General features: G+C 38.7%; 1 protein-coding gene and 1 long non-coding RNA gene across 3 annotated transcripts; one reads left to right on the top strand and one right to left on the bottom strand.

Annotated features, from left to right (window-relative positions):
- Positions 1-5,505: 5,505 nt before the first annotated feature.
- Positions 5,506-14,205, bottom strand: LOC138840299 (BTB/POZ domain-containing protein KCTD12-like). 2 transcript variants are annotated; one of them, XM_070040363.1, is made up of 4 exons: positions 14,102-14,205; positions 13,641-13,697; positions 12,886-13,025; positions 5,506-7,502 (listed from the first exon to the last, which is right to left on the bottom strand). In XM_070040363.1, the coding sequence occupies exon 4, from the start codon at positions 7,494-7,496 to the stop codon at positions 6,618-6,620; it is 879 nt and encodes a 292-aa protein (XP_069896464.1). In that variant the 5' UTR covers positions 7,497-7,502; positions 12,886-13,025; positions 13,641-13,697; positions 14,102-14,205; the 3' UTR covers positions 5,506-6,617. The 2 variants fall into 2 exon arrangements, with proteins under 2 accessions (XP_069896464.1, XP_069896463.1); XM_070040362.1 differs by lacking the exon at positions 12,886-13,025.
- A 12,455-nt stretch (positions 14,206-26,660) lies between these two features.
- LOC138839581 (uncharacterized) lies at positions 26,661-45,730 on the top strand. The gene is made up of 3 exons (XR_011375993.1): positions 26,661-26,746; positions 28,756-28,893; positions 45,513-45,730. It is a non-coding gene; the product is annotated as an uncharacterized lncRNA (long non-coding RNA).
- Positions 45,731-72,089: the final 26,359 nt, after the last annotated feature.

Genomic DNA, 72,089 nt, shown 5'->3' with positions numbered 1-72,089 from the left:
TATATCCCAAAGAATTGAATCAGAACTCAAACATCTGCATGGTAATGTTCTTATGTTTATATAGCAGCATTACTTATTAGAGGAAAGTAAACCACCTGTGTTCAACAACAGATGAGTAGAAAAACATAATGTGGCCTACATATAAAATAAAATATTATGTGAATTAATATCATAATAAAGGTAAATAAATTTTTGATATATGCTACAACATGGATGGACATTAAAAATAGCATGCTTAGTGAAATAATCCAGGAGAAACAGTGGATGATTTCATTTATATGAAGTACCTAGAACAGATAAATACAAAAAGACAGAAAGTAGGTTTCTAAGGAGGGAGGGAAGAAGCAGCAGCAGAAAGAGGAGATATTAACTAAAGGATATAAAGTTTTGTTGAAGAACATAGATAGCTTTTGGGGACAGTTTACAGGATAATTTTTATGTATTCAGTACTATTGATTATACTGTTAGTCATTTTTTCCCCTTTCCTGACTGTTTTCTTTGATTTGAGGAACAAAAGAGTGTCAAGTTGAAGAATTTTATGGCTTACAACATACAAGGCACAAACATGTTGTTGAGGTGTGAATAATTCCTAGATTTCTTGACTACCAAGTTATAATTAGTATAGCTATTGAATTGAGCAAGGAAGAGTAAGAGCAGAAATAGGAATATTAGCTAGGTGCCAATAGCTCACACCTATAATCCTAAGGAGGCTGAGATTAGAAGATTAAGTTAAGAAGCCAGCCTAGACAGAAAAGTCCATTGACCAGAAAAAGCCAGTTAACCAGCAAAAAGCTTGAAGCAGAGGTGTGACTGAAGTGTTAGAGAACCAGCCCAAACAGAAAAGGCCAAGTGAAAGCAACAGGCCCTGAGTTCAAGTGTCCCAGTACACACATACACACACACACACACACACACACACACACACACACACACACATACACACACACCCCAGAGAGAGAGAGAAATAGCAATATTATAGAGATCATATAGCAAGCATTACAAATATAAACAAAAATGTGAATATTCTTGATGGAATAATGAAAAAACAAAGAAAGTATGTATTGAAAAAAGTTTGCTAGATGATCACATGCAAAAGTGAGATTTTAAGAAAATTATTCTCAGAACAGTCTGGAAGATGAATTAAAAGATGAAGAATGAGAGGAAGAACAGAGAATAGAAAAACCAGTAACAATGCTGTTAAAACTGCCAAAAGCCTCTGAATTGAAAACTATTGGCAACAATATTAGAAAGAAACAAAAAGAGTTATTCCACATGCAGAATCAGCAAAAGCTGCTGACTGAAGCTGCAGTTAGCTAAGATCTTGAAGATAGGATAGAGGTGATGCAAAGGTTATAAGTTATGATATATTCAGTTTGAGGAGGCCTTGGATAATTATTCTTCAAGCAATTAAAAAGAAGGGCAGAAACTATATAAAGGTATGGGGTTGCAAGTCACTGTTACAAGGATCATATAATTATGGATGATCCTTATTTCACCAGTGAAAAGGTTCAAACCCTTCAAATGAGGTTCAAGTGAGTGCTAACTTGAGCAATTTTATAGCCTGTTGGCATTCCAGAGACAAGAATGTTGTTGAGATGTGAATTAATTCTCAAGCCATGAAAAACATGGAGAAACCTTAAGTGCATATTACTGTGGGCGAGAAGCCAATCTGAAATGGTTTAATGTTAAATGGTTCCAACAGTTTCATCTACTAGAAAAGGCAAAAACAAGGCAGCATTATAAAGATAGATGACTTGTTTGGGCTATGAGAGGGATGAATAAGTAGAGCACAGGGGAATTTGAGGGCAGTGAAAGTACTCTGTATGACAGTACAGAGATAGATACACAGGAGTGCCTTAACCCTAATATAAACCCAAAGGCATACTTTGGGTGATAATGATGAGTCCATGCTGATTTGTTGTTCCTAGCAAATATACAATGCTAGTATAATATATACATGGCAGGAGAAGCTGTGTTTTTTGCAGGAAAGGGGTGGATATACAACTAATCTTTATTTTCCACTCCATTTTTCTGTAAAGCTATATGCAGAACCAGATGCCAGTGGCTTACACCTGTAATCTTAGCTACTTGAGAGGCTGAGATCTGAGGACCAAAATTTGAAGCCAGCCCAGGCAGGAAAAGCCATAAGACCCTTATCTCCAATTAAGTATCAAAAAGCTCAAGGGCCTGGGAAGGTGGCTCAGTGGTAGAGTGCTTGCCTTGCATGCATGAGGTCCTGGGTTTGATTCCTCAGCACCACATAAGCAGAAAAAGCTGAAAGTGGTGTTGTGGCTCAAGTGGTAGAGCACTAGCCTTGAGCTGAAGAGCTGAGGGACAGTGCCCATGCCGAGTTCAGGCCCCACAACTGGACCCCCCACCCCAAAAAAAGAAATTCTAATCGTTGGAACATTGATCTATATGAAATAATTTGTTCTATCTATAAAACACATATAAAATATATGTTTCTAAGAAATAGATATTGTTATTTCATTGTTCTAGGTAATAGATGATACATTGTTCCTGCTTTTTCCAGGTAATAAGAGTTGGTTTGTTTTTTGTTGTTGTTGCTTTGTTTTGATTTTTGCCTGTCCTGGGGCTTAAATTCTGGGCTTGGACACTGTCCCTGGTCTCCTTTTGCTCAAGGCAAGCACTCTACCACTTGAAACAAAGCTCCACTTCCAGTTTTTCTCTGTGATTAATTGGAGATAAGAGTCTCACAGATTGTCTGCCAGGCCTGGCTTTGCACCTCGATCCTCAGCTCTCAGCCTCCTGAGTAGCTAGAATTATAGGCATGAGTCACTGGTGCTTGGCAATAAGGTGTTTAATATGTTAGAAAGTGAAGATAGAGATGGATGAGTTAAAATCTAGATTCTAGGCCCAATTTCACCAGTAGCTTTCTTAAAATTTACCTTCTTGTGAATCATTTTTCTCAGAAAAGCAAGGGCTTTTGGTTATGTAATCTCTAAATTCACTTCTAGCCTGAGTATTTATCACCATGTGAAACAAATATAAATTTCTAACAAATTGTTAGGCTCCCCCTTCTATATTTACTATTGAAAGGTAACTGTGTAGGAAAAGGTAAGAAATTTGAGTATTGGGAGAGGGATTTGAATTCATCAAAATTTTCTGAGATTCTTCTATGACAAGCTTTGACTCTGAAAAAGCTGGTTTTCCTACTGTTCCAACTCAGGTTTTCTTTTGACTCAAAGAATCTGAAATTACTGGCACAACTCTGGATAATTCAATCTTTAAGTCACTCACCCAAAGGGAGATAGAATAAGGCTATGCCATGAGTCTTGGCTTCAGACATAGGCTAAAACAAGTTTGAATATGTTCTGAGTTTGTTTCTAGGTAGCAACTCCCTTTCACCCTTTTGGTGACCACCTCATTTAACCAAGTACAATATGAACAATGTATGTTATTTTTAATGCCAGTTCTGGATCTTGAACTCAGGACCTGAGGAGTGTCCTTGAACTTTTTTGCTCAAGACTAGCACTCTACCTCTTGACCCATAGTTCCACTTCTGGCATTTTGGTGGTAAATTGGAGATAAGAGTCCCACAGGCTTTCCTTCCCCCCACTGGCTTTGAACTGTGATCATCAGATCTCAGCCTCCTGAGTAGCTGGAATTAAGGATGAGCTTCTAGTGCCTGGAACAAATAATGTATATTTTTAAGGTCAGAAAGGCTTAAGATTGACTCCTGATCATGTGAATACTTACTACAGGTCTGAATTTTACTTAAGGTAGGTGTTCCGTTGTCTTTTAAAGCAGTTACTTAAAAATTCAATGTATATCTTACAAAATTTAGAAGAGTAAGGGAAGGGGCAGGAGAAATGGGTAAGAATGTTGAAAGGAGTGATTTGATCAAGATGCACTGAATTCATAAACTGATTTGTAGAATGGCAGCTCCTTTGTTCAACTACCTAGAATTTTTTTAAAGCAATAACACAATGACTAGAAGGACATAGAAGATGCAGACTGGAAGGCCATTTAGGATTGTTTGCAATCATATGTAGTAATTCATTGATAGATATTCACTGCCTCCTGTTGGTTGGCTGCCCACAAATGATACTCATTCAACCTCTCTGTACTAAACAAAAGCTAATTCTCTTTTTGTTCTAGCACTGGGGCTTGGCCTCAGGGCCTTGACACTGTCCTTAAGCTTTCTTGCTCCAGGCAGCCATGCTACTACTGCTTGAGCCATAGCTTCAGTTGTGGCTTTTGGGTGGTTAATTGGAGACAAGAGTGTTACAGACATCCTACCTGAGCTGGCTTTGTACTGCTGATCCTCAGATCTCAATCTCCTAAGTAGTTAAGATTATAGGCATGAGCTACAAAAACTTGGCTTATTTAGGTTTGTGTGTTGAAATAAGTCACTAAAATAGTTAACTATGAAGAATATAGCTGCAAATTTGTGCTCATTAAAAGGCTGATATAAGCTGGGAGCCTGTGCTTCATGTCTGTAATCCTGGCTATTCAGGAGACTGAGGTCTCCGACAGGAAAGTCCATGACTCTCTTATCTCCAATTAACCACAGAAAACCAGAAGTGGCACTGTAGCTCAAAGTGGTAGAGCACTAGTCTTGAGTGAAAAAGCTCTGGGACAGTGCCCAGGCCCTGAGTTCAAGCTACATGACCACAACAACAACAACAACAAAGCCTATATAAAGTGGGTGCCAGTGGCTTACCCTTGTAATTCTAGTTAGTTAGGAGGCTGAGATCTGAGGATCATGGTTCACAGCCAGCCCAGGCAGGAAAGTTCATGAGACTCTTATCTCCAACTAATCACCAAAAAGCCAGAAATGGAGCTGTGGCTCAAGTGGTAGAGTGCTAGCCTTGAGCCCAAAAGTCCAGGGACAGCACCCAAGCCCTGAATTCAAGTCCCAGAATTGGCATGAAAGAAAAGGCTGATATAACTGTTTAGTTAAGGTGCAAATTGTGAGGGCAAAAGAAATATGTGTGGAGGGAGAAATATAGAACTAACAGACTCTAGAGATAAGAGAATATGCATGTAACCTCTGGGTGACAGGACAGAATATCAGTTCTTGACAGCTCCCCAAGTCCTTTGGAACTAAATTAGAGATCTTTTTTTTTTTGCACACAACAGGACAGATACATCTTTAAAATACCCATATAGTCACATCCCGGACACCATTTTATTTTTCTCATGCCACTTTCAGTGGCTTTTAGTTCCTTGCAACCCAAAGAAATCTTCCAGGAAAATAAATCAAAAGATAGTAAGTTCAATAGAAACGTGTTAGAGAAAAAAAGGGAAGAATAAAAGAAAGAGAAGGCTATTTGATCAATTGGGTGTTTTAAAGCTATTCAAAGAGGAGATAAAAATCCTCTAAAATGAGCCCACAAAGCCTCTTTATCTTGACTTGCCACACACTCTCCAGTAATCCAATCATTTATCTCAAAATCCCTGATATCTTCATAGTAGTGTACTTGCTTTCAACTTATGCAATAAAAAGTCATCAATAAGTTTTCAGAACATGAATTTTGATTTATTTAAGTTTTTTCTGGTTCTCTTCCCTTTTTCCCCCTCTTCTTTCACTTCCACTCCCAGATTACAAACATGCTTGTGTGTGTACACACACATGAAAACACAAAAGACACACTTCTTATTAAAAAAAGGTAACAGCAGACATACCCATCCAATTATTTGACCAGTGAAAACAAAACTAAAATATATATGTATTTGCATAAAGCAGTCTTTACTTATACTTTTCCTTGCCTACAAAAGCTTTCATTTCAATTCTAATGAACAGAGCAGATACTTCAAGATAGTCTTTGACAATGGCATGCATGCTTATGCCTGAGTAAAATCCATGATACTCATCTTCCCTATCTTTTTTAAGTAAAATCAATTTAAGTGTCAAGCCTTTTATTCTTGGAAATAATTACTTACATAATTGCTCCCTCTTTACTCACTTTCTATTAAAAGTAATTGATAATTTTACAATTACTTGACCGTTCTTTGAACCTCCTGGAAGGCTGTCGTCAATTTTTTCCACTCAGGCTGATAATATGATAGCAATTCGTGTGTATGTGTATATGTGTGCGTGTGTGAGTGTGTGTGTATGTGTGTGTGTGTATTTACAGTTTAAAAATTGCATTCACATTTCCTATAGTAACCTCTAGCTCAGAAGGAGCAATACAGAAATACAAATAACACAGAGTAGTAAGCAAGTTTAAAATATGGTGCTAAGAAACACTTTGAAAATGATGTCTCAGCATTTCTCAAGCAACTAAATCTTGTGGCTCTACTTAATTTGTCTTCACCAAAAAAATATGACTGTATATCTAGAGTCATGTGTATGTACACATGTCTACACATCAAATATTTTCCTTCAATTGCATCCATCCACAATCTAAGAGAGGTTGGAAGCCATATACATAGAATGGGATGACATGTAAGAAGGACAATACCAAAAAAAAAAAAAAAAGGCTCTACTGGTTATCGTGAAGGGAGTGTCATTGCTCCAAATTAGACTCAACACCTAAGAGTGATTAATGTGTGCATTTATAAAGGACATAGTTGGAATGAGAATAGAAAGAGAGAGAAAAAAAGTAGTCTATTGGTTTGTATTTTCTAGGTGATTTTTTTTTAAAGCATCACTCACGATAGAAAACATACTCAGTGTAAGAGGTCCAGATCTTGTCATCAGTCTGGTCATGTGTCACAGTGCAGGTGCCAGTGGAGTTGCATGCTACCATGTGGAAGCCAGCATCAGCTAGTTTGTCAAAGGCTTGTTCAAGAAAAGTGAACTTGAGGTAGTAGCGTGAAGTATATCGCTCAGGAGGACGATCAGGGTCTCTGCTCTCATTCAGTGTATCTCCAAACACTTCTTTGGCCAGTGAGATCTTACCACACACCATGATTCGGGCCACACGGCGGAATTTGGCATCTGTTTGACTATCCCGACCCAGAGTATAAGAGCCTCGATAACCAATTGTGATGAAGCCTGCCTTCTTGAGATCAGAACCAGTGGCCATTTTCACAGCTAGGTTGCTATCAGGGCCAGTAATTGGGATGGTATTACTTGAAGAGAGATTAAGCACAGTGTCAATGCTGGGAGACAACTCTTCTAGGTCACTTTGGCATAGGTCATTGCCAGGTGAGTTGAGCTTGTTTATTTTAAGAGCCAACATCTTGACCAGTTCTGGCAACTTGAAGTATTCTGCTTCCCTCTGGAGACGACCACACTCCGGAAAATGGTCAGGAAGAATGACTTGCAGATCTCTCATGTAGTCTAGCACATAGCGAAAGAGAAAACCATCTCGATCTATGAAGAATCTTCCTTTGCTGTCTTGGATCAGGGAGCAAGGATTCTTTTCATTGAACATTTCCCAGAGCAGGGAACCAGGAATGCTGACCAAAGTAGGGTAGCGAGTTATATAAACCTGACCACCTACATTAAGTTCAATAATCTCAGGGAAATTACGGAAATCCTCACTTGGATTGGTACAAATTGATTTTTCTGGCATGGCCATATTGACCTGCAAAAAAACAAAACATACTGGTTTTAAGTAAGGGTTTACAAAATGAGAATTGTGTTTATATGAATTCATTTGCCTAAAATATATACTCTGTATCTCAAGAAATTCAAGCAAAGGCATAAACTTTTCTATCTGTACTTAGCTTGAGAATGATAGCATAGTAAATCTGGATGGTTTGTTTTGGCTTTGCAATGCATTTTTTTTAACGTGTGTGTGTGTGTGTGTGTGTGTGTGTGTGTGTGTGTGTGTGTGTGTGTGTGTGTGTGTGTGTGTGTGTGTGTGTGTGTGTGTGTGTGTGTGTGTGTGCCGATCTTGGGACTTGAACTCAGGGCCTGAACACTGTTCCTGAGCTTTCTTGCTCAAGAGTAGAGCTCTACCACTTGAAGCCACAAATCCACTCTGGCTCTGTTGTGGTTAATTGGAGATAAGAGTCTCAAGGACTTTCACGACCAGGCTGGCTTAGAACTTCAATCTTCACATCTCTGTCTCCTGAGTAGTTAGGATTATAGTCGTGAGTCACCAACACCCACCTGCTTCTTTTAAATCAGGTGCTGGAGACTGAACCTATAGTTTTTAGTACCCTAAACAAGTAGTTTACTACTGGGTCACACCTTTGCCCTTGCAATTTTTTTCTCAGATGTCCCTCTGAATTCTGTGTGTCACATAATCCTTCACTCAGTTCATGGCAGGTTATCACAGTTCATACCAACACCTTTATCTCTTATTATTATTAATTAAAATTTATCCTCATATTCCATTCTCATTCCTGTATATACATACACTATAGGCTGACAAGTCTAGTATAAGTCTTGTTGTTTGTATGTATTCTTACCAAACATATTTTATTTTTTTTAAATTTTATTTTATTTGAGAACATACTGTACAGAGGGGTTACAATTACATTGGCAGGATAATGCATACATTTCTTACCAAGCATTGCAGCCTCCTCCTTTGTTTACCCTTCACCTCCCTTAAACATATTTTATAGTTTAGGTAGATACATACATTATTTTATTATATATTTCATTCTTTTTTCACTCTCAGCATTGTATTATGAAGGTTATGCTTATGTGCACACATCTAATCCCTTGCTTCTAATTAAGGAATAACCAACCACATTTTACCATTTCTATTTCCAATTATTAAAACCCAGATTACTTTTTTTTTTTTGCCAGTTTTGGGGCCTGAACTTTGGGCCTGGGCACTGTCCCTCAGCTCTTCAGCTCAAGGCTAGCACTCTACCACTTGAGCCACAGCTCCACTTCTAGCTTTTTCTGTTTATGTGGTGCTGAGGAATCAAACCCAGGGCCTCATGCATGCAAGGCAAGCACTCTACCACTGAGCCACCTTCCCAGCACCCCCTGGATTACTTTTAACACTTTCTTCTAAATGCACATTCTTGCATATGTTCTCTATAATTCCAAATTCTGGCCTCTTTCTTTTAAACTTCAATTTATTGCAACTGCTTACTGACTGCTATGGGAGCACTTTGAATTCAAGGCATTCAAATTACTTTTTTGTAAATAAAGTTGTTTTGTGAAATGTTATTTCTCATTATTTATATTCATGTTTCCAGCCTAACCATGTTATATTTTCCAACCTTTCCCTGCCCCTAGTCAGTAACACCATAATTTTCTCAGTTATTTGATTTTGAAATTCAGAAACCTCAGAGGTATCTTAATGTCATATTCATCCTTCTTATTCATATTTCCCACAAACCATTTATTATATTGTCTGTAATACATTATTATTACTATCACTTCCTTTTTTAATTGGTTGTGGGGCTTGAACTCTGGGCCTTGGCACTGTCCCTGAGCTCTTTAGCTCAAGGCTAGTGCTCTACCACTTTGAGCCACAGCGCCACTTCCGATTTTCTGGTGGTAAATTGGACATAAGAGTCTCACAGACTTTCTTGCCCATGCTAGCTTTGAACCCTAATCCTTACCTCTCAGCCTCCTGAATAGCTAGGATTACAGGCATGTACCACCAGCACCTGGCTTACTATCCTTTTTTTTTTTTTTTTTTGTCAGTCCTGGGACTTGAACTCTGGGTCTGGGCGTTGTCCCTGAGCTCTTCAGCTCAAGGCTAGTGCTCTACTACTTTGAGCCACAGTGCCACTTCCAGTTTTCAGGTGGTTAGTTGGAGATAAGAGTCTCACACACTTTCCTGCCTGGGCTGACTTTGAACCACAAATCTCAATTTAAGCTTCCTGAGTAGCTAGGATTACAGGTGTGAGCCACTGGTACCCAGCTACTATCACTTCTTATTTCATATTCTGTACTAATATGAGAACATCCCAACTGGTATCTCTCTCATTGCTACCCATTCACATTCTCTGTTCCCCAGTCCAACTGAAGACAATGAAAATTCTGTTAGCAGATCAATTGCTATCACTTATCCCTGTTTAACCACCTTCAGTGGCTTTGCTTTGTTTGTATATCAAATCAAAACCTTTTACCTTGGAACTCAAACTCCACAAAGCTAATCTCATGTTCTTTTAGAATAAGAGTATCTAACACTGTACAGGCCTTACTATGTTTTAGACACTGTTATTAATTGATGAAGTGGGTACTGATAAGCAAATATTTAAATGACAAACAATGGAGAGAGAATGATAAAAGGGGCGACATTGTTCAAGATGTGTTGTGCTACATTGATGTGTTGAATTGAAACTCCTTTGTGCAAGTATTTGAAGATAATAAAAATAAATAAATAATTGATAAAAATATACTTGCCCAACCTATAACTAGTAAATAACTGTGCTGGTGCACAAGTTCAAGCAGTGTCTGTGTTATTAATACTACACTATATTGCTCACTTTTCATTATATCTAAGTACTTTACCTGTAAAAAAAAAAAGAGGTTTAATTTATTGTTGCCTCACTATGATACATTCATTTTTTGCTTTTACTTACTCTTTTGTAAATCATCTGTGTGTGTGTGTGTGAGAGAGAGAGAGACAGAGAGAGAGAGAGAGAGAGAGAGAGAGAGAGAGAGAGAGAGAGAGAGAGAGAGAGAGAACATGCTTATGCACTCATGGTGTTTGAATCCAGATCCTGGGTGCTTTTCTTGAGCTTTATCTCTCAAGACTGGCACTCTATCACTTGAGCCACATCTATACATCTTGTTTTTTGCTGGTTAATTGGAGATAAGAGTTTTCTGCCCAGGCTGGCTAGGAATCTTGATCCTCATATCTCAGCCATCTGATTAGGTAGGATTACAGGTCTGATCCATAGCACCAGACTCTTTCGTAAATCTTACTCCACCTCTGTGACATCCATCTGTACTCCAAGAAACAACTCAGGTACTTAATAAAGTTAGTGTCTCCCTCAAATATCTATATTAAACTTGAGAAACCTCAGTACTTTTTAACTCAATTGTTTTTCTAGTCTTTTATATAATATTAGTATTCATGTAAATAATAAAATCTGACATTTATGAAGCACTTATGATATACGTCGTATAACTTCTTTTCATATAACTTAATTATTTTTAACAATCTTATGAGGTAAATATTATCATTCTGATAGTTCTGCTTTCAGTCTTCATTCACATAGTAATCTGCCCTTCACACAACTATAATTATCTTAGTAAAATGTAAAAGAGATTTTGAACTTTCCTGTAAAAACCTTGTCAAAGATACCTCAATGAAATTCATACCTGCTATTTAAAGTGTATGAAAAAAATCCTACAATCTGGATTTTGCCTTGTTCTTGCTTGGTCTTTCCCTTTAGCCACACTAGATCAAGATCAGTTCATCAAACTCATCCAATTTGTTCTGTCCACATGCCTTAAACTTATAATTCCCCTTGCCTTAAATGTTCATTTTTGCTCTATTTATGCCCAATCTCCTTACCCTTCATGTGAAATAATATAAGAAAATAACAGGTCTGAATACAAATCCTAACTCTACCACTAAGTAACTGGGTAACTTTGGGAAAACTACTTAATTTGTCTGAGCCTCAGTTTCCTTATCCTGACCCTAACTGATAAGATAAGGAGAAAAGTATAAAGCATATAAAATACTTGACACACTGCCTGGCATGTAGCAGGTATTTAAAAGATGGTTGGTTATATTAGCCAGTAAAAGAACACTTTTTAAACTGATATTTTTCAGCAATTCTCTCTTATCTAATACATGTCTAAAGAAAAGCGAAAAAATCTTTCCACTGAGTTGATTATGGCACTAGAAGTCTCATAATGATCCACTGAAATTTTGATAAAATGAAGACTCCTCTTTAACTTTATTTTTTATTTGTCAATGCAGCTTAAAAATATCTCTATTAGAGCACTTATCATAGCATAGATAGAATGTCTATACTGTCTGTATTATTTATAGAAATACACAACTATATATAACACTGCTCTTGGTATACCTATGTATATATGTATATCTGTGCCTAAAATAACCTTAAGATACAAAACAATTTTAAATCTCTCTGGATCTTGAGCACTGTGAAGCTGGCAAGTAACAAGTTTCTAGTAATTACAAAATGATGAGTAAATCATCAACAAACAAATATCTTTTTTATTTCATTAGTTTCCCCAAACTACAATATATAACTATAAACCCATTTATGGAAATCTCTTTTGAATATCTTATATGAATAAGAAAAATACATGCACTTGATTTTGCAGATATGTTTCTTTAAGGTGTACTTATTCCTCCCAAATTAATAAAGGAAATCCAATATGGCTTTTCCCCATTTTACAAGCATTATTTTATAATGCAATTAAGTAGCTAAAAATAAGCAGTGTAAAGTGAATGTTCTTTTCTTTCTAGCTAGGCTGTTGGCTTTGGCAATAGTTCTGCCCAGGTCATCTGATGTTCTAACATCCTGTGAGTCAGTTTCATTCAATTTGAGGAGTCAAGCTGTGTATTTGATTCTGCCTTTTACATTTACAAAGGAAGTTTCAGCTAACTTCTGAAAACACAATCTTTATTTCTTGAGAAAGAAGGCTGAAGAAAAGCCAGGACAGAAACTGCATGGAACTTTCAGCTGCCACCTCTCTGTGGTACAACCACAAACAATTTAAAACACAAATAGGAATTTTACTCAGCAAGTTATTCATAAGACTATTTACAGCTAGAAGTCTCAAAAGGACATTGCTTATTTTTTAAAGAAATAAAAAGAAAGTTTTTCCAATAATGAAAGAAATTAATTTTTAAAAACCCTTATTACTGTCATATATGAAGTCAGGCAGGACATGCTTCCCAAATAGAAAAATCTCTATCTGTTTGCATGTATTTGAAATATAAAATATTGTTTTATGTATAAAATCTTTTAATATTCCCTTTTCTCCCTTTCTCTATCCCCATATTATCAGTTTAGCTGGTTTTATTCACAGGGAAGCAAAAATCATTTCATTCAATCTAACCATACCTCGGATTTTGAAATGCTTGCTTGAGTAATAGCCTTTTAAGGAATCGTGAAATGTCTCATTTATTCTTTTTTGTGCACAAACCAGAGGCTGATAAGGGCTTGTGGTTAGGTGCCCTCAATAAATCAAAGAAAGAAAAGTCCTGTAAGGAGGAAGAAGACAATGTGTAATGTAAATGGTTTAAAGCACATGAAAAAAAATCTTTGAACCCAGGTATATATTTCAAACCCAGAAGAGCTGAGCTGTACATTTCAACATTTCAAACAAACGGCTGAAGAAAAGTAACTAATGCATGCATCCTTTCTTTCTGCTATTATATTTGTCCTCATAATTATAGTACTTTGCAACCAAGAACTAATGTGTTCAAAGCAAAATAAGTCAAAGCAAAACAGATATTTCTAAAAACACCATAATGTAACCCCTTTATATTGACAGGTGATTTCTTCTTGAAAATGTGAAAGAACGATTTTCTAAAGAAACCAGACAGCTTACAAACAAATGACCAATTTGCAATTTTATGAAGCCTGAAAACCTTGTATCATAATCTCTCTTCTCTCCTCTTTTTCCCTTATCTCCTCCCCCTTCTTTCTCCTCCTCCTTCTCCTCCCCCCTTCTCCTCCCCCTCTCCTCCTCTTCCTTTCCTTCTTGTCTTGGTCCTTCTGTCTCTTGTCTCTCCTCTTTTTGATCAATCATTCCTAAATATATACTCACTTACAAGAATGGAATCATCAGTTTAAATTAGAAATGTGGTTCCCACCTTTTATGTTGCTTCGATTCAAGGAAATCCAAGAAATCAAAGTGGATAACAGCCGAACTAAAAGTACAAACAAAAGGACAAAACAACTTTAAGCATTGGAAATAGTTTTTTTCTACTTGTAGGAGAAAATTCTGAGCAGGATTCCCTTCCCATTCCAACTAGCTTGTATCTGTGGCTTTTTTGTCTGCTAGTAAAATGAAACGCTAGTACCTAGATGATTTGTTTTTTTTTTTAATCAACCAAATTATATAATGTCATCTGAATTTCCTCAGTTCTCTTTCTCAATAAAAGCCTCCCTCTGCTTTCAGATCTCTAGCCGGTTTTTCCTATCAGAGGGTTTTACAAGCAGTCTTCTCAATAGAGAAAGGGCAGAGATACGCTTGTCCCCAGCTGAAATGCAGAAGCTCCTGAATTCCAGAAGCAGTGGACTAGAAAATAAAGACAAGGAGATCAATAGTTACCTTGAATCTCCAGCCACTGGGATATTGGCAAGCAAAGCCTCAGTCCCAGGCTGTTTTGCTGCTCGGCTGGCTCAACTTCAGTTCTGAAATGCCTTCCTGTTCTTCTTCCTTTCTGTGTGCTTTGGTGCTTTGAATTTCCCCTTTTAATACTAGCAATTCTGTAGACACTCCTCTTGGCTATGACATACTTGGCTCCCTCTCCTGCCCGCCTCCCAAATGGAAATGACAAGGAATTCTGCAGTTAGAGGAGGAAGTAAAGAGGGAAAGAAAGGAAGATGACTATAGTGGTGATGTTAATAAATAAGTGGAATTTGGGGACAAGGAAGAATTTTTGCTCATTGTTTTCTTTGTACTTGCAGAACAAATAAACATTTGGCAGATGCAAATGACCTGAATATTTTTTTTGTTTTTCTCTTTTATGGTTGTTTCAGACAGTTGCACAAGAGATTTCAATTTGACATGTCCACATATGTGTAAGATGCATCTCGGAATAGTATCACCCCTTCCATCTCCCCCCCCCCGTCCCATTTATCCCTCCCACAACTGTCACCTCAAGTTTTCTCGTTCAGTCCTCATGTATGTACATTTGATATTATGGCTTTATTCATCCACAATTCCTCATTTTCATTTGTCTGTCTCCACACCTTTTAGTCTCCAACCCCCTCAGTCCAGACATGTTTTAAGCTTCCTAGTATTCATTTTGTTGAACTGCCTATTCATTGTTCAGAGGAGTTACACCGTGGGATCTCATTCCTGCATATACCATTCTTTAGTCAGTTTCATTGTGTAAATATGCATTTGACTTTCTTTGTGTTTTCACACATATTTATAATTTAGGTCTAACTTCAACATAGGAGAGGCTGGCTTACTTCACCCAATATAATTTTTCCAGTCCACCTACTGTAGACACACATTTATAAACACATACATATATGTGATAGAATTTTCTGATCCATGAATTAACTGAAAAAGACTCATGAAAGCTCAACATGCCAGCCTCCCTTTTATATCTGTGTCCTTTACTTTGCAGCCATCTTGGAATCCAGGAAGGTTAAGATAGGAGACAAAGATATCCTGCCAGGAAGCAAACCTAGTTATTAAGGAAGCTGAGAGTTGAGGATCAAGATTCAAAGCTAAGCCAGGCAGGAAACCCAAGCCAGGCAAGAAAGTCTGTGGGACTCTCATCTCCAATTAACCACCATAAATCCAGAAACGGAGCTTTGGCTCAAGTGGTAGAGTGCTAGCCTTGAGCAAAAAAGCTCAGGAACAGCACTCAAACTCCAAAATCCAATCCCAAGACTGGCATCCCCCCCCATACATACTCTCTACAGCAAAAAAGGGCTTGGAGAGTACATGTTCCTTAGTTCAATCCTCACTATATCCAAAAAATGCATGAAGGAGGACAATTACAGAATGAGAAGGGACCAACTGAAAGGTGGGAGGAGGACAAACATAAGAAAGGATGATAAAAATGAGAAATGTGAGGTATGGTAGAATTGAAGGTAATTAGAATGGAAGTAAATATTTGCATATATAAATAAACATATCCAATATTGGTTAATATTTGTGTGTATGTGTGTGTGTGTGTGTGAGAGAGAGAGAGAGAGAGAGAGAGAGAGAGAGAGAGAGAGAGAGAGAGAGAGAGAGAGAGAGAGAGAGAGAGAGAGAGAGAGAGAGATAGTCGTGGGGCCTGAACTCTGGGCCTGGGCACTGTCCCTCAGCTCTTCAGCTCAAGGCTAGTGCTCTACCACTTGAGCCACATTGCCACTTCAGGCTTTTTCTGCTTATGTGGTGCTGAGGAATTGAACCCAGGGCCTCATGCATGCAAGGCAAGCACTCTACCACTGACCCACCTTCCCAGCCCCTGGTTAATATTTATAATACATAAGAAAATCATTCAACCCAATAGTAAAACAAAATTCATAAACCTTAACCCCCTCTAAACAACTGAATTACAAAATGGACCAAGGACACAATAAGGCATTTTTCCAAGGAGGATGTACAAATGGCCAGCAAAGACAGGAGATGTTGCCCAACATTAACTAATTTTTAGGGAAACACAAAACAACACTACAATGACTTACCACCTACCATCTGGCTATTATCTAAAAAGTAAAAAGCAGCCAGATGCCAGTGGCTCATGCCTCTAATCCTAGCTATTCAGGAGGTTGAGATCTGAGGATAAAGGTTGGAAGCCAACACAAGCAAGAAGATCAGTGAGACTCATCTCCAGAAAGCTTTCAAAGATTGAGCAAAGAGCTCAGGGATGGCCAATAGACACATGAAGAAATGCTCAACCTCCCTAGCCATAAAAGAAATGTAAATCAAAACAACATTGAGATACCACCTCACCCCAGTTAGAATGGCTATAATCAAGAACTCTAATAACAACAGATGCTGGAGGGGATGTGGACAGAAGAGAACCTTACTGCATTGTTGGTGGGAGTGTAAACTTGTTCTACCACTTTGGAAAGCAGTGTGGAGGTTCCTCAAAAGACTCCACAGCTCCCCTATGACCCAGCAACCCACTTTTGGGCATTTACACAAACAAGACCACACTAAAGCTACCAGCACGACTATGTTTATTGCAGCATTATTTACCATAGCTAAGATATGGAACCAACCCTCAGTAGATGAATGGATCAAGAAAATGTGATATATATACACAATGGAATTCTATGACTCCATCAAAAAGAATGACATTGCCCCATTTGTTAGGAAGTGGAAAGACTTGGAAAAATTATATTAAGTGCCCAAAGAAACATAGGTCCCATGGTTTCCCTTATTTGCAATAACTAGTATATGTCTGAGTCAAGCAGAAAAGGTCAGATAAGTTGATGTTAGGGAAATGAACCCTAAGATATGTATGTATTCAAATGTTTTTTTCTTTCATGTGATTGTGTCTAACACATTCATAAGATTATTTCTTTGTTGCTTTGTATGTCCCTCCCCAACAGCATAACCCCTGCTTTCACTGTATTTGGTGTCGGTATAATTTGTGGAGGGGAAGGGAAAAAACAAATCATTTAAATAGGGATATGGTAGACCCATTGCAACAATGAGATGTACAAGTTGTTGTGTTGGAAACAAGCTTTACAACTTTGGTGTGGGGGTGAGGAAGATTGGGTGGGGGGGCGGGGGGAGGATGGGAAGGGATTGGAAGGGGACACAAAGGAGGAGGCTACAATGCTTGATAAGAAATGTACTCATTATCTTGCCCATGTAATTGTAACCCCTCTGTACAGTATTTTCACAATTTAAAAAAAAAAAGAGCTCAGGGACAGAGCCAAAGCCCCAAGGACAAGCCTCACAACTCACAAAAAAGGTAAAAAGGGCAGTGCTGGTAAAGATACGGACAAAAAGAGTACTCTTATATGCTGTTGGTGGACAGGAGCAATAAAGTTTTTATAACTATCTACTGGAGTCAATAATAATTTATTTTTTATATAAAAGTAACTGAGAGTAAACCTCAAGTGTCTTACTGTGAAAATGATAGGCAGCTTGACTCCGGTGGCTCACACCTATAATCCTGGCTACTCAGGAAGCTGAGATCTGAGGTCCCTGGTTCAAAGCCAGCCCAGGCAGGAAAAGTCTGTGAGACTCTTATCTCCAATAAACCACTCAGAGAACCAGAAGTGGCGCTATGGCTCAAGTGGTAGAGTGCTAGTTTTGAGCTGAAGAGCTGAGGGACAGCACCCAGGCCCAGAGTTCAAGCTCTGCGACCAACAACAAAACAAACAAACAAACAAAAAAACATGATAAGTAGAGGTTGAAGGCATGGCTCAGTTGGAAGAGTGGTAGCCAATGAGGGAAAACATCAGGACCAAGTTGGATTTCCAGTCTCAGACAAAATTTTTTTAAAAGATAGGTAAATGAGGTACTAGATATTTAACTTGTCAATAAATGCACATTATTCATATTTTAGAACATCACATTGTATTTTATGAGTGTATACAATTACTCTTCCTTAATTAAAATTTTCATTTGTGTGATATCTTCTTAGGTCATCAACTTTCCATTCCTGGTTAACTTGTTTCTCTTCTTTCAGTGAATATTTGTCCAAATCTGAGATAGCATCTAAGATGACCATCAATAAACTGTACTTCATGATCATTTGTAATCTCTCTCTCTTTAGTATGAATTTAACTTTAGTAGCTATTTACAATGAATAGAACATGGCAGAAATGAGAAGACATCACTTTTGAAATTCAGTTATTAAAAAATGTTATGGCTCCAGCCTTAGGTTGATCTTATTTTCTCTTTGATCACCCAACTTGGAGAAAATCAGAGCTTTCAGCTATCCTGTAGAGAAGCCCACATGGCTGGAGATCAAGCTTTCAATAATGACATGAGTGAGCTTGGAAGTTAATCTCGCATCAATGAAGCCTTCAGATGAAAGTGCAGCCACAGATGATAGCTTGACAGCCACCTCCTGAGAAACTTGGTACCCAGATGGAATGTATCTAGAATCTTAACCCATAGTAACTGTATGATTAATAATGTTCATTGTTTTAAGCTGAAAAACTTAAGGGGAATTTACCTTTGTATCTTATTTTTTTATTAATAATACTATTCCTTAACATCATCAGCTAATTCCTCTGCTCTTTGGTCCATACATATTCATATTTTTACATTTATATCAGACAAATGCATTGTCCAGGGATTAGAAATTATTTGGCAGATTTTTTTTGTTTCTGAAGCCAGGGCATAGCTATGTGTTTTAATAGTGACTATGTCTACATGTTGGAAATTTATGAGTGCACAGTAAATAATCAAGCAACGTGTTCTTTAGAAAAGTAAGACATTTAAGATCGCTTTTCTTTCCTTTCAGGAAAAGTTTTGTAACTCTTTAAGAACATATTTCCAATTGGAGAGTACCATAATGGGAATTGCTAGTGCCAGAAAAGATTAAAATCCAAAATTTGAAGTTCAGTTTCTACTGAATTCATGTAGTTTTCATGCCTTTATAAAGTTAAAAAATCATAAGCTGAACCATCAAGTCACCAATCAAGGCAGAACAGCAGAACATACAGCTTGATATCCAGGCTTCATTACCCTAGGGAGAAATAGGCCACTATACACTTGGCAATTTGTTGTTTTTCCTTATGCATAGCGAAAACTATACATAGGAACGATACATGGGAACGATAATAACTAACATAGGGAAAATATTGCCTCTGACTAGGATTATAATGTCACTTTTTCCTTTTAATAATCTATGTTTTATAACTGTAAGGTACATCATTTAGTGTATAAATGTTTCTTATATTTTTATGTACTTCTGTTTCTTCTACATTTTCAACTTTAGTCAATAAAATAGCATATATTCAAAAAAATATTTCTACCAGGAAATGGAATCAAGAAAAAAGTATATATATATACCTACATCCATATTTAATTATAAAACCAATACAAGAGTGCTATTGGAATTTATGACATAAAAGGGATAATAAAGAAGAAAATTAAAGTCATCCACAGTGTGCCACTAACCAGAGCTAACCATTGAAACACTTCCATTATAAAATTCATAAGCATAATCACACCTTTTTTAGAAAAAAAATCTAGAGATAGGGAAAGTAGGAGAAAAATGAGGAAAGGGGTAACAAGTTTAGCAAGAAATGTACTTATTATCTTACTTATGTAACTGTAACCCCTCTGTACATCACCTTGACAATATAAAAACTAGAATTTAATTCCTGAAAGATAAAACTTTATAAAGATTAATCTCTTTCTTGATCACACAATGAAAAATGAAAATTTTAGTACTCAGTTTTCTCCAAAATTCGTTTTTTGTGTGTGTGCACGTTGAGTGGGTATACACATGTGCACACACACGTGTGTGATTTTTAAAATATTATTGTATCTCTAGTCCTTTCAAAACATTTTTCCCAGGATTACTTTGGGTACTTCTCAAGGAAATTTTCCCCAGATGTAATTGTCTTTTCTTTAAAATGATTGGAAAATTTTTTTCTTGTATTATCCTTAGGAAGTTATACAAAGAGGTTTCAATTCAGCACATCAATTTATGAGGATAATGCATCTTGATCAATGTCACCCATTTTTATCTTTCTCCTCCATCTCTCCCACCCCCACCCCCAATTTACCTGGCTCCATTTTCACATATATACAGCTGCCTTTGCCCATCCAGAAATTGGCAATGTAAAAAGCAGGCTAAAATAGGGACAAAACAATCCAAACTAAGGAGAAACTTATACTTGGCCTATAGAACTAACAAATTGTGCTTATCATGTGTCACAAAGTGGCAATTTATGTTACTATAGTACAGATAGAAAAAGACTAGTAACCAATAGTTAATTACCTTTACCAAAGAAAGTAATGTTCTAGGAAACAATGTTCTAGCAACAGGAGAGGTTTTCCTAACTTTCAGAGTGAAGGAAGATAATTGGAGAGTTGGGAAATTTCTCATACTGTTTTTGTACATCATTCATGACACTAGAGTTTGAAGAACAATCAAAGCCACAACAGGCAAATAGCCTCTCTCTCATAAGGGGATATCTCTGTTACTGAAAAGTGTTCAAAACTTGAAAATAAAGCAAAGGAATAAGACCATGTCCTTTCAATGCAATATTGTTGAGTCGGCCTATGTAATACTTAATTGTCTCAGAGAAAGTGTACATATTCCTATATTTGTGCTGGTACTAGAGTTTGAACCTAGGGCCCAGGCTCTGCCCCTTGGTTTTTTCATTCAAAGCTGATGTTTTATCATTTGAGCCTTACCTCTACTTCTGGCTTTTTGATGGTTAATTGGAGATAGGAGTTTCATGGACTTTCCTGTCCTGGCTGGCTTCAAACCAAGATCCTCAGATCTCATATTCCTAAGCAGCTAGGCTTGAAATTGCTTATTTTAAAATCTGCTATTTAGTGATTATATGTATATAAAGTTACATGTTAGCTTACAAAGATTTGTCTGGTAGACATATAAATTATTCTGGTAGAAAAGATGACCCCAAAAGAATAGTAAAAAAAAAAAAAAGTCTAATCATTCTACTGGTTTCCTCCTTAGTAACTTGGATGAAATTTTGATGTTTATTCTATAGATAAACATCATGTTTTTGGCTTTTTGAATGTTATACTTGGACCTATTTTTCCTGTTTTTACAAATATGATAGGTGTATGCACATATATACTTAATTTTCTAAGTAATTTCTTAAAAGTGATTGTAGTGGTCAACTTGAAAGATTTAGGCTTCATTTGATATATTTCTGAAGTATTTCTTTTTTTGGGGGGGTTCTGGTCATGGGGCCTGAACTCTGGGCTTGGGCCCTGTCCCTCAGCTCTTCAGCTCAAGGCTAGCGCTCTGCCACTTGAGCCACAGCACCACTTCTGGCTTTTTTCTTTTTGCTTATGTGGTACTGAGGAATTGAACCCAGGGCCTCATGCATGCAAGCACTCTACCACTGAGCCACCTTCCCAGCCCCTGAAGTATTTCTTTAAAGTGAATATCTGGGTTATTTAAATGAAATTAAACTATTTGAAGGAAGAGTGAGATATGTGTGATTAATTTCCAGTTTTACATTAAAGTCTCTGATAAGTTTAAGTGTCTATGTGAAAGGTTAGAGTATTTGAGGCATTGACCATTTGTTGCTTGTTTCAGAGCAGAGCAACACGTGGTGCTAAACCACCTGTTTGTGTGCCCTTATAAGACCTGCAAATCCTTAGCTGGGGGTTCTCCTCCTAGGCTCCGCTGTGTCTGTGTCGGAGTGTAGGATGAGGCCTGAGCTGCAGCCCGTTTAAATAAAACAGCTGTAGAGAGTCTGACTCTCGGTGGTCTTCTTGGGGGGGGAGGGGAGGGGGGTTCTGCGACCTTGGCATAACATATGTTTCAGAGATTTTGTGATTAAGAATAAATAATTTTCACTTCTCATTGTTGCAACAGGTCCACCTGAATCCTTAAACGACTTGTTTGTCCCCATCTCCTCCACATGTTATACTGACATCAAATATAGTGAAAGCCAGGGTTACACTGTGGGGGAGGGACATACAAAGCAACAAAGAAATAATCTTATAAATGCGTTAGAAACACATGCATGAAAGAAATGAAAACATTAAAATACATATTTAAGGGTTCATTTTCCTAACATCACATTATCTGACCTTTTCCGCTTGACTCATACCTATACTAGATATTGCAAATAAGGGAAACCATGGGACCTATGCTTCTTTGGGCCTGGCTTACTTCACTTAATATAATTTTTTCCAAACCTTTCCATTTCCTAACAAATGGGGCAATGCCATTCTTTCTGATGGAGGCATAGAATTCCATTGTGTATATATACCACATTTTCTTGATCCATTCATCTACTGAGGGGCATCTGGGTTGGTTCCATATCTTAGCTATGGTAAATAATGCTGCAATAAACATAGTTGTGCTGGTAGCTTTAGTGTGGTCTTGTTTGTAAACATTTGGGTAAATGCCCAAAAGTGGGATTGCTGAATGTCATGTCAAAACCAACTTTACAATGTCGGTGTGTGTGGGGGAGGGGGGTATAATTGGGTGGGGGGAGGGGGGAGGCTGGGAAGGGAGGTGAAGGGTAAACAAAGGAGGAGGCTGCAATGCTTGGTAAGAAATGTATGCATTATCCTGCCCATGTAATTGTAGCCCCTCTGTACAGTATGTTCTCAAATAAAATAAAATAAAATTAAAAAAAAAAGAATAAATAATTTTCAGAATCTCAGATTCAGGGAATAGTAGACCTGCATGATGTTCTTTAACAAACTGAATGATAAACACTGATAGTATAATTGACTTATGCCAGTGTGTTTTCCTAACTTTATGCTGCTTATCGTATTTATTAATCTGCTCTTGATTATTTTTAGTTTATCCAGGCAGGTGGGCTATAGGCTTCTATTGTTATATATTAGTGTTTAAAAATAAAAAAATGAAAATGTTGTGGGGTGTCCCTATGAATCATTCCTTTTCACTTTATAGGAAATTAGGAACTGGTGGTTTATGCCTGTAATCCTGCCTGAGATCTGAGAATTAAGGTTTGAAGCCATCCAGGGCAGGGAAGTCTGTGAGACTATACTCTTCAATTACCTATCAAAAAGCCAGAGTGGAAATGTGGTTCAAGTGGTTGATCTCCATCCTTGAGATAAAAAGCCAGTTTGAGAATGTGAGCCCCCTAAATTCAAGCCCCACTACTGGCAGAGAAAGAAAGGAAAGGAAAGAAGGAAGGAAGGAAGGAAGGAAGGAAGGAAGGAAGGAAGGAAGGAAGGAAGGAAGGAAGGATGGAAGGAAGGGGAGAGGGAGGGAGGGAGGGAGGGAGGGAAGGAAGGAGGGGGAGAGAAGGAAGGAGGGAAGGATGGAAGGAAGGGGAGAGGGAGGGAGGGAGGGAAGGAAGGAGGGACGGAGGGAAGGAAGGAAGGAGGGAAGGAGAGAGGGAGGGAGGGAGGGAAGGAAGGGAGGAAGGAAGGGAGGAAGGGAAGGAGGGAGGGAGGGAGGGAAGGAAGGAAGGGAAGGGAGGGAGGGAGGGAAGGAAGGAAGGAGAGAGGGAGGGAGGGAAGGAAGGAAGGGAGGAAGGGAGGAAGGAAGGATAAAAGAAAGGACAGAGAGAAAAAGAGAAAGAAAAAGAAAAAGAGAACGAGAGAAAGAGAAAAAGAAAGTTACATGAACTCCATGGCTTTTGTCTTTATATTTGTAATTTAGAAGAATGAACAAAGACAGAAATCCTTTATGCATATGTGAGAAAAATTACTGAACTTGAGATGAAAAAGCTAATTTCCAAAAGAGGTGCCAATGAAGTAGCCAATTTCCCAATTAAAAAATAGAAATAAAAACAGTTAAGTATCACCAAGAAATGAATATAGTTTTGCTTTATGATGTGATTCTTCCAGCACTATAAATTATAAAAGAAATGTGGATACATAGCAAATCCCCTATTGGCATACAGTCCTACAACCTCATAGCGCCCTCTTGTGGTAATATGGCTTATACTTAGCTCGCTTATTGATGTGAAAGAAAAAAAGCTAAACTTTAAAATAGGGTTTTAGCTTGGAGAATATAATGGGGGAAAATCATTTTAAAAACTGGAAGAAAATAGACTGTAATTCTCTCTTTTGTAGTATAACAACAACAAAGAAAAATAGTTGTAAGTATAATGATGTTTACTAGGAGCTAGAGGGAATGGAAAATGAAGACTTGGATTTAATGAGTATGAAAAAAACCAAGAGATTGATTGTAGACTAATGGGACTATGTATAACATCACTAACCTGCATATTTCAAAATGCCATCTACAAACTGGTCACCAGTGGTTCATGTGTGTAATCCTAGCTACTCAGGAGGCTGAGATCTAAGAATCAAGGTTCAAAGTCAACTTGGGCAGGAAACTCGGTGAAACTCTTATCTCCAGTCAACCAGCAAAAAGTCAAAAGTAGAACTGTGGCTCAAATGACAAACCACTAGACTAGAGTGTAAAGGCTAAGGACAGCACCCAGTCCTAACATAAGCCCTAGCACCAAAAACAAAATAAAACAAAAAACCCAACAATACAACAGAAAAAAACACCTCCATGTCTGTTTTTCCACCATTAAAAATTAACAAGTACATCGTGTGCAATGCAAATAGGTTAATTGCAACAGCTTTGGGAGCGTTTTCGCCTTGTCAAGTGTTGATCATAATTACCTAAATATGAATTTTAATTCCTGCTCCTCTACCAAAAATAAGCAGACACTTCTCTTAATGTAGTAAAATTGTCACTACTGAGCAACTTCAACTTTGACTTTTATTCTTAAAAGACTTTTATTTATCCAGCCTTGCATATTTAGTGAACCATGTTAAATGATTCTAAAAGTGTTCATTTACTTTAAGAAAGCATGAAATATTCTTTGATTAAAAAGTCTTCAAAATTTGATATGTGTCCCTGGGTGGAGGGCCTGAGAGATGTATAGAAAAGGAACATGTTTGGAGATTAAGGCTAGACTAATTGTTTTCAATGGAGAGGGAGTTTGTGCGCACACCGAAGACATTTGGAGATACTTTTGGTTATCACTACTAACACCTGCATTTTCTGTATTGGTAGCATCTTATGCAAAACTAGGGTGCATCCTGAATATTTACTGAATGTCTAATTTAGGTAAAGGGCTGTGCTGAGTACTTGAAAGAAATCACAGAGACAAGAGGTAGTTCTGGCAATGTTTTTTTTTTTTTTTGCTGGTCGTGGGGCTTGAATTCTGGGCTTGGGCACTGTCCCTGGGCTCCTCAGCTCAAGGCGAGGGCTCTACCACTTGAGCCACAGCGCCACTTCCGGTTTTCTAATGGTTTATTGGAGATAAGAGTGTCACGGACTTTCCTGCCCAGGCTGGCTTTGAACCGCGATCCTCAGATCTCAGCCTCCTGAATAGCTAGGATTACAGGCGTGAGCCACCGGTGCCCGTCTCCTGGCAATGCTTTAAATGTATTATCTCTAATTGTGACAGCAGTTTGAATTGTGACAACATAAGAAATTATGCTCAGGAAACCAAAAATCCAAAAGCTTGTAAGCAGTATGGTTTATTAAAAGTAAATTCTCTTTTGATATTAATGATTGATGCTGTTAAATTATGGTCTAGTTGGATCCACAGGTAAAGGGGCACAGAAAGGCTGAATAATGATAGTTTACGAAGTCTAAAATATTTTTTCTTGTAAGGCACATTGTAGCTTCTGCTGATTTTTTTTCTGAGCTTATACATTACTTATACACTACAATGCATACACTAAAGAATTTAACACGCGGGTAAGATGAGTCATTATGTTCCACAGTTCTAAGGAAGAAAAGTTTCCAATTGAAGCATGGAGCAGTCATCAGCTGTTAGGTTTGAGAGAGTTCTTTGTGGTTGCTAAGTGAAAAGAAATGGGTTAGTCTTCAAAGATGACCAACACTGGAGAAAAGCGGGGGGGGGGGGGGGGTGGAGGGAGGGAGGACCCTGGCTTCGATAACGTTACATTTTCTGCATTCAGTTTCCACAGCCAGTATGCTCTTCCTTTCATCAGTCAGTATGTTTGTATACTGCTTTGGAAATGGTTGCACCGAGTTGCCTGGTTTTGTTGTTGTCTATCTGTAAATATCTTGTGCCAACTGTTTATTTCTTTCCTTTTTCCAACCCGAGCGATGCTCACACACATTCCTGTGGAGCTGACAATTTCAGAGGCAAACTGGAATTTCTTGCCTAGGATGGAGAAAACCTCTCCGTAGATTTAATTACACTGGCAGGAGGGGCACTGTGGGGAAACATCCTGTTATAAACATAACGCTTTCTGTTCTTTTCCTTTCTCTACTTTCTTTCTCTTTTGAAAGTCCCATCCTCGCCGAAAGGTTATAATGGGATGGGGTATGGAGCAGGGCGGGCGCTGTGGAGGCGGAGAGGGGATGTACGTCTCAGGATACAGGAAATACGGCAAGAGCGAAACCAGGAGGAAGCCAGCCCAGTGCCTGGAGGGGATCCGCCGCCATCTCAGATCTGTCGGCCTTGCCAGGGCCCACCGGAGAAAGCTGCAGCCCAGGTCCTATCACACTTATGGGGGACCAACCTTGTGCCTCCGGGGGCTCTGCGCTCCCTCCTGGAAACACACGGGAAGCCAAGCCTCCAAAAAAGCGCTGCCTCCTCGCGCCGCGGTGGGATTATCCAGAAGGAACTCCCATCGGAGGTAGTACAGCACTCCCCTCCGCACCTCCTCCCGCACCAGCCGGCCTGAAGTCGCACCCTCCTCCTCCGGAGAAGTAGTGAAATGTATTCCCCCCCCCTACCCTAAACCAGGTCAGACTCTTTGGTTCTCATCTGGGACATCCAGGCTCTCTGAAACTTAATTATGCATTTTCCCCAGATCTCTTTCCCCGGTCCTGTTTCCACAATTTCAAAATAGGAGAAAGAACATGCAGGCTCTTAAATAAGCTTTCACAAAATATCCTTAGTGAAATGATGGTATGTAGTGACACCAAATAATAACTTTTGACATTTTTAGATGTGAGTATTGTGGTTATATTTTTTAAAGAAATAGACGGATATTTTGATTTGTTTGAGGGGATGGGTCAAGGCTGAAGACATAATATGATCATGACTTGATAAGTTTAAACTGAGGGAAGTGTATACTTTTGTGTACATGTGAAATTTTTCCATTAAAAACGCTTAGATCAAGATCAGTGACAACGCATTGAAGAGCATAATGTCTGTGCCCAGCACTGTGCTAAGGGGGGGAGTCTGTCTAAAGGTGAGAAAGTTTAATAAGAAAAAAGGGCTAAAAGTGATCATCAAACCCAAGAGACATAACATTTGCTTGTTCAAGGTATTTAGAAAGCAGAGAGGATGGGCCAAGTCATTGCTATCAAAGAGAAAGAGGGAATTTGGGTGCACCTTAAAGGTTGAGTGGTATGTGTCATTTGAGGGGGATGAATGTTTTTTTAGGCCTAGAGTTACCGGGAACAAAAGCCCTAAGTCAGGCTTGTTCTGTAAACTGCCTGGTTTTCATTGTGAATCTTTGAGGACTAGGGGATGAAGGGAGAGTGTTATACTAAGAATTATGCAGCAAAAAAAGCATACAATATTTTCAAGTAAGGAGTATTATTTGTGTTTTAGAAATCTAGTTCTTACTATCAGAAAAGCAACCCCCTATTTAAGTGAGCTTCATGGAATATGAAATAAATGAAATTTGACCTCTGTCTCAGATCTTTACAATCCAAAAGAGAGATGTTGTATATTCTCACAGTAAACCTTTATGGAGTTCTTGCAATAGGTCAACATTCTTGTTCTTGAAGGTGTAGGGGATAGATGACCAAGGCTTAGTACAAAGCAAAAAAAAAAAAAAAGTGAAATAGGTATTCTGAGTAAAAGAGTCAGTAAATAGGGAGATAACATTGGCAACCATGGAGGCTCTGGATATTAGTGTTCAAGAAAAGAAATCTTTTTCAGGGGCTGGGAAGGTGGCTCAGTGGTAGAGTGCTTGACTTGCATGCATGAGGCCCTGGGTTTGATTCCTCAGCACCACATAAGCAAAAAAAAAAAAAGCCGGAAGTGGCGGTGTGGCTCAAGTGGTAGAGCGCTAGCCTTGAGCTCAAGAGCTGAGGGACAGAGCCCAGGCCCTGAGTTCAGGCCCACGACTGGACCCCGCCCCCCAAAAAAGAAAAGAATAAAGAAATCCTTTTCATTCCACAGAGCTTTAGTCCCCTAAGTATTACCTCTATCAAAAGTGTTAATTGGGTGTGTTGGTGCAGGATCTAGGGAATGCCTAGAAATCGGATCATGTTCTTTAGCTGAAGATGTGCAGGAGCCATATGATTTTTCCGTAGTGATTCTAATCATTGAAAATTGTTAGTAGCCAATATTTGTTGAAGATGTTTGTATGTGTGAGAAACTTTCCTAATGGGTTTCACATGCTTTAATTTATTTAATCACAACTCGACCAATGAGGTTGGTGTAGACCAAGAGAAGGTTATAACTTGCCACAAATTATAATATACCATGTGGCTGAAATGAGATTTGAATTCAGGATGTTTGGTTTCAGTTCTATAAGCAACTACACACTTTCTAATGTAACAACCATCTTATAGAAATATATCATGAAAATGGGGAAAGAGTACAGCAGAAGGATTTGGAGAGGTCACTGGAAAAAGAGATGAACTGTAACAGAAAAAAATGATTTCACCTTTTATTATTTTTCAGTTTTTGAGGGATTGCAGTATGACTCCATTTCCCTGGTGCATTTGTAAAATAATTTACCTAGTGAAGACAATGAAGATTAATTTACAATGCTACTCTGCTTTTTCTGATGTTCTACGCTTGGAGGTTGTGATTTTAAAGGTAATGTCTTTGTGAAAATTGTGCTTTGATGAGGAGGAATTTTGACACATTAAATATGACGAGCCAAGTAACCAAAAAGTTAGCACTAATGAAAAAATTTAATCTTTTCCTATATAATATCATAGCATTGACACCTAGGGATAGTGTAATCTGCAAGGTGATATTTTTAGTTACTTTTTGCTCCCTTAAAGCTTCTGTTGTTACTGTAAAATAAGTTTCTTTTTCTGTGCTCTTACAAAGGGCTTGAACTCAGGGCTTCAAGCACTTGCTTACCTTTATTGCTAACAGCTAGTGCTCTACTACTTGAGCCAAACCTTGAGCCCAGCATTTTGCTAGTTAATTAGATAGTCTCTTGGACTTTTTGGCCTGGACTGCCTTAGATTGATCACTTTTAAGAGGTTAATTTGAGCAGTGATGGTAGGTCATGCCTATAATCCTCTTGGTTTGACACCAGGCTGAGAAGAAAAGCTCAAGAAACTCCATCTCTAAAATAACCAGCAAAAATCTAAGCTGGAGGTATGGCTCAAATGGTAGATTGTCAGCTGTGAGTGAATAAGTTGAGTGAGAGTACAAGGCAATGAGTTTAAGCCCTGGTACTAGCAAAAGAAACAAACTTGGTTCTCTGTCTTTGTCTCTCTCTTTTTCTGTCTTCTCTCTTCTGGTATTGTGGTTTGAACCTGAACTCAAGGTTTTTGTGCTTGCTCAAGCTTGCTTGTTCAGTGGGCACTCTGCTAGTTGAACCACATCTTTAGCCCAGCTTTTGGCTGGATGTCTTCTGCCTGGGGTAACTTCACACTATGGTCTTCTGGATCTCAGCCTACTGAGTAGCTAGAATTACAGGTTGTAAGATACCAGCACCTGGCAAATTCTTTTCCCAAGAATTCTACTTCCTTAACCTGCTGTAATATCACCTACGTACTTTGTTTCTCTTTAGAACTACCCCAGCTTTTCTTGTGTGAATTCTTGATTGGCTTTCTATTGCTACCATAATAAATTTATTACAAATTCAAGAGCTCAAATTAACACATTTATTTTATACTGATAGAGGTCAAAAGTCCTGGGTGAAGTTAAAAGAGTTGGTTGGCTTTATTTCTTAGGCTCTAGGGGAAATTCTATGTCCTGCTCAATCAGCTGCTGACAACATTCTTTTAATTGTAGCTGTAGTTCTAAGACCCCTGTTTTTTGGCTAGAGACTAGCTGTCTGCTTTTCTCAGCTTCTAGAGGCTGCCTACTGATTCTTTGGTTTGTGGTACCTCTTTTGCTATCTTTAAAGCCAACACGAAAATCAGTTCCTCTTAAACTTAGAATTTCTTTTATCCCCTCATATCTCTTTCTGTGTCAGCCAGGAAAACGTCCTCTGTTTTTTAAAGTACATGTGTAATTAGAGTATGCTAGCCAAGTAATGCCAACAGGGCTTCTCCCTTCCTAAATCCTTAACCTAATCACAGTGGCAAAATTCCCCTTCTTTTGTAAAATAATATAATCACAGGTTCTGGGAATTATGGTATGGACATCTTTGGCTGATCTGATCCTTAGATTCTACTACAGATTTCACTATAGCAGCCAGCCATAACCTGATATCTAGTATGTGATCATCCATTTGTTCATTCAACCAATCAAATTAAATTCTAAGCATTTTTCTAGGTGCCAAGATTACAAAAACAAGATAGCTAACTCACTCAAGACCTTTATAAACTGGTCTGATAAATTATACTGGTAGAGATTAGCACAAACTACATAAGAGAACATAAGAAACTATATATCACATAGATTAAAAGTACCAAGAGTGATTTCTTAGGTAGATCAGTGTGTGAGCTGAATCATTCAAAAAGGAGTCTTTATATAAAGTAAGTATGGTAAAGGGGCAAATAAGAGAGAATGTTAAATAGTGAGAATATCATGACCAAAATTTTTGAGTTCAAGATAGTCTGTTTGGGGAAGGGGTATACGTGATGGTGGCTAAATCTACAAATCATATAGCTTCTTCGAGCAGAGAGAAAAAGCTAGCACTATAATAAGCTAGAGCATGTATATGAAAGCTGTGTGCTGTGGTAAGTTTAAGGCTGACATAGATTATCTAGGAAAATCACCCCAAGGTCAACAAATTATATATGTTAATTATATCTACATGACAGCTTCACAGCAACACCTATATTAGTGTTTGATTAAATAAGTGGCTGGGGACGATGGCCTAGCCAAAGAAACTTGCCAAAAGATGGATCTTGTAAGAGAAACAGAGTAAAAAGGAATGTTTTTCAAATTTCTGGCTTCAGTATTAAGTAAAAATATTTATCTGAGATATAGAATACAAGAACAGGTTATAAATATTTTAACTAAGAAAGCTAGGTAGGGACTCCTGGTAAGCAGGTGAAGGATCAGAGAGTGTAGAAGTTTTGGCCAAATAATTCGATTAAGAAGCAAGTAGAGATGCTAGTTGAAACCAGAAGAGTTAATTAAATACTCCAAAAATACAGAAACAATGATGAGCTGTAGAGAATTCAGGGGCCAGCCAACTTTTAAAGACTGCCTAGAGAGAGAAGAAATAGGATGAAAGGAGAACTTGGATGTTCGATGCTATATTTTAAGCAGTAATGTCATATATGGTAAAGGTAAAGGGTGCAGTGTTGAAAACTATTAATTTATTTGTTCACTAAGTTGGCTGGATTGTAATGGGTCAAAAAGTAATTAGATAGCACAGTGAGACTAGCTAATGCATACCACATGTAGGAAATAGATGAGAAGGAAAGATAAAAATTAGATAGTATAAAAACTAGCAGCCAAGGGATATAAAAAGTATTGGCAGGAGCTGTACATTGGTGGCTCACACCTGTAATCCTAGCTACTCAAGAGGCTGAGGATCATGGTTCAGATCAAGCCTGGGAAGAAAAATCCATGAGATTCTTATCTCTAATAAACTACTCAGAAAAAGCTAGAAGTGGGCTGGGAAGGTGGCTCAGTGGTAGAGAGCTTGCCTTGCATGCATGAGGCCCTGGGTTCGATTCCTCAGCACCACATAAGCAAAAAGAAAAAAGTCACAAGTGGCGCTATGGTTCTCAAGTGGTAAAGCACTAGCCTTGAGCTGAAGAGCTGAGGGACAGCGCCCAGGCCCAGAGTTCAGGCCCCACAACCAGACCCCCCCTACCCCCAAAAAAGCTAGAAGTGGTACTGCGGCTCAAGTGATAGAGCACTAACCTTGAACACAAAGAGGCTCTAGGGACAGTGCCCAGGCCCTGAGTTCAAGTCCCCAGACTGGCAAAAAAAATTAAAAATTAAAAATATTGGTAAAAAAATGTTCAAATGTATTGGTTGAAAATAAGAAAAAGAGGAGTGATAATGTAGGAGGAAAGAATTTATAACTGAGAAAGAAATAGTCCTGCTTGTTAGAGGCAGTTACAGTCATAACAGTATTATTTCTTTTCTCCTTTGGCTGTGACTAGTAGTGGTTTTCAATGGAGGTGCTATACTCCTGGGGGTATGGTTTAAAAATTTGTGAAATGTGTTCAGCATAGTGATTGCAGGGCTTCTTGGCATATTGTGCTTGTGCTTGTTTATAAATTTAGTCCTGCAATATTTGGACTAGTCCATGCAATGAGGAATGTTTCTATATCCCAAACATTTTTTAATATCCTGTTATAAGCTTATATAGGCAAATCGATTTGTATTAATTCCATTTTAAGTGCATATAAGCAAGTTTTAATGTACCCTGATTTTTCAGGAATACAACTCCAATGAAAACCAAGATAAGATCTTACATTTTGTTCAGAATCTTACCCAGAATGTTTAACATTTTAAAAAAAACCCTCCCCAACCCAAATGCTGCTGTTGGATATTTGAGATACCAGGAACCACGTGTCTGTATCAATCAGCATTTGTAGCTATACATTTACAGACATTCACTTTATATTTTCCTCCATACTTCACCACTCAGCTTTGACAAATTGCAACACATTTTATTTCATTATAAATTTCTTTGTTTATTTGTTTCTTCTTTTTCTTTTATTTTTTGCTGGTAGTGGGGCTTCAACTCAGGGCTCATGCTTGCTTGTCATTCTTTTTTTTTCTGTCGGTCATGGGACTTGAACTCTGGACTGGGTGCTGTCCCTGAGCTCTTCAGCTCAAGGCTAGCACTCTACCATTTGAGGCACAGCACCACTTCCGGTTTTCTGGCAGTTATTTGGAGATAAGAGTCTCACAGACTTTCCTGCCTGGGCTGGCTTTGAACGGTGATTCTCAAATCTCAGCCTCCTGAGTAGCTAGGATTATAGGCGTGAGCACCCAGCCTCCTTGTCATTCTTTTTTGTGATTGGTGCCCTATCATTTGAGTGATGTCTCCACTTCCAAATTTTGCTCATTTATTAAAGATGGAAACGTTTCAATTTTTCTGCCCAGGCTGGCTTCAAACCACAGTCCTTCAAATCTCAGCCTCCTAAATAGCTACATTATAGTTGTGAGCCACCAGAGCTCAATTTCAAAGTGCTTTTTTATCTCTTTGATTTTACAGCTATAATACAGCTATAATTAAAATATTTAAGAAAGAGTAAATCCAACCAGAGGAACAGACAAGAAAGAATGAAAATGATGAGAAGTTTTAAGTAGAAATGCTTTGTGGTCAGATGCAGTGAATAGCTTTCTTTTCTGTAACATTCTTCTCACTCCCCCTTTATATATGTGACTGTTGTTTCTCACTACCTTTTTTTTAAATGAATGCATACTACCCCCTCTCCTTGGATCTTTGCACATGGTGGGTCCTGAATCCCTTTGCCTTATTCTTTTTTCAGGCAAGTCTTGCTGTGTAGCCCTGTCTGGCATCACACTCATGATTCTCCTGCTACCACCTCCCAAGTGCTAGGGTTGCAAGTGTGCACTGTACCTGGCTTCTCTTTTATTACTTCTGCTTAATAAGCTCACTCACTGTTCTGAGTTAAACATACATGCACATGTATAGATATATACATATATGTGTTTATATCTATATGTATACATGTGTGCTCAATTATCTGTATTAGTTCTCTGCATATACTATATATTATCTACAAATATACACATTCCTACATACATACAACTCCTAAACTTGAAGACTTTATGCCAGGCTACAGACTCATCCTCTGCTGACTCTGGATGCCTTAAAGAGACTTTACATTGAACATGTCCAAAACTGAATCATCACAGATGTCTTTATTCTTATGACAGCAGGGTATCATGCCATGTTTCTCCTGTCTCACACCTCCACTATCTAATCTGTTGCCAGGTCCTAATGAATATTCCTTTTCTTTTTTTTTCTTTTCTTTTCTCAAAACCTTCCTCTACTATGGTTTAGACTTTCAACCTTTCTGTATTAAACCATCATATTTTTCTAATAGCTGTCCTGCTCACAGCCTTTAGAAAGACTTTTATAAAATAAATATTCTATCTAACCCTATTATTTCCCTACTTAAATCCTTTAATGATTTTCTGCTTTCTATTATGGCCTTAGCATGGCTTGAAAGATTCTCTATAGTATGTCTCTTAGTTAAGCCTTGTCTGTTGCCATTAATCCTGACATATCACCAACTATACATGAACTTTACTTTTTTGTTGTTGATGTTATGGTCCTGGGGCTCAAACTCAAGATCTGGACACTGTCCTTCAGCTTTTTTGCTTATGGCTAGCACTCTACCACTTAAGCCAAAGTGCTCCTCTTCCAATTTTTTGATGGCTAATTAGAGATAAGACTCTCACAGACTTTCCTACCCAGGGTGGCTTTGAACTGTGATCCTCAGTAGCTAGGATTATAGGCATGAGACACCAGTGCCTGGAAATACATGAGTTGTTTTTTTTTTAATTGTGAAAGTACCGTACAGAGGGGTTACAATTACATGGGCAAGATAATGAGTACATTTCTTATCAAGCATTGTTGCCTCCTCCTTTGTTCCTCTTCCTCCCCGCCCCCCCTTCCCCCCCAAAGTTGTAAAGTTCGTTTTTCAACATAACGACGACTTGACTTGTATATCTCATTGTTGCAATGGGTCCACCTGTATCCCTATTTAAACAATTTGTTTTTTTCCCTTCTCCTCCACAAATTATACCAACATCAAATACAGTGAAAGCAGGGGTTATACCATGCTGGAGGGACATACAAAGCAACAAAGAAATCATCTTATAAATATGTTAGAAACAATCACATGAGAGAAAAAACATTTGAATACTTATCTTTTCTTGGGGGGGGGGTCCGGTCATGGGGCCTAAACTCTGGGCCTGGGCGCTGTCCCTCAGCTCTTCAGCTCAAGGCTAGCACTCTACCACTGGAGCCACAGCGCCACTTCCAGCTTTTTTCATTTTGCGTATGTGGTGCTGAGGAATCAAACCCAGGGCCTCAGGCATGCAAGGCATGCGCTCTACCACTGAGCCATCTTCCCAGCCCCTTGAATACTTATCTTGGGGTTCATTTCACCTAATATCAACTTATCTGACCTTTTCTGCTTGTCTCAGACATATACTAGTTATTGCAAATAAGGGAAACCATGGGATCTATGTTTCTTTGGGCCTAGCTTACTTCACTTAATATAATATTTTCCAAGTCTTTCCATTTCCTAACAAATGGGGCAATGCTATTCTTTCTGATGGAGGCATAGAATTCCATTGTGTATATATACCACATTTTCTTGATCCATTCATCGGCTGAGGGGCATCTGATTTGGTTCCATATCTTAGATATGGTAAATAGCGCTGCAATAAACATAGTTGTGCTGGTAGCTTTAGTATGGTCTTGACCTCAAAGAAACAACTGCCCAATAAATAAGTGGGCTAAAGACTTAAAGATAAACTTCTCTGAAGAGGAAAGAAGGATGGCCAATAGACATATGAAGAAATGCTCAACCTCCCTAGCCATAAAAGAAATGCAAATCAAAACAATATTGAGATACCACCTCACCCCAGTTAGAATGGCTATAATCAAGAACCCTAATAACAACAGATGCTGGCCCCTCCAGCATCTGTTGGACAGAAGGGAACCTTACTGCATTGTTGGTGGGAGTGTAAACTTGTTCAACCACTTTGGAAAGTAGTATGGAGGTTCCTTAAAAGATTCCACATAGAGCTCCCCTATGACCCAGCAACCCAATTTTGGGCATTTACCTAAATGATCACAAATGAGTTTTTTAAAAAAAGAAAGTTTGATTTTATATGCCACTAGAGTCTTCTGGAACTTAAGTGTTATTTCATAAACATTTCTTTGTTCATTTGGCTTGCTAATATCTTTATAACCTTGGCTACCTCACAGACTTCTTTTATTAAAGACCTGCTTATCTGTTATAGCTTCTGGAAATTTTACTCTCATTCCCTGTCTTCAGCATCAAGAATTATGACTTTATTGTTATTTCTGTGTCCAAATTTGCATATACAAAAAAAAACCCAGGGCTGGGAATATGGCTTAGTGGTAGAGTGTTTGCCAGATATTCCGGAATCCCTGAGTTCAATTCCTCAGTACCACATAAACAGAAAACCTGGAAGTGGCGCTGTGGCTCAAGTGGTAGAGTGCTAGCCTTGAGCAAAAGAAGTTCAGGGACAGGGCTGGGAAGGTAGCTCAGTGGTAGAGTGATTCCCTTGAATGCATGAGGCCCTGGGTTCAATTCCTCAGCACCACATAAGCAGAAAAAGTCGGAAGTGGCACTATGGCTCAAGTGGTAGTGTGCTAACCTTGAGCTGAAGAGCTGAGGGTCAGCGCCCAGGCCCAGGCCCTGAGTTCAAGCCCCAGGACTGGCAAAAAAAAAAAAAAAACTGAAAAAACAAATGGTAGCTGCATATTGAGATTTCAGTATAGCCTAATTCTATTTGGTTGGTTGTGAATGTGAAATAGAAATAGAGTGCAGAACAGTATTAATTTGGTTTTGTTAGGTTTGTTCTGTGTGTGTGTGCGTGTGTGCGTGTGTGCATGTGTGCGTGTGTGCGTGTGTGCGTGTGTGTGTGTGTGTGTGTGTGTGTTGTGATTCTAGAACTTGAACTCAGAACTTGTGCACTGTTTTTTAGCATTTTCACTCAAGGCTGACACTCTATCACTTGAGCCACAGTTCCATTTCTGTCATTTGCTGGTTAATTGGAGATAAGAGTCTTGTGAACTTTCCTGCAGGCCTGACTTTGAACCATAGTCCTCAGATCTTCACCTCCTGAATAGCTAGAATTACAAGCATGAGCCACCAGTGCCTGGATGACTTTTGCTTTTCTTAAATTATAATAAAATTGACCTTGGGAATTTAGAGATCTCTGGCCTATTGGAATGTATTAAGGGCAAGGGCAAGATTAACCTCACTCTTTGCCATCTGTAGGGCACACTCAGAGTCCTTGAATGCACCAAAGGGCCATCCCCAAGAGTTTTACCCAGGAACCAAGCAACTTGTGTTGATTCTCATTCCTTGTGTAGGTTACTGCCTAGAAAAGAATCACAGGAATAGATCCATCTAGAACTAGAACTGGCATGAGTCTGGCATGAGGCTGCCAAATCTTCCTCTTTTCTCTCCTCTCCCTCTTTAGTTACTTCTTCCTCTTTCCCTTATTCTTCCTTCTTCTGCTCATGTTTTTCTACCTCCTAAATAGCTCTGTTCATTTGGACAGAAGGCATAGTAAGGACCGAAGAAGTGCTCTTCACAGACGTCACAAGTCTCTTCAATGTTTTGTGGCTGCTTGGTGCCTCCTGTGAAGCACACACTCTTGGCCTACCAACCTACAGCTGAATGGGCTGGCCTTTGCTGGCTGCTTGGGTGTGGCAGCCCAAGGTAGTATGGCCTCTAGCTAAATCCCCAGTCCAATAGCAAAATGATGAGCAAGCCAGCACTGTGACCAGCCTCTTCTGCTGTGGAAAACTGACCTATGGTTTGAATTCTCCTGGGGAAATCACAGAGCTAGATGGTATGTCATTTGCCTTTTCCTTCTTAGAAGAGCAGGAGTCAAGGAACATGGACAGGTTCAGAGAAAAGAGTATTCCCAGTGGCTGATAGGAAGTTCCACTTCCTAAGCTGACTCATTGCTGCTGCTACTGCCTATGCTGTCTCAGGGCCTCTGGAAATCCTGCTTTCCCCTGAGGCCTACTGGCAAGCAATCTTTCCTCTGATCTGTGGTCAGGGAAACCCTAACTTGTCCTTAGTTCACACAGTCTGGCACCTGACAGAAGGGAACTATCCCTCCTCCTGCCTAGGATTTTCAGGTACCATTTCTGATGGATGACCCTGTGGCTTTACAAAAGACAGTCGCCTCTTTCCCTAGCCCCACCTTGCCTTTTGTGGCCTGAAAAATACCAGTTACAGAGCTCCTACCTCACCTTCAGCTAGGCACCTTCATCCTCTTGGTCATTCTGAGGACATACTTGCAAGAGTAACCAAGTTTACCCTGGAGTCACCTGTTAGTATGGGTGCTTGTGCACAGACCACTGGCTAGAAAGCAATCCCATGAACCAGATCAGGTAGGGAGATTGCATATTCTTCTATGAAGCAGCACATGCTTCCTAGACAAGGATGTAGGCCCCTTGCTTGTATACAGTTTACTTCCCTCCCCTCCACTACTCTCCCTCTCCTGCTCAAGCAGCAAACTCTTGCAGTGCAATGACCATAGACGGATCAAAGCACCCTGGACCATCAGGGCTATAGAAATGTTTGAACCATTCTGCAAGTCCAGGGAAGTCAGAAAGGACCACCCAAGGCCTCCCAGTGGTATCTACCTCATGTAAAAGACCCTGGGCACACATTTGTTTCTGGTAGGTAGGCCTCAAAAGACAAGATTCATAGGTGGCTTTCCCTAGAATGACATTGGTGTGTTCACAGCTATGCACTCAGTTGGCTTACAAATTGAGATCTCAGTCACCCTGCACATGGGAATTGTTAGACAGGAATTGCTAGGCAGGCTGGTAGGTTGGCAGGCTTCAATTGTACCCAGTAACAGGTCTCTTCTGTTGCTTAGTTTATCTGAATCCCTTCGTGTATGTGTCTGTGTGTGTCTGTATGTGCACACATGCACATATCTGGAGCTTAAACTCAGGGCTAGGGCTATCACCCTCAGCTTTTTCCCTTCAGGATGGCATACTACTACTTGAGCCACAGCTCCACTTCTGGCTTTTTGGTGATTAATTGGAAATAAGAGTCTCAGATTTTTCTGTTGGGGCTGGCTTTGTACTGAGTTCTTCAGATCTTAGCCTCCTGAGTAGTTAGGATTTCAGACATGAGCCACCAATGCCTGGCTTTTCCATATTTTAATCCTTGGGTGAGGAAGTTGAGGTAAGAGCAGTGGAGGAATATCTTTGGAGTTGGTTGGGGGTGGGGTGAGTTGGCACCAGACAGATCTTTGACTTCTCAGTTTGACCTCTGGCAACCATACATTAGTGACCCTGGAAATAAAGTGAGAAGTTGGAAGGTAAGTTAAGCCAATGCATTCAGAGTGTCCATGCAGATAGGCCAACTCAAGAAGCAGAGAGCCTTTGTACAGGAACAGTTTGGAAACCAAATAATGATCTGTCTGTGAGGGTTTCATAACTTCCCCATTCATTAAGTGCCTGGAAAGCAGTGTGCTGCAAAAACCCTGGTGCTTTCCACAGTGCATGCTCAATGACTTCTCTCTCTGCTTGCACATTCCCAGAAGTAAAGGCCACACTGAGAATTTATGGAGCTTGATGATCAACTTGAAAGTTGACCTCCTAGAAGATTGCAGTTGTTGTAACTCTCCTATGGATTCTTTGAAGTGAAGAGTCAAAGTTTGACGTACTCTTCCAATATTAATTTTGTTCCTACAAGTAGAATAACAGTTTAATATTTTGAGACAAAACCAAAAATTAAAACTGAAAATATTAAATGGGAAGAGCCACCTCTGTTCTGTAGCGTGTAAACTGTGGATCTTCTTTCCTGGTCTGTACTAACCACAAAACCACTTTTGGTAAGTGTTTAGGTGGGAAGATAGGTAGGTGATAAGGTGGGAAGAAATGAGTACAGGGATCTAGACAAAAAAAGTGAGCACATCCTCAACCCCTTTCCCCTCCAAGTGTCATGTCATCTTTTTTGTTTTCCCTAAACATCTGCAATTAATTACTTCCTCTTCCTTTTTTTCTCTGTCCTGTTTCCTCATAGCACAGATCTAGTTTCTTATTTCATTCACCTCGTATATTTTATGGACATTAATCCTTATTCTATTTGAAAAATAAATGTCTCTGATTCATCTGTATTGATTATAAATTGCCATTCATGTGTATGAGTATCTTCTACTGATATGTTGGCCACATGCATTTATTATCACATTATTTTCTTTTCTCTGCTTGAGTGCTGTCTGGGTTGGTTTTAGATCTGTAAGCTTTTGGGAAAATTAAAGGATATAAATTATTTTGTTGTATTCTGATTCTGGGACTTGAACTTAGGGCCTGAGTGCTGTCCCTCAGCTTTTTTGCTCAAGAATAGCTCTCTACTACTTGATCCAAAGCTCCACTTCTGTTTTTTGTTGTTGTTGTTGTTGGTTTTATTTTTTTTCTTTTTGATGGTTAATTGGAGATAAGAGTCTTACAGACTATCTTCCCTGGGTTGGCTTCAAACTATAATCCTTAGAGCTCAGCCTCCTGAGTAGCTAGGATTTCAAGCCTGAGTCACCAGCTCCCAGACTAAGAATATTCATTTTAAAATATTTAAAATTATGCTTGGTCATTTTGTAACATTTTCTCGAATTTTTGTTTTATTATAGTTAATTGATATATGTGCCAATCAACTTAGTTTGTAGAAAATATTGTCTGTTTTTCTGTACCTTTAGTTACTTAAGCAGTTATAATCTGCTTTAGATATAATCAGAGTTGCTTTGATTGTGTACAGATACTTGTCTCATACCTGCAAGTATTGTATACAAAACCAAAAGGGAAAATATTTTCCTTTGTATTATGTATTCAATGTTCTTTTATTTTATACGTTGTATGTTTGAAGTTTTCATCATGTCTAAAAGCCAGACAATCAAATGGAAAATTATTTTATGAAAATATTGGTTAAATAAAGACAGGGCTTCTCCACATAGCCACGACTGGCCTGAAACTCTCTATGTAGCCCAGACTGTCTTTGGACTCATGATTCTTCTGCACAGCCTCTGAAATGATGCAGTTACAGGTTTGTGCTACCACACATGGCTTTACTTAATTTTTGTTAACACAAAAATCACAATTTTATAAAATGTGTGACTTGATTTGGATACATCTTCCTCATTCATCATGAAAGTCTGACAAGCATAAAAAAATCTTGCCTTTAAAAGCTTATCGTGCATGATCCTGTGTTTGATCCTTAGCACCACATTTCCCCCCCCCCCCCCGAAAAAATCCCTCCACAGACACAAAATCATGACATTAATTCAAGACTGGAAAGAAAATTTAAACCTACTTAGTAAAAATAGGTGTCAATTTTACAAAGACCTCTTTTTTTTTAACCTGGATTAGAAACTTATATTATTTTTTAGTATATATTTTTTATTGTAAAGATACTGTACAAAGATCTCTTATAGAGATTAAAATACAGTTCATCTTTGAACTAGAAAATAGTGGGTGATCATGAGAAAGGAATTAAAGATGAATGAATCATTTAAAATTGTTAATCTGGGTGCCTGTGGTTCATACCTATAATCCTAGCTGCTCAGGAGGCTGAAATCTGGGGATCACAGTTCCAGACCACCCCAGGCAGGAAAGTTTATGTAACTCTTATCTCCAATAATCACCAAAAAGACCAGAAGTGAGCTGTGGCTGAAGTGGTTAAGTGCTAGCCTTGAACAAAAAAGCTCATGGACAGTGCCCAGTCTCTGAGTTCAAGCCCCAGTACCAGTACAAAAAGTTATTTATATGCTATTATGTTAATATATTTTTTTAATTTTTAATTTTTTTATTGTGAAAATACTGCCCAGAGGGGTTACAATTACATGGGCAAGATAATGAGAGTATATTTCTTAAATCACACACCAAATTAGATTCATCAACTTTATAAATTTAAGGTATGATAAGACCTAGTTTTGTTTGAGGTCTTGATCTCTTTGAAACATGGATGGAAGAATGGTTTACTTTACCCTTTTGAGAGAGCACATATCTGAAGGTTCTAGTAATGGATCCAGTCAGCCTAAGTCCAAGATCAAAAATTCCCCTTGTTTGTACTGTTACCATCTAATCTGTGATGGTTTCACCTGTACTGATGATGTTCAGAGACTTCTTTGTCTTGTGATTCCCTAAACAATATCATGAACAACTATTTACATACCATTTACATTGTGTTAGGTATACAGGTAATCTACAAATGATCTAAATTAAATACGAGGACAGAGGGTTTATGTAGGTTATATGGAAATACCATTTTATTTTATTTTATTATGTGCTGGTAATGGGGCTTGAACTCAGGACCTCATCACTGTTTTAGCATCTTATACACAGGCTTGTGCTCAGTCAGTTGAGCTATACCCTATTCAATTTTACAGAAGAGACTTGAGCATCAGTAGAGTTTGAGATCCATTCCCTGGCATATATAGAAGAAAGACTAGAATCTTAACATTAGTTCACTTTGTGATTAATTAAGTGGGGAATAAATTTGTACACTCATGAGTACAATTTGCAAGAAACCTTAATTCTCTTAGAGAAATATTGGAAAATTATTGCTTAAGTTGTAGTGCACCCTTGTGGTATAATGTTGTATGTTAAAGCATGTTAAATCTGCCGTTGGTACTGTGAGAGATAGCTATTAGCCTCCTCAGCAAAGATTTTGGGGGGGGGGCAGATATCGCAGTTCATTTATTGCAGCTTTACTGTATTGGGGTTTTTTAAAAAAGTAAATAGTGATCCCTCACCTGTGGCAGGGGTTCTCTCTCTCCCATGATAGGTGAAAATCTGGCAGATGCAGGACTCAGGCGCTGGGTCACAATGGCAGGATATCCCCAGGGAGCTGGGCTGGCTGCCCACACAGGGAACACCAGGGTGAGGACTTGGCATTGCTGAGGCAGAAAGCCAGGAATCATGAGCTCCAGACACAGTCCTGTCTTCCCAGATGGAGATAAGTCAGAGGGGAGGCTCTCTCAGTAAGGCTGTCCTTAGCAAAGATTAATGCTTCTTTTCATGTAAATTACATACAATTAAATAAGGACAGGATACTGTGGAATAAAGTAGGTTGTTTTTCTTTTTCAGACAGGGTGTCACTATGCAGCACAAGCAGGCCTCAAATTCACTATCTTCCTGCCTTAGTCCTTAGAGCACTGGAATTACAGGCCTGCACAACTATGTCCACTCTAATAATGTCTGTTATATGAATGTACTTTTTGGAAGCAAATAAATAAATTGTACATATTTATCAGTATATCTGTTCATGATGGTTATGGAAAAATTGTGAGTTCTGTGCTCAAGATTTTAACATTTTTAATATGTTTTTTATTGTAAAAATACTGTACAGAGGGGTTACAGTTACATGAGCAAGGTAATGAGTACATTTCCTATCAAGCATTGTTGCCTCCTTTGTTTTTCCCCTACCATCCCTTCCCTCCCACCTCCACAACTACACTCCCCCCACCCACCTAAATTGTAAAGTTCATTTTCCATCATAGTGTCTTGTGCATCTTATTGTTACAATGAGTCAACCTGTATCCCTATTTAAGCATTTTGTTTTTTCCCTTCCCCTCACCAAATTAGAGAAGCGTATATACAAGATGCAGGGTACCAACATCAAATACAGTGAGAACAGGGGTTATACCGTTGGGGAGGAACATACAAAGAAACAAAAAAAATCAAATGGTACATTATAAATATGTTAGAAAAATAGCAAGAAAGAAAAAAGATATTTGTGTCCCTATCTTGGGGTTCATTTTGCTTAACATCATCTTATCTGGTCATATGTTTTGACCTTTTCTGTTTGTCCTAGATATATACTAGTTATTGCAAATAAGGGAAACCATGGGACCTATGTTTCTTTGGGCCTGGCTTACTTCACTTCATAGAATTTTTTCCAAGTCTTTCCATTTCCTAACAAATGGGGCAATGTCATTCTTTCTGATGGAGGCATAGAATTCCATGTTGTGTGTGTGTGTGTGTGTGTGTGTGTGTGTGTGTGTGTGTGTGTGTGTGTGTGTGTATCACATTTCTTGATCCATTCATCTACTGAGGGGCCCCTGGGTTGGTTCCATATCTTAGCTATGGTAAATAATGCTGCAATAAACACAGTTGTGCTGGTAGCTTTAGTATGGTCTTGTTTGTGATCATTTGGGTCAGATTTTTAACATTTTTGACCTTCCCAGAATAGGAATGGTATTAGAGGAAGGAGATTACCAATCTTTATGTCATTTATATTATTTCCCTTATTTCTGTGCCTGTTATCTTTTAAATTGTGTGTGTGTGTGTGTGTGTGTGTGTGTGTGTGTGTGTGTGTGTGTGTGTGTGTGTGTGTGTGTGTGTGTGTGTGTGTGTGTGTGTGTGTGTGTGTGTGTGTGTGTGTGTGTGTGTGTGTGTGTGTACACCAGTACTGGAGCTTGACCTCAGGTCCTCACACACTCCTGTTTGGCTTTTTTGCTCCCAACTGCTGCTTTAGTACTTGAGCCACAAATCCACTTTTGCCTTTTTTGCAGGTTAATCAGAGATAATAGACTTTTCTGCTTGGACTGTCTTCAAACCTCAGTCCTCAGATATCAAATCTCCTGAGTTGCTAAGATTATATGCGTGAGCACCTGACAAATTCACATAAAATTTTTGTTCATAAAACACTCAAACTTCTTGTAGTATAGTAATCACAAAAAGTCAATAACATAGCAAGAAAGTCTTACCAACTAAATTTAAATGAGGTCATGGAATTCTTTGGCCCAGGAAAACGTGAGGCACAGACCCAGTGCTTAATCACTCTATCCTTCTAGGGCAGTTTTCTGCACCAGCATTTATGGTATTTTCCAGCAAAAGTCTTTTCCTTCTTTCCATAACACTTACTTGGAATGTATATCACATTACCATTATGCATTGTTTTTAATAAATAGGAGTTGCAATCCTATTAATTGATATTAAACAGAAGAATGATTCAATATTATGATATCATATAATGTAATGTGAGGCACTTCAAATATTGGAGTAAATCAATTCTGATAAAAATTATCAAGATACATGGGTGGGTGGCACATGTCTATAATCCCAGAGCTCAGAAAGATTGTGAACTAGAAACCAGCCTGGGCTACATAATGAGATGTTATCTCAGAGAGGGAAGTAGGGAAAGGGGAAAAGATAATATAAGGCCTTGTTAAGGGGAGATGGGGGAAGACTTAGAAATAGTTAAAGGTTGGTGGCAAGCTATGAAATTTCTAAAGTGTATAAGGATGTGTCACAGGATAGTGGGGAACAATGGGATTGGTTGATCAGTGATAGAAGCTCAGAATGGCAAGATCCATAGAAGTAGACATCCCAGTCATTTTCAGGGGGTACTATGCTTATGGTGCTAGAAACATCTGATCCACGTGACAAATAAATCTTTTATTCGCACCTTATACTTTTGATGTGATGTTTTTCAAGAACTTTTCTAATTTTCCTTCTCCCACAACCTGCTTAGAAAGATGTTGCCTGCTCGACAGACATAATCTAATCTGTATGATCATTGCATTTCTCATAAATTAATACATTTTCCTTCTCTTTTTATATCTTTCAGTCTGATGAGTGTGATTTCACCTCTTGAATTTGGACAAACTCTAGGACATGGGCAAGATCAAGGTGTAGATTTTTAAGACTGAAGGCCCTGACCCATGAAATGGTCCTGCAACAGCTAACTATTGCTCTTCTCTTGGTGATGCCCAGTTCTTGCTGTATAACTTTAAAACTCCACAGATCCATTAAGATTCAAATAAATTTTGTTTCCTTGCTGTGTTAGAGCTGACTATTACCTAGTAAGTTATGAATTTCAAGTAACTATTTATTAGAAATCTATAAAAATCTTACTAAGTATCAAAATGTAATCCTTCTCCTCAAATGGCCATGTACTCATTCATTGTAGTGCTAATATATCAGAAAGGGGGAGAGAGGTAATATTATATATAAGACGCTCTCTACTTACTGTCAATTTTTCTATGGTATATGTATCCTATCATATTAACCTTCATTGTATATTCTTCTATATCTTAACTGTTGTTCTAAATAAGACAGTATGTGCTTGTTTTTATAATTTTCTACTTCTAAAATGCTCAGTAATAAAGAATATCTTAACTTAAGAAAAACATTTATACAAATGAGAATGGAAAAAATTAAAATGACATAACTTTATTCAAGAGCTTTCAATATTTCATAGTTTCTGAGTTCCCAAATGAGAGATTTAGAGACAGGGATATGGTGTGTGTGTACATTGTAATTGTCTGCCAGGGATATGAAAAAGAGAATTCTTGTATTCTGAATTACAGTAAAAGCTGCATATGTTTTTCTAAGTGCATAGTTTATCTGAAAATATCATATAAACATAATTTGTATCTTAATATAAAAATAATCACATAATTTTGTTCACATAATCAATTGAAACCAACATCACAGAGTAAATAGAGTGGTTGTGAAATCTGAGCATTTTACTCAATCCACTGAAATTAGTCCCTGGCCTCAGAATCAAAATATTTAAACAATTAACTTTAAAAATAATATGATGTCTTTATAGTGCTTTATTTTTAATTAAATCATTAATTACTATCTTTAAGTAGTTGTTCAAAGGGATTTTAATTCATCTCTTTAGACTTCTAAAACAATTGAGCAAGTCCAAACATCACAAATATAACCACAGACTTCTTGCTCAAAATGAAATCTGGTGAAAGACATTTCTTGCATCAAAAGACTTGTACGTTGAAGATGATGGTACTCTCCAATTCCAATGTTAAATGCGATCCCTATCACAATTCAGGTTACTCTCTTTGAGGAAATTTCCAATGTAGTCATAAAATAATATGAAAATGCAAGGGACCCACAATAGCAAAAACAGTCTTGAACTAGACAAAATTGGGGGATTCCCATTTCCAAATTTTAAAACTTCATGTAAAGGTATAATAAGCAAATAGACTTAAAAGTCCAGGAATAAATTGAGAGCCAATTGCTCATGCCTGTAATCCTAGCTACATAGGAGGCTGAGATCTGAGGATCAAGATTCAATGCAAGCCAAGGGAAGAAAAGTCCATGAGACTCATCTCCAACTAACTACCAGAAAAGCTGAAAGTGAAGCTGTGACTCAAGTGATAGAGCACTAGCCTCCAGCAAAAAAGCTCAAGGACAGTGCCTAGGCCAGGAGTTCAAGCCTCAGGGCCAGCACCAAAAAATTGTCCAGGAATAGGCCCCCACATTTATATACAATCTTTGGTAAGGGACCCATGACTAATGGAGAAAGAACAATGTTTTCAACAAGTGGTGCTGTGAGAACTGGATAGCCACATGTAAAAGAATGAAGTTAGACCCCTACCTCACAATATACAAAATAAAAAAATCTATCAAAGACCGAAATACAAAATATACACTAAAAACTTTTAGAATGAATTATAGAAGCAGATGTTTGCTACCTTAAGTTAAGCCCTGGTTTTCCAGATAGGAAAAAAAAGTTATATACACACATACACACACACACACACACACACACACACACACACACACACACACACACACACACAATCAGATATGTGATTGCATGTGTATATGATTGCAACTGCAAAGGACACCATTAGGGGAAGCATGGTGGTTTGGAGACACACCCAGCACGTCCCAATGTCTACATGAGATTGAGACAGATGCCTGGTTATAGGGAAAAGGATACCAAGGAGGCCAGGACAGGTACTGGAGCAAAACAGTAAATAGTAGACAGAGACTTGGAAAAATCTAGAAACGTCAGTCATCAACTTTGTAAAACAATCTTAACAGTGGATACTTTGCAACAGCAATAGGGAAGGAAAAATCCTCAATGGGGCTTTATCAAAAGAGAGAAAATCCTTAGTGAGCTCCATAGGCACAGTCTGACACTGCAAAAAAAAAAAAGTTTGAAACAGAAGATCTATGAGCAACACAGCAGAAGTTGCTCATTCCACTTTCTAGTGTATGGACTGGTGCTATGGAGAGTCTTACAGAGAGGGGGATGTGTGTGTGTGTGTGTGTGTGTGTGTGTGTGTGTGTGTGTGTGTGTGTGTGTGTGTGTGTGTGTGTGTATGTGGCTTGAATTCAGAGTCTGGGCACTGTCCCTTTGTTTTTTCACTCATAGCTGGTGTTCTACCACTTGAACCACAGCTCTGCTCCTAGCTTTTTGCTGCATAGTAGGAGAGTTTCTCATGGATGTTTCCTGCCAGGGCTAGTTTCAAACTTCCATCTTTAGATCTCAGCCTCCTAAGTAGCTAGATGTGAGCCATCATTGCTCTATTGAGACACCTGTATTTTTATGTCTCTAAGTTCTGAAGGCCTCTCTACATTGGTTAGAGGAGCAATCATCACAATAGTCATTGTGGGTCCACTGGTTTGTGGCTTGGATGCAGATTTGAAGGAAAAGTTATTGTGGTAAGAAGTCTGGATTGAGATTCATGGGAAAATGGAGGTGCTTCCACTTGAGAACCACAGTCCTACCTCTGGTAAGAGGAATGAGACCAGGTGTGGGGAGACTGGGATAAGAGAGTGGCTTGGCCAGGGAAGGTGAAATCACTCAATACCTATGCCTTACCTCTGCTTCCAAGGCAGATTTCTTTATTTTGATCACCCAGTTCTCAAAACCCCAAAGAATTTTCATGGAAACAGCTGCTGCTTAACTATTTCCCTTATCTTGTCAGACACTGGAGGAGTACCTCTGGGTGAGGGGCATCTAACCAGGGGTCCAGAATGAGTGAAATTTAAGGGTGGCTTTTGGACTCATCATGTTACTGGGTCCCCTTAGGGAGATCTCTCGCAAAAATTCAGTCCACTAATGATCACTGCCTTATCTTCCCTATAAGGGGACAAGACAAGGGAAGGTCTAGCCTCCATTTAGCCCTTGGAAGTTTGACCTACTTAAGAAAGAAAAGGATTCACAGCCCCATTCCCACAACTAGTGAATTTCAAAATGAGAGACCTGGGGGAAGACTGAAGCAAGTCCACCCTGAATATCAAAAAGAGAATCATTGCCTAGCTTTAAAAAGTAGTTTTTTCATTGCTTTATTTGGTTTTCATTTACTATTATTTCTCTTGATTCCATATGCTTCTCTCAGTTTTACCTAGTTTTTTCTTTTTCTTTTTCCCTCTTCCCCCTTGTTGTTAACTTATTGTTAATCCTTTTACCTCTATGAATTTCTATCTCCTTAAAGTACTCTATATTATCTTAACCCCTTCCTTTAGGTCCTTATTGGGAAAATAGTTGTTCCCAACAAAGAGAGTTTTGTAACAAGGAGATTTATATCTGAGTGCCTACATGAAAAAATTAGGTATAGCCAGGCAAAGGCAGGATATGCCTGAAATTCTATATACTCAGAAGGCTGGGATCCAGAGGATTAAAATTCAAAGCTAGAACAGGCAGACAAGTCTGTTAGACTTCATTTCCAAAATTACCAGGTAAATTCAGATCTTGGATTGTGACCCAAGTAGTAGAGTAACAGCCAAGCAAGCAAGCTTAGCAATTGTTAGGGCCTTGAGTTCAAACCCCAGTACTGCAAAAAATGAGTGTGATCTCCAATAAATAATCTAAAGATGTGCTTAGAAAAAACAAGAACAAACAAAATCCAAAATTAGAAGTAAATAAAGACTAAAGATGACAACTGAAATGCAAACCAAAAGAATAATAAACAGGAAAAAAAGTTATCAAGCCTCTATTTCAAAGAACAAGCTGAGCATGTTGAGTCATGCCCATAATCCCAGATTCATGAGAGGAAGATGTAGGAGGATTGTTGTCTAAGGTCAGCCTGAGAATAAAGTATTATAACCGACCAAAAATAAACAACAGAAAAAGGGCTGAGGGAATGGCCCAGAGGATAGAATGCCTGTCTATTAAGCCTGAGGTCCTGACTCCAAATGCTAATGATGCCAAAAATAATTTTAAAAAGCAAGAAAGCAATCTTATTTACATTTATAATAGCTAAAGAAATGTCCAGGAGTAAACTTAACTAAAAGGTGATAAGGCTATGCCATGAAAATTACAAAATGTTGCTGAAAGAAATTTTAGAGAACACAAAAATGTGAGAAGACATTATGTTGTTCTTGAGAGATCATCAGATATCTATCAAAAATAAAGAGCCAAAGCTGGGCATTGGTGGCTCATGCCTATAATCCTAGCTACTCAGTTGGCTGAGATCTAATGATTAAGGTTCAAAGCCAGCCCGGGCAGGAAAGTCTATGAGACTCTTATCTCCAATTAACCACCAGAAAGCCAGAAGTGGCACTGTGGCTCAAGTGGTAGAATGCTTGCTTTGAGCTAAAAAGCTCAGGGTCAGCACCCAGGCCCAGAGTTTAAGTTCCATGACCACCACCACTACCACCACCAACAACAACAAAGAATAAAGAGCTAGAGAAGAACAAGTAAACTAGGTTCCTATACTCAATTATGAGTAACATTTATATAGTCATAAATTTTAAAAGAAACTAAATGAGATACTTAGTGGGGTTGGTATCCATCAATATGACTAGTATGACAGGTGCTTATGTTTCAAGGTTGTCTATACACTCTGGTTAGTGTCAATGCCTTATTGGTTGCTACAGATTTTCAGTATCACCACAGGAAAATGGGGAGATGGGAAAGGAGAATAAAACATCTGTGGAGGATAATGCAAACTACCTGCCTGATATCCATCCCCCTTTCAGCTCTGATTTGATTCAGGAAAGCACTTATGGCCAACTGAAAATAATCACATCTCCCAGATGCCCTTCTGCTATTTCTGGCTAAAGTGATAAGACACAGAACCTGAGGAAAGAGACCTTTACTGGAGAAGGCCTTCACAGAAGAAAACCCCTTTGCTTTTCCTTCTTTTTCCTTCTATGTGTGATTTACAGATGTAACACATAAAAAGAAAACTTGCTATACACTATGTGGGAAATGAACTAGGCAACTTGTGAGCAAGGACAGAAGAGGGCAATGGGGAAAGCGAAAGAAGAGGTAATATTGTCCAAAAAGACATAAAACTGTAACTCTTGTACGACACCTTAATAATAACAAAAATATATTTAAAAAAAGAATACATCCTATATTCATAAACCTAAAGAATATTGTTAAAATGTCAATGCTACCTAAAGTAGTCTATAGATTCAATGTAATATCTATGAAATTATTGATTGCATTCTTCAAAGATCTAGAAAAGTCAATTTTAATTCATAAAGAATCACATAAAAACATGAATGAAAACATTATACTAGCCCAAAAGTTTAGGACCCCAAAGCATAGGAAACAAAAACAAAAATAAGCAGGATTACATAAACCTAAAAAGGCTTCTATACAGCAAATTAAACAATCAAGGGAATGCAGAGAGAGCCTATATCATGGGAGAAAATATTTGCAAACTATAATCTGAAAAGGGGGTCAAAATCCAAAACACGTAATTAAGTCAAAAATTCAACAGCAAAAAAAAAAACTGGCTTTAAAAATGACCATGAGATCTGGTATAGTTTGAATATGATTGTCTCCCATACCCTCACACATTAGTGGCTCGTGGTCAGCTGGTGGGATTTTGGAAATTGGGTGGATCCTGAGAGCTCTGACCTAAGCAATGGTTTAATTCCTTGGTAGATTCCTGATACAATGACATTATTGGAGGTGGTGAATATGCATGTTAAAGGAGTGGATGCTGTCCATTAATCTTCCTGACCCCCTGGAAGTAGCAAAGTGGTCCAAATAACACAATTTCAATGGCTCCACAAGGCACCAGACTACAGTTGACCCTGATTTTCTTAGCCATGTAATTCAGAGTATGTATTGTAGATCTCCCAATGTAATCTAAACACCATCAGCTCTGTGAGTGCTGTTTCGGTGATTTTATTCCTTGAGCTTACAGATGTCCTCCCACTGGTACCTACCACCCAAATGGATTCTGTTGGTAAATCTAAGACCAAGTTCTTTGCTTAAGCAGTGGAGAAGGGCAGTCTTCAGTATTTAGAAGTATATAATATTATATATGATATGTGTATATATATGTGTGTGTATAAGTATCATATGCATGCACATTCATGTTATGTATATGTATACATATATGGATATACATATGTATATGACCACTTTACAGCCTTACTAAAGAATTCCTATCATTTTGACAATATAGATGAAACTGGAAGACAATAAATAACTGAAGTCAGACACCAAATGCTAAATATTACATGATGCATTTATCTGATAAACCTAAAATAAACTCATAGAAGCAAAATGGCAGTTACCTGCAGCTAGATAAAAACAGAGGAAAATGGGGAGTTACAATCAAAGGCTACAAAGTTTTGAGTATACGAGATTAATAAATTTTAGACATTTATTACACCATGGGCCTATAATTAACTAGCTAGATGAAATTTGCTTTTATTTATAAAGTGTTACATACAAATGATCTCCAATTTATGATACTTCACTTGTGATTTTTACATTTTGGGTTATGCAAAAGTAATATGTGTGAAATTGGAGTTTGAGAGCCCAGGTCCAAATTTCAAGAATTACATATGCCAGTTTTGCCACTCACCTCTATCTGTCAAATTAGGAAATATGGTGAAGGGAAGAGGAGATTTCTATAGCACAGGCATGTCATGGGAAGGAAGCACTTCAGTTCATTTTCAGCCATCTTTGGTGTACAGACGTGAGCTTGAGCTTTAGCTTTAAATACACAAAGAACTGGGAATACATGAGGTATTATTAACCAGTCAAATCACAGACTGGCTGATCTTTATTTCAGCCTTTGTTTTGGTAGAGGTTCTGGAAAAATTGTTATTGCTCTTGCCTGGTGTGTGGTTTGTCATGAGTAAGTGCTAGTATTCTTTAGGGAGAGTTTCAGTTCATTCTCATAAAAATATTAATGATCATTCCTGTACTTCCCATATTCCAAGGTAATTGCAAAGTAACTGTAGCAAGCATGGTTTAAAGCAAAGACAAATGCAAAATATAGGCAAAGAAACCAAAGGTTTATTCCTGCATTTACTTACCTACGAACTAGTCAGTGCTTTTCAGCAATAGCAGCTTTTAAGCTCCTGTTAAATTCATTAAGTGGAAACCGTGCTTTAAATTTTGAATTTTGATCTTTTCATGGGTTACCCAACAAGGAATATATTTTATCACAATGCAGGCAAGTGGCAGAGAAATACAGCTCTCAGTCAGCCAGCCATGCAATCATGAGGGTAGACACTATATTGTATAGATAGCAGTTTGTTTCAGTTTGTGTTTTTTCCATCTCATCATGTCTATAAAACACCCATCTGTGCCTTCTGCTCCGAAGAAGAAAAGAAGAAGAAGAAGAAAAAGGAGAAGAAGAAGAAGAAGAAGAAGAAGAAGAACAACAACAACAACAACAAACAACAACAACAAGGAGGAGGAGGAGGAGGAGGAGGAGGAGGAGGAGGAGGAGGAGGAGGAGGAGGAGGAGAAGGAGAAGGAGGAGGAAGAAGAGGAAGAGGAGGAATAACTCTTGAAGTGGAACTCAAGATAATTGTGTAGGTGAAGGTGGTAATCCAGTTATGACCATTGCACGTGAGCTAGCTTTTACGATTGACTCCAGACCATTTTAACCACTTTAAATAAAAAGACATGAATCAGTGATACAGTACCAGTTGATTTGTTGTCATGATGAAGTAAAGAACTGATCAAGAAGCAATGGCTTAAATGACCATGTTAAATTGTAACCCCTTGTACAACTTTTTGAAGTTTGGAACATAAAAAAGAAAAGTCTTTCTTTTGGCATATATAGATACATAATTACCTATCAAATGGATGAAGGACCAGATATGGACACAACCACTATCTTCCTATTGACAGTAAGGCTAAAAGTCTTTTTGATATGCTAAAAAGTGGATGATAGTCTTTCATATACAGAAATGTTTATAGAAAGTCAGGGTAGTTCCAATGTTTTAAAAAGGCATCATGATTTTATCATGTGAAAGTCAGTAATGATAACAAGTGCCAATACTGAAGGTGACAAGGATTTGATGGAAGAGTTCCACAGGATAATTGTGAGAAAAAAATATTTTCCAGCAGAAATATTTAATGTTGATAATATGGCTAATCTTGAAAACATATCCTAGAAAAGTATGTAGGCCAAGTCAATGACAAAATTTAAGTCATTCAAAAATTGTGTACTATTTATTTTGGTAGAAACGCTGTAGGTTTTCAAGTTTCCCCATATACCACTCCAGATATGATCAGTTGAGTACAATGGATTATATATGTAATCCCAACTATTTAAGAAGCAGAAATTAGGTTTGGGGCCAGCCTGGGCAAAAAAATTAGTGTGAACCCAATTCTATAAATAAGCTATGTATGTGTGGTATATACCAGTCATCTCAACTACTAGGAGACTTAAGTAGGAAGATTGTGATTGCTCCCAGGCAGAACATAAGGTCTTATCTAAAAAATAACATAAATTTAAAAGAGTTAGATTTGTGGCTCAAGTACATGCTCAAGTCCAAGATCTTGAGTTGAAAATCTAGTACTATCATTTTCCCAACCCCATTCCCAAGGGAAAAAAAAGAAAAAGGAAAATTGTGAGCAAGCATAGCTTCTTGTTTGTTATTGCCATAACCAGAAAGCCTGGATGACAGTATTATTTATCCTGGATTTTGAACTGCCTTATTCCACAGGCCAGAGAATACTGTGGGCACAACAACATCCTAGTCAAGATTCTTTTGAGCTGACAAAATGCCCCAAGGGATTCATAGCATATCAGCAATTTACATCTTGTGGAAAGTTTGTTGTGTTTTTGCTACCCAGCACAATGACACTCATTCAACCAATAAATCAATGCACAATAAGTACATTCAATATATAGTATTTATGCTAAATGTTTTCACAGTGTTTTTACTGAATGTATGGAAATGTTCTGAAGCTTTTGAAAAGGTTTTTTTTTTTTTTTACCATTTTGAATGTTATCTGGAATATTGTTTGAATATTGAAAGAAGTCACATATAGTACTAAAAATGGCACTTGGAATAAAATGACCAAATATATATAGGAACACATTCAAATACCATAACAAAGATTACTCTAGTCATGAAATGGTAAGCAACAAGATATTAATGCTTGGGAAACAGTTGAATTTGAAACATTGAAAAATGAGATATCAGTGCGTCAGGCACCAGTACCTCATATCTTTAGTAACCATAGTTACTCAGAAAGCTGAGATCTGAGGATCACAGTTAGAAACCAGCCCAGGAAGAAACCCCAGTCACAGCCCCAACCCCTTCCAAGATACTAGTAAGCTTGTTGGTATTGAGGCTGAAGAGGTTTCCAATGAAGAGTTAATACACCTACCAGAAAAAAATTGAGGAAGAAAACTTTTACCTCAGGCACCAATATAGGTCATAGTAGAGAAAATGGTGGAGGCATTTTCTTTGATCAGTAGAATATTACAAAAATAGCAATTATAAGAGATTTGCAAGATATAACATGCAGACATAATATGCTATTCCTATATTAAAATGTATTACCAAAAGAAGAAACAAACTGTACAAAGTTAATAACTTCCTAAACAATACTATTCCTGCTAACCATGAATAAGTGTTAATATACTAATAGTTTCTATTGACTATTTTTTGTGTGTGCAGGTCCTGGGGTTTGAACTGAGAGTCTGTATACTCTTCCTGATGTTTAAGTTACAGTTCCACACTTAAAATTTTGGTAGCTATTTGAAGATAAGAGTCTCACAGACTTTTCTGCCTGGGCTAGCTTGGAACTGCCTGCAATCCTCAGATCTCAGCCACCTGAGTAACTAAGATTTTATGTTTGTACTGCCAGCATCTGGAGTTACTGTTTTTGCATTATTCTGGTTTATTTTGCCCCTCAGAGTACTGAAGAGAAATTTTGTTGTTATTATTATTATTTATTATTATTATTTAGTTGTTCAAATGGGTTACAATTCCATAAGTCAGGTTATGAGTTACAATGCTTAGTTCCCCCCTATTTTCCTCTTCCCTGCCCTCATTTCAAGTTATGTAGTTTATTGTTCACATAATGTACATTGGCTCTCATAACTATATTTACTTACCTCTTCTCCCTCCATTTCTGTGTCCTGCCTCCTATGACCTCCTCCAGAAAATAAAAACATGTATTCACTTCCTGGTATTCATTTTGATAATCAGTATATTAATTGTTCAGAGGAGTTACACCATTGGATCCCTTTTAGTTGTTCAGAGGAGTTACACTGTTGGATACCCCTTAAGTATGCCATCCTTCATTTAGGCTGCTTACTGACATTTAAAAATTGTTATTGTAAAGATGGTATACAGAGGGATTACAGTTACATAAGTCAGATAAAGAGTACATTTCTTGGGGCTGGGAAGGTGGCTCAGTGGTAGAGCGCTTGCCTTGCATGCATAAGGCCCTGGGTTTGATTCCTCAGCACCACATAAGCAAAAAAAAAAAAACAAAACCGGGGAGTTCTGGGAAGATGGCGGAGGAGAAGCTGGAATCTGAACAAGCTCTCGCATAGAAAGCAGTTATAGAGTTCCAGTGAACAGTCCTAAGCCAGAGAATCACACCAAGTGTGCCATCACAGGACAGAGAGTTAGACAAGAGAGGGGAAGCCAAGGCAAAAAGACACATCTGAGCGCCTGCCAGCAGCTGCCGCTGCGGCGGCAGGGTCGCTGCGGCGGCAGGGTCGCGGCGGCGACCACCGCCGCGGGGTCATACCTGAGACACAGAGAGTCGGGGACGAAGGAGCCAGACGCAGCGGACGAGCGGATTCTACTCAACACCACGAGCGGATTCTACTCAACACCAACAAGAACCGACAAGGAGCGGACATCTTCATCCTGCTGTTTGCAGACCTGAGACGACCCAGGATCCAAGACTCGGCGTGAGTACAAACAAGCCTGACGTCCTCACTCCTCAGGGAGCAGAGGAGGGAAGGCCACCCCTCCCCCCCCCAGCACCGGTGATCTCCATCTTGGATACCGACAAAGCTCGGAGGAGCTGCTAGCTCCAGCTCAGGCCTTGGAATAAAATGAGTCATTCAGCAGGTCACAAGAACTTAACGGCGAAGTGACCTGCCAGACTCAGCTCCATCCAGGGAAAAGTCACCCAGCTCAGGCGCCAGCCATCGGAGTGGCTTGCCTCACTGGGTAACCAGTACCAGAGGCTGCCCCTCCCTCTAGCAGCCTCCACAATCAATTGAAAAACAGAAACCCTGAGAATGGCTCCAGCTGGGCGCTGTGAGCTGTATCGCAAAATAGCCCCAGGGAAAAGCTACTGTTTGTTGAAAGGCCTCAACTCTACCCAGAACCTAGCCTCACCACCACATCCCCCTCCTTTGTGATTCTCAAAGCAGATCACCCTCCCAGAAAACTAACCTGGGAGGGGGATCTCAAAATCTTGGGTAAAGCAGAGCATTTTTCTGCCTCTTCCAACCAACCGACGTAAGAAACCAATCAAGCCACAGGACCTCAAGCTGACCAGAGACTCCAACAAGAGACTGGTTACAGACAAAAGGGAGATACAGGATTCTTCCCACTCCTCCCCCCCCAAAAAAAAAAAAAATCAAAAGACTTTTTTTTTTCTTTTTTTTTTCTTTTTTCTTCTTCTTCTTCTTCTTTTTTTTGCTTGTTTTTTGTTTTTTGTTACCTTATATATATATATATATATAAATTTTTTCCCTTCTGAAACTTTTATTAATCTTTAATTTTTGCCTCTTCTGAAAAAAAATCGTTTTCCAGTAACTTTTTTTTTTTTCCTCATCTTATAATTTTTATTTTAGGAATACGTGAATGAGCGTTTTCCTTTCTTTTCTTGTCTTCTTTCTCTTTTTCTTTCTTTCTTAATTATCTTTTTGTTTTTTATCTAGCTCTACTGAACTTCTGATCTTTTCTTCTCCCTTTCCCATCCTTAAAGTTTTTCACATCTCCTCTATGTCCCTACCCTTCTCTGAACATATTCACACTCCTCTCTAAATAGACGGTCTTTTAACCTCTATAATAACATTAATTTTTACGTTTCTATTTTTTTTCTGGTCTCTCTTTATTCCCCTTTCCGTCTCTTCTTTTTCTCTCTCTCTCTACTTGCATCTTACCCAACCCATTTCCTGCATTGTGATTAGGACATAGTTAACTCTCCCTGTGCCTCCCCACACCAATCTATTCCTATTTTTTACCCACATCTCTCCCTAATCCTAATAATTTCTGGTTTTCCAAATTCTTTTCTGCGGTTCGAAGTCCTTTAACATATAGTTGTTTGATGTTGAATAGATGTATCTATTGAACTAGATTGTATCTGTAGACTATTGACTGTACAAATGCAAACTTTGGTTGATGGTTGCCTTAAGATAGTGTTCTAGCACAAAACTGGTGCAATCTTCATCTCAAATGGGCCGAGTAAGCCAGAAAAACACAAGAAAAATGGCAAATTCAGGTATCTCAATTCCCAATCTTGATAATCAGGGATTAGAACAGATAAAGAATAATCCAGAGGAGAGTTCCCAAATAGCTCTACAAACACTAATAGCAAACATGATAAATGAGAAGTTTGACAATGTACAAAGGACTCTGTATGAGCGTGATAGGGAGAGAGAGGAGGCATCCCAGAAGTTTATACAGGAATATCATAAGTGTGAGGAAGCTACTCAAAAACTGATACAGGATTTGCGTGAACAACTTGAGAATACTCAAAGAGAAAGGGAGGAATGGCGTGAGCAGGCTGAGAACACTCAAAGAGAACTGCAGGAATCCCACGAACGGCAAGAAAGAGAACTGCAGGAATCCCACAGACGGGAGGAAGCTAATCAAAGAGTAATTCAGGAATTGAGAGACCAGGTAGAGAATACACAAAGGTCACTAAAGGCATTCATGGAATCCATTAACAAAGAGCTGAAGGAAGTCAGGGAGACCACAAAGGGAATGCTGAATGGAACCCAACAGAAGGAATGGGAGTCCAAAGAAACCATAACCAATCAACTAAGTGATTTGAGAACAAACACTGAACACCAAATTAAGGAAGTAAAGAAATTCATACAAGACCTAAAACAGAGCTTCAACAAAGAACTTGAAGCCATCAAAGCTGACCAATTAGAAGGAAAAGAGATAAAAAACAAAGTAGAGAGTCTTGACAGCAGGTTAGACCATGCAGAAGATCGAATCTCAGGGATTGAAGACAGCCTAGATATTATAGAGAAAGAACATACAACCATCCAAGACAAGTCCAAGAAATATGATAGGTCTATCCAACACCTGGAAGACACCATCAGAAGGCCCAATCTAAGGATAATGGGTGTAGAGGAGCACCTAGAAACAGAAGTTAATGGTCTAGGAAATTTGTTTAACAGGATCCTAGCAGAGAACTTCCCAAACATACAAAAAGATAGGCCTATTCAGATACAAGAAGCTTTTAGAACCCCAAATAGACCAGACCAGAATAGGACATCCCACCTTCACATTATAATCCACACAGGATCAACCCAGACCAAGGAAAAGATCCTTAAAGCTGTCAGGGAGAAAAGGTTAATCACCTATAAAGGGAAACCAATTAGAATTACCTCAGATTTCTCAGCAGAGACAATCAAAGCAAGAAGAGCCTGGAATGACGTATGCCATGCCCTAAAAACAAACAACTATCAACCAAGAATACTGTACCCAGCTAAACTCTCCTTCATAACTGAAGGCCAAATAAAAACCTTCCATAACAAAGAAAAATTGAAACAATACATCTCCACCAAACCAGCCCTGCAAAAGATTCTTAAAGATGTCCTACACATAGAAAACCAACAAGAACGCAACAAAGGCCAAAAAACTGCACACAAACTGAGAATCCAAGAACCTTAGGAAGAACCCAGTTTTCACAGCCCCCAAGAAGGTGGATAACATGACAGGAACTCCCAAATACCTCTCAGTCCTATCTCTTAACGTTAACGGACTGAACTCTCCAATTAAGCGACATAGACTGTCTAGTTGGATTAAAAAACAAGACCCTTCTATCTGCTGCCTGCAGGAGTCACATCTTGCCCGTAAAAACAAACACATTTTCAAGGTTAAAGGCTGGAACAAAATCTACCAAGCAAACGGCCCTCATAAACAGGCGGGAGTTGCAATCCTAATATCAGATAAAATAGACTTCAAATTAAAATTCGTGAGAAGAGATAAAGAAGGTTGCTACATACTAATTAAAGGATCTCTCCTTCAGGAGGATATTACAATTCTAAATATCTATTCGCCAAACAATGGAGCACCCAAATTTATCAAAGAAACACTACTTTCCCTCAAATCCCATATAGATCCAAAGACATTAATTGTTGGGGATTTTAACACACCACTTCCCCACTAGATAGATCAACTCGGCAAAAACTCAACAGAGAAACCGCAGATCTAAACAGCTGCATAGATCAACTAGACTTAACAGACATTTACCGAACATTTCACCCAGCAGCATCAGAATACACATTCTTCTCAGCAGCACATGGAACGTTTTCTAAAATAGACCACATTTTAGGCCACAAAGCAAACTTGTCTAAATTCAGAAACATTGAAGTTATACCTTGCATTCTCTCTGACCACAAGGGAATAAAATTAGAACTCAACACCAAAAGCCACCAAAGAAAGTCCGGTATCACATGGAGGCTGAACAACACACTGCTGAATCATGAGTGGGTCATGGAAGAGATTAGAAAGGAAATTCAAATGTTCATGCTATTCAACAAAAATGAAAACACAAATTACCAGCTCCTCTGGGACACAGCAAAGGCAGTACTCAGAGGCAAGTTTATAGCTCTGAGCTCCTACATCAACAAATTGGAGAGATCTGAAACTAACAATTTAATGACACATCTAAACCTCCTTGAAAAAGAGCAGCAAGATAAACCCCAATCCAATAGACGGAAAGAAATAATCAAAATTAAATCAGAATTAAATGAATTAGAATCCAAAAAAACTATAGAAAGAATCAACAAAACAAAGAGTTGGTTCTTCGAAAAACTTAACAAAATTGACAGACCCTTAGCAAACCTTATCAGAAAAAGGAGAGAACACACCCAAATTAATAAACTCAGAGATGAGAATGGAAACATCACTACGGAAACAACCAAGATTCAGAACATTATAAGGGAATACTTCTCAAAACTTTATGCTAATAAGTTTGAGAACTTGACAGAAATGGAACTTTTCCTAGCAAATATTGACATGCCAAAACTAAACCAAGACGAGTAAAACCAGCTTAATAGGCCCATATCAAGCATTGAAATAGAAACAGCAATAAGAGACCTCCCAGCTAAGAAAAGTCCAGGACCAGATGGTTTTACAGCAGAATTCTACAAGGCCTTCAAAGCAGAGCTCACACCAATACTCCTCCAACTCTTCAATGAAATTGAAAGAGAAAGCTCACTACCGAACACATTCTATGAAGCCATCATAACCCTCATCCCAAAACCAGGCAGGGACTCATCAAAGAAAGAGAACTATAGACCCATTTCTTTGATGAACATTGATGCAAAACTTCTCAACAAAATTTTGGCCAATCGACTTCAACAATTCATCCAAAAAATCATACACCATGATCAAACAGAATTCATTTCAGGGATGCAAAGCTGGTTCAATATATGCAAATCAATTAATATTATTCATCACATCAACAGGAGCAAGAATAAGAACCACATGGTTATCTCAATAGATGCAGAAAAAGCATTTGACAAGATCCAACACCCCTTTATGATGAAGGTTCTGGAAAAATTAGGAATCCATGGAACATTCCTCAATACAATAAAGGCTGTATATGACAAACCTACAGCCAGCATTATACTCAATGGTGAAAAACTAAAGCCATTTCCTCTTAACTCAGGAACAAGACAAGGATGCCCACTCTCTCCACTTCTCTTCAATCAAGTATTAGAATGCCTAGCTACAGCAATAAGACAAGATGCAGACATAAAGGGGATCCAAATAGGGAAAGAAGAAATAAAACTCTCCCTCTTTGCAGATGACATGATCTTGTATTTAAAGAATCCCATAGACTCCACTCCCAAATTACTCAAGCTGATTCAAAACTTTGGCAAAGTAGCAGGTTATAAAATTAACCCCCAAAAATCAATGGCTTTTCTATATGCCAACAATGAGAAAAGTGTGGCTGAAATTAGGAAAGCAACTCCATTTGTAATAGCCCCACAAAAAATAAAATACCTAGGAATTAACTTAACCAAAGAAGTGAAGGACCTCTATGATGAAAACTTTAAAATCTTGAAAAAGGAAATCAACACAGAACTTAAAAAATGGCAAAACCTCCCATGCTCCTGGATTGGAAAGATTAACATCGTGAAAATGGCAATACTTCCCAAGGCTATCTACAAATTCAACGCGATACCTATCAAAATTCCACCCTCATTCTTCAAGGAAATAGAAGAGGCAATCCAAAAATTCATATGGAACAATAAAAGACCCCGAATAGCAAAAACGCTCCTCAACGGAAAGAACACTGCTGGAGGAATATCAATACCAAATTTCAAACTCTACTATAAAGCCATAGTAATCAAAACAGCTTGGTATTGGCATAAGAACAGACCTCAGGACCAATGGAATAGAATTGAAAACCCAGAAATGAACCTACAGACCTATAACCATCTAATCTTCGATAAGGAAGCTAAAACAATAGAATGGAAGAAAGACAGCCTCTTCAGTAAATGGTGCTGGCAAAATTGGTTAACTACATGTAGAAAACTAAAGCTAGATCCTTATATATCACCCTGCACCAGAATCAACTCCAAATGGATCAAAGACCTTGAACTCAAAGCAGACACTCTGAAAACATTACAGGATGGAATAGGAGAAACCCTAGGTCTCCTTGGCTCAGGCCGAAATTTTCTGAATAGAGACCCGGAAGCACAACAAATCAAAGAAAGGTTGGACAAATGGGATTGCATAAGATTGCAGAGCTTCTGCAGGGCAAAAGACATAGCTGGCAAGATCAATAGAAAGCCCACCGATTGGGAGATCTTTACTAGCCATACAACGGACAAGGGTCTCATATCTAAAATATACTTGGAACTCAAAAAATTAAACCACCCAACAACAAATCCTCAAAGAAACAACTGCCCAATAAATAAGTGGGCGAAAGACTTAAAGAGAAGCTTCTCTGAAGAAGAAAGAAGGATGGCCAATAGACACATGAAGAAATGTTCAACATCCCTAGCCATAAAAGAAATGCAAATCAAAGCAACATTGAGATATCACCTCACTCCAGTTAGAACAGCAAAAATCAAGAACTCTAACAACAACAGATGCTGGAGGGGATGTGGACAGAAGGGAACCTTACTTCATTGTTGGTGGGAATGTAAACTTGTCCAACCACTTTGGAAAGCAGTATGGAGGTTCCTCAAAAGACTTCACATAGATCTCCCCTATGATCCAGCAATCCCACTTTTGGGCATTTACCCAAATGTTTCCAAACAAGACCACACTAAAGCTACCAGCACAACTATGTTTATTGCAGCATTATTTACCATAGCTAAGATATGGAACCAACCCAGATGCCCCTCAGTAGATGAATGGATCAAGAAAATGTGGTATATATACACAATGGAATTCTATGCCTCCATCAGAAAGAATGACATTTCCCCATTTGTTAGGAAATGGAAAGGTTTGGAAAAAATTATATTAAGTGAAGTAAGCCAGGCCCAAAGAAGCATAGGTCCCATGGTTTCCCTTATTTGCAATATCTAGTATAGGTATGAGTCAAGCGGAAAAGGTCAGATAATGTGATGTTAGGAAAATGAACCCTTAAATATGTATTTTAATGTTTTCGTTTCTTTCATGAATGTGTTTCTAACGCATTTATAAGATTATTTCTTTGTTGCTTTGTATGTCCCTCCCCCACAGTGTAACCCCCGCTTTCACTATATTTGATGTCAGTATAACATGTGGAGGAGATGGGGACAAACAAGTCGTTTAAGGATTCAGGTGGACCTGTTGCAACAATGAGAAGTACAAAATGTCATGTCAAAACCAGCTTTACAATGTCGGTGTGGGGGGGGGAGGGAGGTATAATTGGGTGGGGGGAGGGGGGTATAATTGGGTGGGGGGAGGGGGGAGGCGGGGAAGGGAGGTGAAGGGTAAACAAAGGAGGAGGCTGCAATGCTTGGTAAGAAATGCATGCATTATCCTGCCCATGTAATTGTAGCCCCTCTGTACAGTATGTTCTCAAATAAAATAAAATAAAATTAAAAAAAAAAAAAAAAAAGAAAAAACCTAGAAGTGGCGCTGTGGCTCAAGTGGTAGAGTGCTACTTTTAGATTTTTAGTGGTTGATTGGAGATAAGAGTCTCACAGAGAGTTTTCTGGACAGACTGGCTTGAATTGTGATCCTTAGATCACAACCTCCTGAATAGCTAGGATTACAGGCATGAGCCACTGGCACCCAGCTTGGCCACTGACTTTTTGAATCTCATCTAAAGAAAGAAATTGATGACCTTGTCACTGTTGTACATAAATATGCTAGCAATTAACATTCAGTTCTTCAAACAATCTTCAGGCCTAGTGTCCTTTCTGCTATATATGTTAATGTTGAAAACATAGAGCCACACTGATTTTCACATTCAGAGTGGCACTCAATAACTTCCACAACATATTAAACGCTTGCATGTAAAATAGGCTTTGATATTTCCTGCCCAAATGAAGGCTAATGTCAGTGTTCTAAGCATATTTAATGCAGACTAGGTTATTATGTTCTTTGGCCAGTTTTATTTAATACATTTTTATTTATGATATTTTCAGCTTATAAAGGGTTAAATGGGGCCAGGCGCTGGTGGCTCAGACCTGTAATCCTAGTTACTCAGGAGGCTGAGATCTGAGGATAGTGGTTCGAAGGTAGCCCAGACAGAGAAGTCCTTGGGAGACTCATCTCCAATTAATCACTCAAAACCTGGAAGTGGTACTGTGGCTCAAGTGGTAGAGTGCTAGCCTTGAGCACAAAGAAGCTCAGGCAGTGTCCAGGTCCTGAGTTCAACCCCTACAACCAACAAAAAAGGGTTAATGGGATATAAACATATCATATGTTGAAGGGGAACTGCACTTACAATGTACTGAGTAGGACCTATGTTAATAGTCATTAACACTAAATAATACTGGTATACAATAATGAGAGTTGAGGCAGGCTTTGGAACTAATGAATGAGCTAACATACATTGTGATGATGGTTTACAGGCATATACTGACCTTCACCCTTACCAACATTACATTACATTAAGTATGTCTGAAGTGATATTTCTTTAAAATGGAAGCTGAATTTAATTTATTGTACTTCAGTGTAGTGGTATTTTAAAAAAGGAAGCTGAAAGCTGGGCGCCAGTGGCTCATGCCTGTACTACTGAGGAAACTGAGAATTTAGGATCGCGGTTCGAGGCCAACTCCAGGAAAAGTTCGTGAGACTCATATTTTCAATTGACCAGCAAAAATCCAGAAGTGGAGCGTGGCTCAAGTGATAGAACTCAAGCCTTGTGGGAAAAAAAATCAAATGACAATCTAAGGCCTTGAGTTCGAGCCCCAGTTCTGGCACACACACACACACACACACACACACACACACACACACACACACACACACACACACAAAAGAAGCTGAATAAAACTCATTAAAAACTATTGAGTAGTGGGGGTAGTGTGGGTGAGAATGAGGAAAGAAAGTAAAAGAGGGTGTCAATTAGATTTAAATACTATATATACATATGTGAAATACTATGGTGAAATCCCTTTGAACAATTAGCATAAGCTGAAAACATGAATAACAAATGTAAAACAGATTCTTTCTGGTATGAGGAGGAGGATAAATGGAGCTTTAAGGGGTGAAAATATAAGTCTACAATACTTTATGTGCATGTGTGAAAATAGAACAATGAGGCTTGCTGAAAATACTTTGGGAAAAGGGGAAGGAGGATGGAGGAGAGTGATAAGAGGGTGAGTCTAATTAAGGTACATTGTATGTATACATGAACTTGTCAAAATGAGACCCTATTGTACAAGTAATTGATGCTAATAAAAATGGGAAAAATGTAAAATTATAAAGGAAGCCAATTTAATGGGAGACTGAAACCTTCCCAAATGGTCATTTGAATTAGCCAACTTAAGAACAGACCTTGTAGTTTTAAACAAAGCTTTGCATGACTATGGCCACACACTTATTGGAGCTAGAAAGACCCTCTGTGCTTGGTACTATTATAAAAATGGAGACCCTTTGTTACTCTAGGCAGCTGTGGTGTAGAAAGCAGTGTACATGGGCTATTCCACTATGGTTACTCCTACTATGGAAGTTGTAGCTCTTTATCCTGTTTGTGGTTTCCATAGGCACTGTTGATAGTAGTTCTGTTATTTGAAAGTGGTTCTGGTACTGATTGCTTCATTTATTGTTTTAGGGCACTTGAAGATCTAGATCTTTAGATTAGTGAAAATCATGGGCTCCAGGAAGAACAGGATTAACCAAGAAGTATCTTATGACAAAAGGCAAACTGCCCTTCAAATGGGCAATATCATCTTTTCTTGAAGAGAACAGCCAAGAAGAGCTACAGATCAACCACACACCAAGACAAAGATGGAGTGAATGGTCTATCAGGCCATACCTGTGACTTGAGACTGTTTTAACTATGCATACCTTTATCACCCCCTGCCCTCAATTCGTCCCCATTGAACTTAAAGCCAATGTCTGTACCTCTGAAGATGGCTAAAGATATATGTACTGGAATGTTGTCTTCCTGTGACTGTCATGTAATTAACCTTTCTCTGTACTTTGCCAGTCTCTTGAATTGTCCCTTCTGTAGGGGAAAATGGCCAGAACTAATGTGGGAATACTAGACTTTGGGCCTGGTTTCAGGACTAAGCTCTAGCCTTACCAGCCTGATTGGTGCAGCTGCAATCAATGAAGGAGTCCTATATAGACATTGTTTTTTCCTGTCTTCAGCTACTGTGGAAATGTTTGCCCAGGAGTATGAGTAGGACCACAGAAAGCCCTTAGCAGTGTTTTCCTGGGGCTGGGTCAACAGCTGGAAGGTTGTTTCCCATTTTCTTTAAATACAAGGCTCTGCCAGATTCAATTGGAACTGAGTTTTAGCCAAAGTTGAACTTGGTTCCTCTCAGCTGAGCTGGGAGTTAAGAGTTGTTTAGAGGCTGAGGGCTGGGCTCAGTCCTCAGCACTGGAAAGAAAGAAAAAATAAGACAAACGAAGAGGGAATAAATCTTTTTAAAAATCATTAAAAAATGAGAAAGAAAACAAAAAATTGAACTAAAAAATAAGAAAATAATTACAAATTAAAGACAATCCAGGTGCTGATAATTGACCCTGTAATCCTATCTTACTGAGGAGGCTGAGACTTTCCTACTCAGGAAAGTCTGTGAGACTTTTTTTTGTCGGTCGTGGGGCTTGGACTCTGGGTCTGGGCACTGTCCCTCAGCTCTTCAGCTCAAGGCTAGCGCTCTACCACTTGAGCCACAGTACCACTTCCGGCTTTTTCTGCTTATGTGGTGCTGAGGAATAGAACCTAGGGCCTCATGCATGCAAGGCAAGCACTCTACCACTGAGCCACCTTCCCAGCCCACTTTATTCTTTTTTTAAAAAAATAAGTTTTTTTAATTGTGAAAATACTGTACAGAGGGGTTACAGTTACATGAGCAAGATAATGAGTACATTTATTATCAAGCATTGTTGCCTCCTTGTTTTTCCCCTACCATCCCTTCCCTCCTCCTTCCTCAACTACACTCTTCCCTCCCCCGCCAGACTCTTATTATTTCCAATTAACCAACAAAAAGCCAGAAGTGGAGCACTTTGGCTCAAGTGGTAAAGCACTAGCCTTAAACAAAAAATCTCAGGGGCAGTGCCTAGGCTTGGAGTTCAAGCCCCAGAGCTAGCACACAGGGGAAAAAAAAGACAAAAGATATAATAGAAAGAGAAAGAAATGAGTGAAAAGTCCTCCTAGCTAATAGGGTAATCAAAAATTCAGGAGAGGGTGAATGGTAATGAGGTATGGTGAGTTAATTTTCCCAGGCTTTTATTAAGGTTGGAATCTGCTAGGTATGGGAAGGGGTGGTGGGTCATGGCTCCAGCTTGTTAAAATTCCTTTCAGTTTTCCAAGGAGTTGGGGTGGAATGTAGGCTGGGACAGGTTTTTCTTGACAAACTGGATAGGGTGGAATGCTAACAGAACCAGGGGTATATTCTACCTGGAATTTTCCCATCTGTCTACCCCCAGCACATGGGAAATGCTAGAGTGACAATGATAGCATTTGCTGATTGAGTTTGGGCAGCATGCAAGCTACTCTAGGCATGTATTTTCTTTCTTTTTTCTTTCTTTCTTTTTTTTTTTTTGGTTGGTCATGGGCCTGAACTCTGGACCTGGGTGCTGTCCCTCAGCTCTTCAGCTCAAGGCTAAAGCTCTACCACTTGAGCCACAGCGCCACTTCCAGCTTTTTCTTATGTGATGCTGCAGCATCGACCCAGGGCCTCATGCATGCAAGGCAAGTGCTCTACCACTGAGCCACCTTCCCAGACCTAGGCATGTATTTTCTATGGAGGTTTTGAAAGTCTGTGTGCCCCAGCCATGACAATTGCCTAAACCACAGTGAAACACCAGATGCTTCTGAGGAGAGTGGAACAAGTGAACCACAAGTTCTGTGCTGGAGGGAGCAGGCATGTGAAACCTTACGATTTGATACTTTCCATGCTGGGAACTTCTGACCTGGCCCCTGCCCGTGAAACTGTTAAGAGGCAACTTAAAAGCTGCTTTTGCTGGGTACTGTGAATGAAATCCCTCAACTTTGAATCTGTGCCCTTTGATCTGAGCTATTCTCTGCTGCAGTCCACTTTGCAATCACCGAGAAAGACCAGATTCACTGATAGCCATCTTTTTGGAAGGGAAACTGTCCATCAAATAAGTAATGTCTCTTTCTTCTTATCTGAAAGCAAACAACCCCAAAATCAGGAGACCACCTTGTTCCTGTTCTGCTCCAGTAATAAAGTAATAACAGCTTCTTTGGAATTCCACTTAGGACAAAGACTGAGCTAGAGGTCAATCAGGAGACTTACAACTGTTTTAACTATCCACATTTTTCCTTTTTCCTTTTTAAAATTGTTATTATAAAGGTGATGTACAGAGGGCTGACAGTTACATAAGTCAGGTAAAGAATACAGTTCTTTTTGGACAATGTCACCCCTTCCCTAGCGCTTTCCCAGTTTTTCCCTCCATCCCCACCCACAAGCTGTATAGTTCATTTTCAACATAGTGTCTAGTGAATACCACTGCTGCATTTGTCCACTCTCCATATCTTTCTTAACCCTTGCCTCCAATTGTCCCTATTGAACTTGAAGCCAATGTCTGTACCTCTGAGGATATAGTGAAATACTCTGTAATAATTTCCTTTCTCTGCCCTTCACATGTCTATTTATTTGACATATGGGCATGAGTGGGTAGATCTAATTTGGGACTCCTGGACTTTGGACTTGGGTGTCTAAAAACCTCTTCAAAACCACATGTGACTGGTATTACTTTAAGACAGAGGGAGGTCTGGTGATACTGATTCCAGAGGGTACTTCCCACCCATTGTAGCTTATTCAAACACAAAATAAAACTCTCTGGGTCTGTGTCAAGGGACAGACACTTCCTTCATTTTATCAATGCTGTGTGGTGCCCATGGAGATCCTAAGATGTGATTATGCCAGGTTTTATGACCTAAGAGCAATATATGTAGTAGGCAATAGTGTTTTTCTTCAGATGGCTCCTGGCTTTCTGCGCTAAGAATTTGTTGAAGAATGCAATGAGTTTCTTATGTAAGCAAGCTCATTGTGCAGTCTCCAGGTCACTTATTTGAGGGGTTTGTCTGTGGGGAATAGCCTGCTGTGATACACTGTGATTTTTTTTACTTTCACCCCCTTTGGAAAAGAGAGTCCCCTTTACCTGCCCCAGGTGCTAGGCACCAGGTTTTAGAGTATTCAATTGTTCTTGCTTTGTTTTGCTTCCTATACACAAATCAGATCTCTCCAAGAAAATGTGAGAATCCAGCTGAAAGACCCCAATAAATGAGATGCCAGAGAACATATCCTCATCAGTACAAGTAACACATAGCAGAGACATACTCATATGCTAACTTTATCCAGACTGCTACACTTTACACTCAGGAAGAAAACCTCAAATACCAGCTTCTTTTCCAGCGTTAAAGGGTTTAATCCACAGTTATAGAGCCCATATATAAAGTTTTTGCTAAATTTACAAGCCTGGCTTTTTTTGTTGTTGTTCTGTCACTTGTAGGGCTTGAACCAAGGGCCGGAAAAGTGTCGCTGGGCTTTTCCTCTCAAGGATAGCACTTTACCACTTTGAGCCACAGAACCACTTCCACTTTTCTGGTGGTTAATCAGAAATAAGAGTGTCACAGACTTTTCTGCCCAGGCTAGCTTCAAAACATAATCCTCAATCTCTTGATTAACTAGGATTATAGGCTTGAGCCATTGATTGGCTCCAGGCTCAAACTTGGCTTTTAAATCATCATGCTTAGGGAACAGCAGGGACAGTGCTTTGAAAGAATTTCCTCAAACACAAAGAATAAAGAGGGTGTGTTTGAGTTATGAGCGTTGTTAACACTTTTCTTTGCTGGGATTTGCTCTGCTTCTGACTTGCCCATAGGCTAAGGCTTGGTTTCATCTTTTCCCAGAAGCTACCTGAAATTGTGGTTTCTAATAAAATATCTCTGAGCCCATTTAGTAAATATAAAGCAAACCTTCTCTGGAGGAAACAGGCCAGTATTTTCACATGGCTTACTCCAGCAATAATCAAGGCCCCAGAAACTCTCTGTGGGAGGTGGGGAGGAATGGAGGTCTCTACCAGAAAGAAAAAGAACAGGCTATTCAATGGCTTGCTTCTGAGATAAATTTCCGCAGTCTTTTTAGAAGGAAGTAGAGTCCTGTTTGTGCCTGAATGGAAAAAGGAATGCTTCCTATGCACTTTTTCTTGGACTCCTTCACTGGTAACTCCAGCACAGAGAGCTCCTTCCGCAAGCAGGTACAGAGACCTCTTGCTTGAACAAGAGAATGAGCACTGCTGCACGTCCCTCCCTCGTTTTCTCCAGTGGCAATCACAGCTATGCAATCTCACAGGAGAGCATTCTCCACATCCTCTTGTGGAGATAAATTCCTGTAATCTTTCTCTGCAAGGAATCTGGGTGATGTCTTAATGCCTGAAATACAGTAAACATTCCCCATACCTAGTTTGCTTTGTGTTAAGCAAAGCAAAAGATTCTCTGCTAAGAGGGGTGTGACCTTTTGTTTCTTTAAAAAAGAGAATGGACAAGCTGCACCTTCTTCCTTGGCTTTGGCATGCTATAAATCCAAATCTTTTGCTACTTCCTAGAAGTATATTCTGGGAGCACTCTTACTTAGATAGTCTTCATCTAAATACTCATCTAAATACTTGGTTCTTTATCTCTTATCTATCTATCTCCTATCTATCTATCTATCTATCTATCTATCTATCTATCTATCTATCTATCTATCTGGAATTGTCTTCTTTTGAATCTCCTAGACAACAGATAGTGAAAAAAATGAATTCAAAACTTGCAACCATTCAGCATCTATAGTCTTAGGTTTAAAATGCATAGTGTGAGCCCGGTGCCAGTGGCTCACACCTGTAGTCCTCAGAAGGCTGAGATCCAGAGAATTGAAGTTGAAAGCCATTTGAGGCAGAAAAGTCCATGAGACTCTATATTCAAAATAACCAACAAGAAGCAGTGCTGGAGGTGTGGCTCAAGTGGTAGAACAGCAGCTAAGCAAACAAGCTGAGCAAGCGTGTGGCCTTATATTCAAATTCCAGTACTAGCAAATAAGAAAACATGTACAGTATGATAAAATAAATAGTAACAACATATGCCTCAGACCCTTTCCTTGGTTTAGGTTAGAATGAGTAGAATATAAACTTTGGCTCTTGGCTTCTCTCCAAAAGAGAAAAACTGAAATACACACCAAACCTTCAACCACTCTTGCTCATAAAAAGGAAATGGTTTCTAGCATACCTCCATCAAGATGATAATATAACTTGACACTTTTTTTATTTCCTGAAGATCCTCTAGCAATTATCATCCCCCAAATACACTAGTTATTTATACACAACCACCTTTACAAAGGCTAATAAATTAAGTGAAAGACCAGAGCTTGGTTTT

This window comes from Dipodomys merriami, unplaced genomic scaffold (genome assembly GCF_024711535.1).
Source record: "Dipodomys merriami isolate MVZ:Mamm:240054 unplaced genomic scaffold, mDipMer1.0.p SCAF_3, whole genome shotgun sequence".
In the NCBI taxonomy this organism is placed as follows: Eukaryota; Metazoa; Chordata; class Mammalia; order Rodentia; family Heteromyidae; genus Dipodomys; species Dipodomys merriami.
Note: the sequence above shows the minus strand (reverse complement) of the source record. Positions and strands in the feature narration are given on the sequence as shown.

Excerpts from the sequence above, each read along its gene's own strand:
- LOC138840299 (XM_070040363.1), bottom strand. The coding sequence starts at position 7,496 with ATGGCCATGCCAGAAAAATCAATTTGTACCAATCCAAGTGAGGATTTC.